Source organism: Nuphar pumila, chromosome 5 (assembly GCF_984573655.1).
Source record: "Nuphar pumila chromosome 5, dmNupPumi1.hap1.1, whole genome shotgun sequence".
NCBI classification, from domain to species: domain Eukaryota; kingdom Viridiplantae; phylum Streptophyta; class Magnoliopsida; order Nymphaeales; family Nymphaeaceae; genus Nuphar; species Nuphar pumila.
Genome location: NC_143253.1, coordinates 12,173,273 through 12,245,361, shown reverse-complemented (window position 1 = coordinate 12,245,361; position 72,089 = coordinate 12,173,273). Strand labels below are relative to the sequence as shown.

General features: G+C 38.5%; 2 protein-coding genes across 2 annotated transcripts in view; both read right to left on the bottom strand.

Annotated features, from left to right (window-relative positions):
* Positions 1-14,797: 14,797 nt before the first annotated feature.
* On the bottom strand, positions 14,798-64,306 carry LOC149836806 (uncharacterized). Its single transcript, XM_090005589.1, has 14 exons — positions 63,852-64,306; positions 63,361-63,522; positions 62,132-62,197; positions 61,781-61,924; positions 61,477-61,590; positions 60,953-61,054; positions 60,652-60,837; positions 51,529-51,618; positions 51,312-51,446; positions 17,489-17,611; positions 17,230-17,315; positions 16,512-17,124; positions 16,290-16,367; positions 14,798-16,196 (listed from the first exon to the last, which is right to left on the bottom strand). The coding sequence occupies exons 1-14, from the start codon at positions 64,134-64,136 to the stop codon at positions 15,171-15,173; spliced, it is 3,210 nt and encodes a 1,069-aa protein (XP_089861715.1). The 5' UTR covers positions 64,137-64,306; the 3' UTR covers positions 14,798-15,170.
* Positions 64,307-71,345: 7,039 nt separating this feature from the next.
* The window catches only part of LOC149836805 (uncharacterized), a 13,065-nt gene continuing 12,321 nt past the window's right edge, over positions 71,346-72,089 (bottom strand). Inside the window, exon 4 of the transcript XR_016432062.1 lies at positions 71,346-71,546. The gene's annotated coding sequence lies outside the window, so the exon portion shown is untranslated. The remainder of the gene's footprint in view (positions 71,547-72,089) is intronic.

The window sequence follows — 72,089 nt, the reverse complement described above, 5'->3', positions numbered from 1 at the left end:
TCAAACAAGGGCCTCCCTTTTTTTTTTGAGAAGTAAAGAAAAATATATTAATATGAGTAATACATAGATTTTTATCCATTTTTGTATCCCAGTCCTAGCCCAACCCTGACAACATGAAAATCACTCCCATGCGAATTGTGTGAATCTGCATCCGAGGATTCAAACCATTAATTCTTGATTTGTCCCATTGCTGCAAGATTATGGAAGAGGTCTATCGACTTAATTGGAGTCAAGTGGAACCCATCTGGAGCGCTCAGAACAGATTTGTCGTCCTGGTTCTCAATAAAATTCTCAAATAAGGAAACAAGATTAAGCTGGGAAATTACCTTCCAAATGATCATATGGGTGCTATGGTCAATCAGCAACCAGCAAATCTTCAGTGCCGAGAAGAAAAATCACTCTCAAATGCTGGAGGGTATATGCAGAGTGAGAGAACAGGTTCTGAGAATCCATAGCCATGTGGAAGACCCTATAACAGCTCATTGGAGACGCCTGGACTGTTGGCTTCCTCCTAAACCAGATTGGATTCAAGTCAATATCAGTGGCATTTTTCACAACAGATGAAAATTTGGTTATACAGCCTGAACCCACTCAGGATTTTTCTCCTTTGCTGGCTGCTTCAATAATCTGGAATGGTAGAAGATAAAGAATGGAAGGCATGGATTGAAATCCTAAGCAAACTTGCTCCAGGCTCAAAGGTTATTATTGTGACTGGTAGGATGGACTTTAAAGTTAAAGTTAATAATTTTCTGGAAGGAAAACCCCTAGGTGAGGACATCCCTTATGAACTGAAAACCATTTTGCACAACTTTGACAGAATTGATGTACATATTCACAAGTACAACTCGAACTATATAGCTTGTTTTTTTTGGCCAAATTGGCCAAAGGGGTATCCAAAAATCCTGGAAGGATCACCCCCCATATTGGGTCCCTTCAAGGGAGTGTATAAACACTGTAATGTTTTGATTATTAATGATACCTGGTAGAGATCTGCCTAACCCCAGCTTGCCTTTCAAAAAAAAAAACTACTAAAGCTCTATAACATGTTGCAAAAGAGAAAACTTCATCTTTTGAGTGGGCCCGCTCAAAATTTCCATCCTGATTGATTTTTATTGATTGTTTGAATGAGTAAAAACATTTGGAAATTCTTTTTGATATGGGGGATCATGTCTTTCACTAGTGGTTTTTGTTGGATTCTAATAAAGATCCAGTGTGGCCAATGGGTCACATAGAATCTAATGACCCACTTAAGTAGTGGGCCATTGAGATATTAACTGCCAGGATAGTGGTGATTCCACTCATTGGATTCTCAGAATGGTTGGTAATTCAAAAAAGATGGTTATGGCTAGATAACGGCTACTCAAGAGAGGATAAATTATTCATCCCCTGCCTCTGCAGAATACACTTAGAACTCTCGATAATCACATCAAGGATCCCTCTTAAAGCAAGCCGTTAATCTCAACCCTTCTTAGTTCTTCTCTAGCCTTCAATGTGCCCACCCCGATCCTAGGTCCTTTAGTGGTATCAGAGCAAGGTTGTGGTGTGCGCAATGGTGTCATCCATATGAAAGTTTTTTTTTTCTTTCCATCGAACGAGATTCTCGCTACCTGTTTGAGCTGCATAGTCTGCTTGACGTGAGCCTTGTTTGTTGGCTGAGTCTAACAGATCTACCAGAGCATAACATAAAACAAGAGAAATCGCAAGCATGGCACAGAGAGAAAAGGAAGACACAGAGTTGAAGGGGCTTGGCCTCTGCACCAACAATTGTGGCTTCCCTGACAACCCCACCACCAACAACCTCTCCCATAAATGCTTATACGCTAATGGTATCCCAATCACTTACTAGCTAGTCCCCTCCAGCTCCTGCCATGAGTTCCCAAGCCCCTCTGCTCGAACTCAAAGTCTTCGACCAGTGGAAGAAGCACCACACGAAGTACCCAAGCCACCTCCACTGGTCAGAGCAACTGTCGCGAGGGAGGTCAAGTCCATGGCTTCCGCCGGCCCGAGTTCATGCCTCCTTAAAGTTCTTTTCGATAGACTACAACAGTGGTGTGATCGCAATCACAACAGTTGTGTCCTGCCAAACGACTATCACAATAACGAGAAACCCTCGCTGAAGCGAAACAAAACTCTGGGTGAGGCGCAAATGGGGTTTGATTAAATGTCTTCATCTTAGCACCCACACACACACCCCTCTGGCCACATTGGCAACCCTCTCGCGAGCAAATCGTCCTGCTTAGTGCGGTTACGATCGTCGAAAGGGTCCTCCTCCGGCCAGATTTCGACGAATGGCAAGAGACCTCCTTAAAATGATAGCAAGACTACGCAAATAATGCCCTTCTGAACCTCCCAAGATCCTTCCCCCTTTCATCCAGTGTTTTTGCGGGGATGTCGCAAGAGGCGAGGGAGAGGGAGTTGCAAGGGTGGCCTGAGACAGGTCACATACGGTCTTTCCGGAGGCCAAAAGAAGTTGCACATGGTGCGACAGACAAAGATCTTCTGCAAGGAGAGCTACAAGAAGGTCTTTTAAAGTGGGTTGATCAAAAATTGGTGGATGGTGGTCCGTCTAGTTGGCTCCATTGAACGTCAAAAAATTTGCAAAAGAAAAATTGACTCCATGAAATTGCTCAAAATATGCAAATCGAAGTGTGGCCAAAAAAATGCTCTTCTGACCGGTTCAGTTGGCGTGGATGGCAGGATAGCCGTTGTGATGAGGATCTGGCAAAAGGACAAGGGCGGTGTGCTCCAACCATACCTTTAGTGCGCCCAGGCTATCTCTGACGACATCGCTCACCAATTACCCCTTCGCCGAATGGAGCAAAAGAAATGAAATAAAGGGAGAAATAGTTGGCATCCTCAGGTAGCCCATGGAGCAGGGGAGGTTGAGGATCGTTCTCCACCAAGCAGTTGTCGAAAGTCATGGCAGCGGCTGCGGAGGAATCAACTAAAAAAAATAGAGGAGAGGAGGAGGGTAGCGGCAACTACTGCCTCTCCTGCTTTTCTCTCACAAAGAGGGAATCCTAATCGGGTTTCCCCTCTTTTATTGTTAAAAAAAAGGAAGTTAGGGTTTCACCACTCATTTTTCTCTTTTTTTTTATGGGTGGTTTTTACTTTTCTGGTCCTTTTTTTTATTAATTCTACCTGTACTTTTTACATAATAGGGGCTCTATTTCTAGAAAATTTTAGAAACATACTTGTTCTCTAAAAAATATCAAAGCCAGGGTTATAGTTTGAGGATTTTCTCGTAACTGGTTTTTGAACTTTTTTAAAATTATAGAAAAATACCCACAATTTTCTGTGTAACTTAGAAAATTATGTTTTAGTGTTCTAAATTGTTGATTTTACCTAGAACTGTTTTCAATTTTTTGATTTTGCAAAAAAATGCTTCTGGTTAGCGGAATACCTCCCAAAGCGTTATCTAGACAGGTTTGAAGTTGATACATGTAGTTTCATAAAGACCTGGTTAGATCCGATAAAACTTTTTGGATCTTGAAATTCTTTTTGTTATTGCATTTTTCTTAGGCTTAACATTATGTTTATATTTCAGATCATATTATATTTGGATCCAGTATGGTTTGCATTGATCTAATTTTTATTTAGATCAAGTTTATTTGTAAGATCTATTAAATATAATGTTTGGGTCAAGATTGGATCTAATCAGTATTAGATCATATGTTTGGATCTAGTAAGGTGACACAAACCTTGATTTGATCCAGTAAAATATTGTAGATATGGTTAAATATACATGGATCTAAATAGTTCAAATTGATTGGGTATAGATCCAGTTGAATTAGTTTTGGATCCAGATAATGTTATTGGATCTTGTTAAATTTGAGCAGATCTAGTGTTTGATTCAGATAAGTATAATTTTCATATATGAAATATGGATCTAGATTTCATTTAAGATTTATGATTGGATTGTGATAAGTGTTATGCCCGGATATGGGATATGGATCCTAAATCGATCCAGAGACTAATAAATATATATATTGTCAGATATATTGTATGGTTCTAGATTTGATTCAAGTTTTATGTTGAATTTGGATAGTATCAGGCCAGATATTTGGATCTAATAATGATATATATTTTTGTATGGGTTTGGTTTTGACACGGTTAGGTCCAAATAAGTAGAATGTTGGATGTATAATATGGATCTATTTGCATTTGAAATATATGGATTTGGATTATGGTCAAATCCTGAGTGATTCATAGTTTTATTTAAGCTTGTATGGAAATCCATTTTAATATGGATCGTGTTGGACTTGATAGATAATATCTCAAGTCGGATTTAGATATAGAATCCTACAAATCCAATAAATTTGGATATATATATATTTGTGGATCTGGTAAAGGATTTGAACTTAAATATTCAAACTTGTGCTTTGTTTAAAGTCATGGAATTGGCTTATCATATTTGGCATATCAAAATGATAATGAGATAACTCTCATTGGATATGGATCTAATGTATATCCAAATTGAATTTGGATATAGAGATTTATGCTTAACTTCACGATGAAAAATCAATTTAGTCTCTGAGTATCTTTATGATGGTGATATATCATGAAGGAAAAGTCCAACTAGTGTACGCAAAACCTCATGATGTCATGACTTAATGCAAATATTGCTTAAATGCAATGCATTGAAAAAGTGGGAGCTGAATTTTATACATACATGTGAGGATATTTTGTATATAATGATAAATAATGCTCCTTATGGTATGCTTGTATGAATACATGAAATAATATTTTTTCATCTTTTAAAATTTTAAATGAAATGTAACATGCTCAATCACATATATGACTATCTGAATATACTGATCTAAAATGACCAGGTGGTGACCAACATATTATAGTACACATGGATAGTAGGAGTATAAACTATGGTGAAAGTTTGAAAAGTGAAAGTATTTGCTATGTTTGGCAAATCATAGATTTGTGAATAAAAAAAATTCATAGTACTCTACTAGTGGACATGTGAACATGATGATGTCCTATAGTATGATCATGGAAGATCCACAAGAACCCTATGACTATGTGAGACTCACATTATGATGTATTCATTTTGATTTATGAATTGCATGACTTAGTATGCAATAAATGATAAATACTTAAAATAAACTGATACACATGATAAAATCTATGACAGGATGAAAAAATAACCTAGTTTGTGAATAGCCTCATAATAGGGATATATCATGAAGAAGAAATCCAACTAACGTATGTAAAACCTCATAATATCATGAGTGTAATACATAATGCACTGGTTATAATACAATGTGGGTGTTCGCCCCATATAGACAAGTGAAATATGTTGGATCCTGGTACGGATCCAATGTGGCTAATGGGTCTCATATGAAATCCTATGACCCACTTAAGTAGTAGGCCATTGAGATAGGAACCACCTTGATAGTGGTGGTTTCACTCTTCATTGGATTCCCAGCATGTTTGGAATTCCAATAAAGTTGGTTATAGCTGGATAACGACTATCCTGGGGAGGATAAATTATCGAGGTCATGCCTCTACAGAATACACTTAGAACTCTCGATAATCACATCGAGAATCTCTCTTGAAGCAAGCCGTTAATCTCAACCCTTCTCACTTCTTCTCTAGCCTTCACTGCACACACTCCGACCCTAGATCCTTCAGTTTCTCACCCATTCATGGGGGAGATCACTTAATTTGCATTTTTTTATGAATTCAATGTCTTAAGGATTTCTCATAGGCAAGATGCCACCCCCAACGACATAGTAGTGCAGAATTCATGCTATGAAGCCTACGAATGCCCAACCCGCCATCCTCAGTAGAGAAGGTGACATATTCCCAAGAGACCATTGACTTTGAGGGGCCATGTCCATTCCAAAGAAAAGATCTAAAAAATTTGTTAAGGCAATTCTCATTTTTCCTTGGAAGGTAGAAGATAAGTTGGTATAATGGGATGTTGTTGAAGACGTATTTTGATAAAACATAGAGTGATAAGAGAAAAGGTAAAGAAAAGGAGACAAACTTTTATGTGGTTCGGCATTGAGCCTACAATCACGGGAAAGGAGAGCGATTCTTATTATTCACTTCATAATTTTTGCATCAGAGTATATCACGTATATATAAGGCATAAGGGATCAGTTGTGGTCCTTATCTTTGATAAGGATAAAGCATGTCGCACATTATCCTTGATATGATAACACATATGCTGTGTGTGACATTTATGGAAATGTACTGCATATTGTGTGTTATTCTTGATAAGAATAACACAGTGATGTGAGTTTTATGAAAACAATTTTTAAAACAATATTTTTGATAAAAACTAGTGTGAAAGTCAGACACCAAATAATAAAAACCGACTCGCACGAGTGGTGGAGTCTGGGTCGAACTCAGGAAACGGGAGATACTTGTATTCAAACACACAAGCTAAACTACTCTTTATCGCCAAAATAAAAAGAATTAATTAAATAATTAACTAACTAAGGGAGTGTTGCCCTATGCAGAGGGCTTAAACAAAATAAATAAATGGTTTTATTACAGACCCAATAATTGAATTGAATTAAAACTGAAAACCTAATCTAAAACTAAAAGAAAGGTGTCTTCAGTGCTTGAGTTCTTGTTCCTGTGTGTTCCCTTCTTCTGCTTTTCTTATTTGCATATCACTTTGTGGTCCCTCTGAGGGCTCCCTGAAGGTACTTCTGAGGGCTTAAGGGAACCTCAAAGGGTACTTTGAGAGCATGAACAGGGTTCTACCGCACTTTCCAACGCTTCCCTGCAAAAATCAAAAGCGAACCACAATAGAAAACGAAGAAAACTAAACAGACTAACTATACTAGAAGACAAAACAGTATAACTAACTACAATAACTCTATAACAAATTGTGAAACAAACTAGCAACTAATTACTTGATAGAATCCTAAACAACTTTAATCTATCGAAGAACGTGAAAGAAAATGGCGTGACCAAAGAATGTGATAACTAATGAAAGAACATGAAATAAAATAACATGGCAACTAATAACCAAAAACATGAAAGCAATTAACGTGTAACAGATTCAAGCATACTAATGAAAGAATGTGACAAAAGAAAACTAAGTAATATAAATCACTGAAGTTAATCTAACTAATCCTAAACAAATAAAGTGACATACGTTAAAGCTATGGAATAAAAGCATGCTAATCTAAAGGGATACTACTTTAATACTTTCAGTTTGACTTTACATTAGCTCATATAAGACAAAAAAAAAAGAGAGAATGTGTTAACTATATGACAAACTAAAAAGATTTAACTAGCCTAAAAAAAAAACATAAGATAAACAAGTCATGCAGGCATACTTGCTGAATCAAAACTTGGCCTCAATTACGCTGATTTCAAGGAATACATATTGATTCAACGTTGAACACGCTAAATCCGATTTATACTTGATCTGTGTGGCACTGCGTGATTCAGCTCTTAGTTCTGATCGAATTTTCACCGGATCTTAAGAACGAGCAAATCTGTCAACAATGACAGGTCTGTTCGTTCTTCACGTACAAAGTGATGCAGCAAGGTATGAAAAACTAAACTTAAACTGAAAACTCAATTAGATCGTGCAAAACCAAACGCTATATGCTATAAAAAAAAACAGGATATGAATCTAATTAAACTAAATGCAGCAAATATATAAATCAACCTAAACTACATGCAACGATGAATTATGACTCAGGTGTTCTACAAAACAAAATAAAATAAACAAAACTAATTTAAATGCAGAAAAAAATCGTAAAGAGAAGGAGGAGAAAAGGCAAACCGTGGTTCGCCTCCGATGGAGGGATTGAGAAAAGAGGATGGTTGATCCAGCTGCATCCACATGGTCCCGACGAAGATGAAGAGGTTGCCGATGAAGAAGGGGTTCAAGGCTTGATGAAACGGAGGAGGAAAAAGAAGAAGGAGAGAAGAAGAGAGAAAGAAAAATCGACAATAGAGGGAGAGAGAGTAAGGGAGAGAGAGAAGAGAGAGGCAAGATGGAGGGAGTGTGAAGGCTGCTGGAAAAACAGCCTCCATGGCTAAAAAAGATGAGTTTATAATGATCTAATTAGGTTAAAACAGGTTTTTCAAAAAGAGACCGAAGATTTTTGCTAATATCCAAAACAAGGTCTTTTATGAAAAATATGTTTTTCTAAAAATCAAAACTTACTAAACCAATTAAAATTTAGCTAATACAAGCCTAAACTAATTGAACTACAAATAAAAAAAAATCTAAATCTAATAAAAACACTAAAACTGCAGGAAAAGCTTTGAAAAACCTGATTTTCTGATAAAATTCAATTCAATGCGGTTTCTCAAAACTAATGATAAAAATGGGTTTTTATAGTAATTTTAACATGGATCATGCATAAATAATGATTATTAAAATGCAAATATTATGCATAATCACACAGGTTGTGTAACTACATATTGTGTGATATCTCAAGCTGTGTAACTGCATATCATAATGTGATACATGTAACGTGATCACATTATCCTTGATCAAATTGTGATTTTCAATACTCCCCCTCAAGTCTGGACTCAATGTTGACCAGCCTCAACTTGGTTCCAATGTCTCGAAGCATATAACTGTCAATGACTTTAGCGAGAATGTTTACTAACTGATCGTCACTTTTAATGTGGGGTGGATATGACCCCTTCGTGAACTTTCTCCCTCACAAAATGGTAGTCAACTTCGATATGCTTTGTTTATTCGTAGAAAGTTGGATTTGCCCCGATATGGATGGTTGCTTGATTGTCGCACTTTAACTCTATGGACTTGATGTCTGAAAACCCCATGTCACATAGGAGAGCTTTAATCCATATGAGCTCGCAGGATGCAGAAGCTTGGGTCCGGTACTCGGCTTTTGCACTCAATCTGGCCACAACATTTTGTTTTTCGCTTCTCCACATAACCAAATTTTCTCCCACAAATGTGCAGTATCCTGATGTGGACCTCCTGTCATTCGGATCTCCAACCCAATCAACATCCGAATATCCAGTAATTTTGGTATAACCATACCGATGCATGAGGATTCCTTTGCCTAGTAAGGACTTGATGTACCTTAGGATCCTGTGGGTGATGGCCAGGTGAGTGATCCTTGGTTCATACATGAACTGGCTGATGAGGTTAACCATGTATGTAATGTCAGGTCTCGTGACTGTAAGGTAGATTAGGCTTCCCATGAGTCTTTGAAAATTGTCGATGTCACATACGAGTTCTCCCTCGTTCTTGGTTCCCTTGTGGTTTGATCGATGAATTGATGAGCTTTTCTCCCAACATGCTGACTTCTTTGAGTAAATCTATGTCATATTTTTTTTGACGCAAGAATATTCTTTTGTCTGACTGGGCAACTTCAATACCAAGAAAGTAGCAGAGTTTTTTGAGGTCTTTGATTTTAATTTTTTTATGTAAGTGCTCCTTCACGTTATTGATCAACTTGGGGTTATTCCCTGTTATGATGATATCATCTATGTAGACGAGAATGATGGTCATGTTGGTGGTGATCCTCTTATTGAACATGGAATACTATGATGAGCTTCTATAAAAACCAAACTGTGTGAGAGCATCTTTTGGTTTGGCAAACCATGCGTGGAACAACTGTTTGACACCATACAGGGCTTTCTTTAGTCGGCATGCGAGATTCTTGTCGCAGATATTGGGGTGTTCTGGAGATAGTTTCATGTATACCTCTTCCTGAAGGTCCCCATGTAGGAAAGTGTTCTTGATGTAAAGTTGATATAGAGGTCATCTTTGGTTGCTAGCGACGGACAAGAGCATTCTGATGGAATTCATTTTGGCAAATAAAGCAAATGTCTCATAGTAATCAGTCCCTTCCACCTAGGTGTAACGTTTTGCGACGAGTCTTTCCTTGTACCTTTTAATTGTTCGGTCGCTGTGATACTTGATTTTGTAGGTTTATCGGCAACCCACCAGTCTTTTGCCTGGAGGAAGGAGGACGATCTACCATGTATCATTCTTTTTAAAAGCTGCAAGTTCTTCATCCATAGCCGCTCTCCATACTTTCTGGGTATTGGCTTCACTGAATGTGGATGGCTTGGTGTTGGAGTACACATTGCAGAGGTATGAGAGATAGGCATTTAAAAAGTCGTTGAACGATACATGTCTCTCAATCGGGTGATCCATGGTTTTTTTGGTAAAGTAGGTGTAGAAATGACTCAATTTGCTGAGACATCTTGTGGTTCTGTTGGATTTTCATGGCATGACAACTTGCTCAACAGGACTCTCAGCAGGCATCTGTGTGCTTGCACTAGTGGAGGTCTCAGTGGTATTGGGACGTATGGAAGATGTGTTGTTTATGGTTTTGGTGAGGAAGTCATCTCTGACATCTATGGCAAGTAGGACCGAGATTTCGACGTGTGATGAGTGCTCCCTCTGGAGTTCAGCATCAAATAAGGGTGGTTCTTTGTTTTGGTAATAGGGTTCTTCTTCGAAGAACTCTACATCGCGAGAGAAAAAAAGTTTCTTGCTTAGAGGATGTTAACACTTGTATCTCTTCTTTACGAAAGAATATCCCAGGAATATGTACTTAGTCAACATTTTTTCAAGTTTGTCCCTATGCCGCTCTTGTAGGTGAACAAAACACTTACACCCAAAAAATCGTAAATGGGACAAGGATAACTTCTTCCCTCTAATCATTTTCATGGGGGGCATGTAGTTAATGGGTTGGCTAGGTAGACAGTTGAATACGTAGCAGGCGGTGGATATAGCATTTGCCCAGAAGTTCTTGGGGATGTTCATGTGGAACATGAAGGCCCTGGCTATATTCAAGAGAGTTCTATTTATGTGCTCAGCAACACCATTTTGTTGGGATGTGCTGACGCAACTGGTTTGGTGGGGGATGCCACGACAAGTGAGATGTTTAGTGAACTTGGAGTTGACGTACTTTATCCCATTATCCGAACAAAAGATTTTTATTTTGGCATTGAATTGGATTTCAACCATATTCTTGAATTCCCTATAAGTGTTGAAGACTTCAACCTTGTATTTATGCAAATATACCCAAGTGGCATGTGAGCGGTCATCAATGAAGGTTGTAAATTATTTGGAACCTGAGTACAATTCAATGAGGGCGGGTCTCCATATATCGGAATGAATAAGAAAAAAGTTCTCATCACTTTTGTCTTTAGATAAAGAGAAAGGAATTCTGGTTTATTTAGAATATTGACATGTATCGCATGACTTTTGAGACAAGTGAATGTTGGGAAACATCCTTTTAAAGATAAGATAAGAGGGGTGTACGAGTCTGGAGTGTCACTTTCTGTCCATGTTAGTTGTTTTGTAAGTAATATGTGTCTGGCTATCTTCATCAAGAAAGTAGAGCCCATTCGTTGGTTGCCCTTTACTAATCACCTTCTTCGTGTTCAGGTCCTGAAAACTCACATGCTTAGAGGAAAATATCGCAATACTGTTATGGCTCTCGGTTATCTTGATAATGGACATGAGGTTAGACGAAAGAGATATGACATATAGAGCTTCTGAGAGACCTGAATCATTAAGGATGGAGACATCACCAATGTTCTAGACGAGGATCTGAGATCCATTGACGATGTTAACAGGACCTTTGTTGGCCGATCAGATCTTTGTTAATAGATCGACCTTGCCCATCATGTAGTCAGCGACACTGGTGTCTATGACCTACCTGGCATTAGTAAGTTTAAAACTTAGCGCAAACATATTACCTGTAGTTTCCTTTTTCAGTTCTTCAAGATTAGTCGCTAGATTGAATTTATTGATTTGTTGTAGGAGTTGCGCGAGGTCATCAATGGTAGTCCCTACTTTTGAACCTTGCCGTTGGTGTGTGGTTTTTGTTGTTCGGGGCACCTATGAAGGTCCCAACACTTGCCTTTTATGTGATCAAGTTTTTTTTTGTGGCTGCAACGAGGTTTCAAATAGCTCCGTGGGTGCTCGCTCTCTTTGTGTTCAATAATAGGGTTGACTATGTTCTTCTTGGAATTGCTAAAAAAAGTGACCTTTTTATACAGGGGACTTGGATTCAGCTCATGACCTTCTGACAAGTCTTCTCACGCTAGATGATGTAGCAAACTTCATTAAAGCGGGGTTACTCCCTAGACATAAGAATCTGGCTCCTCATGTTGTCATAGTCTTGTCTGAGGCCGGCAAGAGTCTTGAACACCTTTTCTTTCTCGACACATTTTTTGATAGTGTCTATATCGTTAGTGATCGGGCGGTATAGACTCATCTTATCCCACATGAAACGTAGAGAGCTAAGATATGAGTGGAACGGTTTATCAGCTTTTGTTAGATAAGCAATATCTTGCTGGAGTTGGTAAACTCTTACAAGGTTATTTTGTTCACCGTAGATATCTCTTAGGGAGTCTCATATGTCTTTGATGGTGTCAAAGAATAGAAATCTCTTGATAATATTGGGGACCATAGAGTTCAATAGATAGGACATGACAAAGTGGTTTCCTAACTCCCACTCGTCATATGTCAGATCCTCTAGTTTTGGGGAAACAATCTTACCATTGATGAAGTCTAGTTTGGATTTCTCGCTGAAGAAGAGGGTAGCAGCCTTCGACCACGCCAAGTAGTTGAATCCGTTCAGCGGCACGGTGGTGATCTTGAGTGTAGGATTTTGCTCTTGCATAATCATCTTTGATGTGATGTGTGTTGGAGAATTGATGTGGCTCAACTTGTTCTCTCTTTCCATCATCAACGAGAACTAGGAGATAGGTGAAAGCCGAGAAACGTGCCACAATGGTTATGTGGTCTTTTGATCCTGCTCTGATACCATGATAAAACACAGAGTGATAAGAGAAAAGGTAAAGAAGAGGAGACAAACTTTTACGTGGTTCGGCATTGAGCCTACGTCCATGGGAAAGGGGAGCAATTCTTGTTATTCACTTCGTAATTTTTGCATCAGAGTACATCAGGTATATATAAGGCATAAAGAATCAGCTGTGGTCCTTATCTTTGATAAGGATAAAACATGTCGCACATTATCCTTGATAAGGATAACACATGCTGTGTGCGACATTTGTGGAAACTGACTGCATATTGCTTGTTATCCTTGATTCATATCGTAACGTGATCCGTTATCCTTGATCAAATGGTGCTCTTCAACATATTTTATGAGGATGGCTCTTGCAGGTTTGGACAGATACCGATTATTCCAAGTTTGCATTTTAGCTTGGATTTTCTCCTCTAATTTATTCCAGATGGACTCTTGTTGTCTGGCTTTTATGATCTTGAGACCAAGGTAATCAACAGGCAAGCCAGTTTGGCGACATCCGACTAAAATCTCTTCAAGCCCAAAATTTAATAGTCTTTTAACTCGTTATATCACAAGCCAATTTACAAGTGTGCATCATTAAGTGTTTTACCTCTTTTTACGATGATGAATGAATACTTTTCAATTTTCAAAAGACTATACATTTTTTTAAAGAGAGTTTTCAAGGGACAATACAAGAAACAAAAAAGAAATCACGTTTTCCAAAATGATAGTTGTTGACATGAGGTCCCAGTGTTTTCAAGAAAAGTTTCTCATATTTGAAATTCTAAAAAAAGTGTGGCCCATATTTGGAATTAAGGGTAGAGGGTTAGAGTTTGCTAAGCCGTTTGAGCATGTAAACAATTGTAGCAAACTTAAGCCATATATTTTACAAAAGTCTAAAAAAATTTAAAAAAATAGAAAACCGTCTTGTTATCATCATGGAGCTCAGCTCGACTTGTTATGACGAGCCAAGCCTGAGCAAGTGTTTACCCTTATCTAGTCGAACCCAAACAGCTCGAGTTCAGATCTTTCAGCTTGTTTACCAGCCCTACAACTAAGAGTAATGTCTAACTTCTCGACTATTTTACCTTTAGACCGTTTGAGACTCCTTTAAAAATTGTACCTACTTTGCTTAACCCAAACTAGTAGATGTGTTTATCATCACTTATTCACTAAAACCATGTTTTGGATCGAATCAATTTAACAATAGTTCTTGACTTTTAGTCAATCATGTTTTTGGTATAATATGATCCATTAGTTTTTTTGTTGAACTAAAAACACATCTAAACATGAAAAATGTTTAAACTAATATATATTTTAAAATAAATAAAGCATAGAGATCACATCTATGAGTTTAGATTAAACAAAAACCTCAAGTATTCTAAAGAGGTCCAAGATGATTCTCCTGTAGGAGATAAATGGTCTGGAAGCTACATATTACTCCTGCAACTAAGCTTATTTGTAGAAAACTTAATTTTTAATAAACCTGCATATTTTCTATCCAAAATGGGTTAGTTGCAATATCACAATACTCCAAATTATCCTCGCACCGTATCCACTTATATACCATTCTGAATAAAAAAAGCTGAAAAAATGTTTCATCCCATGACCTTTCAAGATGCACGTGCGGACAGCAGAGTAGTGGCATTGTTCCAATCAAAAGAAAACATGAGCCACAGTTTGTGGCATGTCCAGCCTATGATCGTTTCAAATTGAATTGGCTTAGCCTATTTGTGACATTCTCGATTGGTAGGGTAAAGTTAGCTGCAAATTTGCAAATGTATTAGAGTGCATAACCTTTGTTTACATGCACTTTTGCTTTGATTCTGTTGTATCCTTGACATTTGCACAAATTAATTATTCTTTACGTGCAAAGCACTTTAAGCTCAATCGATTATGGCTGGTAAACTACAGTTTACCAAATCCACTTAATGAGCTCATTAATCCATAATGAGAATCCATATCCTCAATAACAGTAAGGGGCACATATTAATGCAGTTCTAAACATTAATCAAAGATCCAAAATCTAAGGGAAAAAAGTGGGAAAAAATTATCACAGAAGTACATAGCACATGCATCATCAGCAAAATCTTCAAAAACGGATGTCTTCGTACCATCACCATCAAACCCTGCAAGCACCATAATTTACAAAAAACAAGGTCGAGAAAAACATAAAGCATTACAATCATGGTCACCAAGACCTCCAATGTGGGGAATGGTTGTCCATCAAGACAAGCAAATCCTATGTCCCTAAGGCCCAAAATACATGATAGAAACTGCTCTTCACACATATGAGTAGCTAAGTTAAACAGAACGGCATGTTGCGTCAGTATACTGCTAAACAAAATAGAGCCTCTCAAGTTAGCTTGCTGCTTGGCATGGTAAACACCAAGACTAAAACCAACAACAGGTTACTTTATAGTTCTGCTACTTCTTGAGGACATGTTTTTCATACAAAGATACTATGTCCTTCTTGTTTGGGTTCCGCAGCTGTAGCAGCTGTGCACCAAAACCGTGCTTTGTAAGCTCTTGCTTGAGTTTTTGCACAGTGAACTTTGTGTAATCCTCTGAATCACGTTGACTGTCATCATCATTGGGTTTAAAAATAGAACCCCCATCTTCTGTATGAATGTTTATGGGACTAGTCATGCTCTTGGATCTCTTGTTTGCCCTCACATCAGCATCTGTTTCCATATCTTGAACTGATTCAATACCAGCATAATCATCAAAGCGTGAGCGTTTAGCATGTGAAACAGTCTTGAGCTTGCTGTCTAAGGCAGCCTCATTCAGACGCACTGACGCCAACTCTTGTTGAATTGAATCTAGTTTTCCTTGGGTGGCTTGAAGCTGCAAAGAGAGGGCCTCCGCTCGAGTGCTTGCTTCAGCATGAGCTGCCCTTTCAGTGGCCAAAAGGCTTTCAAGTACTTTAACTGTGGTTGTCCTCTGCTCATTTGTAGATTTGACTAGTTCCTCAATTTCTTCCTCTCTCTCATCTACTCTTGCTTCAAGCAATGAAACCTTGGAAATAGCATCCATTTCAGAGGCACGGAGTCGTTCAACGTCCCCCATTAAATCCAACTTCTGTCTTTCAAGGCTTTCAATTTGTCTCTCAGCTCTTTCAATCTGAGCTAGCCTTTCCATTGCCAGGCGATGGACTTCACTCTTTTCTTTCTGCGCAGATGCTGCCTCACTTCGGGCATTGTCAGCCAACTCAAGTGCTCTTTTGGCCTCCTTCTCAGTAGATTTGTACCTGTCCTCAGTTTCCTCAAACCTTTTGAACTCGGTCAAGTATTTTTCCTCCAAATGAATCTTTTCTTGTTCTAGTATTCTTGCTTCTCTCTCGTATGACTGAGCTGTAGCCTTCGCAGAATCAAGCATTTGTCCTAGCTCCTCAACTTGAATTTTCAGTGCTGCATATTCTGTATCTTTATTTTTCAATGTTGACTCGACAATCTGCAATTCTCATAGCCATAACAATGTGAAAAAAAAATGCTCTATGCTTGTAGAAGACAGACAATGAAATAATTTGCAATAATCTAAATCTACCTTTAGCTGTGAACTCAAACTCATGACCCAGCGCTCAGCCTGCTCAAGCTTTGCGACCTTTTCCTTAAGTTCTTCTTCCTGTTACCAGATGGGAGGGAAATTAAAATAATGAGAGAGAGAGAGAGAGATCATAAAATCAAAGTATAATATAAGCGCTCAAGTTTTTAAAACAATAAAAAGATAAATAATAACAAATGGAAATTGCAAAATGCAATCACAAACCTTCTTAGCTAAACTAGCAGAGAATTCTGCCCTAAGAGAATCTTCTCTAAGCTGAATTTGCTGATTTGCACGATCTTTCAACTGTGCAGCTTTCTCCAGTGCAGATTTGGATTCTCTTACAGCTATATCAAACTTCCTTTTCCACTCAGAAGCCTCTTCTTGAGCAGCCTGGACCTGTTCGCGAGCAGCAGCCAGTCTTGCTTCAGCAGTGCTAGCTCTAGACTTGAGAGTTGCTATTTCAGCACTAATCTGTTCTTCTTCAGCCTTATATCTAGAGGATATCTGTTCGTATTTCCGCTTCCATTCTGTAGACTCCTGAGTGGTGGCATCCAGGGTTTTTGACAAATTAGAGTACCGCTCTTCCAGAGAACTATACTTGCTTTGCAAATTGTTTATACGAATAAGATAACCTTCTGCAATTTTTCTTTTGTCACCGAGTGCTTCTTCGTATCTTTTCAGATAATCAGCCCGATGCTGTTCATTTGCCTCCAATTGTTTGCTAAGCAGTTCCAGTTTGTCTTCATTTGCACGATATTTCAACATAAGATCACTTTTCTCTGATGCAATTTGATCTAACTGTTTCTTAACAAAGTCAAATATCAGGCCCTCTAAACTGCAAAAAGTGAAAATCATAAACTTAGAAAGACTATGACAAACCAACAGAAACTTAACAAAGAGGAACAAATGTCAAATATTAGAGTGGGGTTGTGGGACAAACCACTGCTGCAAGAATCGAGCAAGCTTTTGCCATTTCCCAGGACCATGAGAAGATATTTCATATTCAGAGATAAGACCATCCAGGACCTGTAGCAATAATAGGTGAATTATTTCCTTAATGCTACCATGCATCTGTGTGTTTTGTCTGCATGTGTCTACTAACAGAAATTTTCATTCAAAAGAAAATGTAATAATCATGAACAAATTTAGCACTTCTAGCATTAGTCAGGTCAGGTAAGAAGTTTATAGAATGAACTTACTTCTAGTACATGCTTGAGTTTAGCGTTAGGGATATGGCAAGCTTCACGCAACCTTTTGTCCATCATCTGAATAGAATTTGAACACCTTAAATCTGCCTCCATAAAGGCAGTCTTTTTGTAGTCCTGAACCAGGAAAAGTTCAAATCAATACTATACCAACTTCACATGTACATCTGGAGAAAAAACAAACAGAAACTGCTAAAGTAACTGAGATCATTTTCAATTTCATACATAAACAATAGATAAAGCTATAGATAAGCTACCAACTGTGTCAAAGCATATCAATTTCCTTTTCCCCTTTTACATGTTTAGGCTGAATAGATAAAACTATAGACATGGTCCACACGAGATCTAAATGCTCCGCGGTAGAACTTAATACAGTCACATGGATTGGCCCAAATAGTAAATAAGAAATATTTTCACCTAAAAGAAATAACGATTTGTCATTTAGGTTAAGCAATACTTGTCACATGCTAGAATATGGCACTACACATTATTCTTGAAGGAACCCTAGCAATTGGTCATGACACTAATTCCAGCCACGACATATCTAATCATCTGTAGAGGCACTTATATGAGATGGGCCAAATCTTGGTTGGGATTTGGAAGAACGTGAAAACAAGACAAAGTAGATAGATGGCTTCATGCATGGTCTCATTTGAGTCAGGAAGGGTCAGCTGCAATGTGATTGCACACTTTTAGTGTGCTGCTGCACCTGATCACCCACCATCTTTGGGATACAGCCTGTCAGCTGCAGGGCCCAACAGCAGATGGTGGGTGATCAGGTGTAGCAGAACACTTCAAAGTGTGCAATCACATTACACTTTATCTCAATTCCATTTTAGTTGAGGTGGCTGAACCATGTGGAGCTTCCTTGGATCAGGTATGTCTTGCTAGCCCATGCTAGACCTGAGTGACTCCATAGAGAGTTAAAAGGACCATGATGGCTCAAGGTCAAAGAAAGATGGCTTTGACTCAATGCATCATGATGGCTCAAGGTCAAAAAAAGATGGCTTCAAGTCAGCTGAGCTGGACAATATATATCAGGTATGTTTTAGAACAAAGCGAGCTGTGACAATGGTCACAATCTTGTTGGTTGTGGGTCATGGGTTGTGAAGGTTTAAAGACACTGATTCACTAGGGAAGGTTCATTTGAGCTAAAAAGGAATCAGGTACATCAGTCAGGATGACCAGTCATGGGTTGCGATTTGCTGCCCAAACTAGAGAACATGATCACTATGGGCTGGACTCAAATTTAAAAGGTGCTCCTTAAGAAGGAACAAACATAAACTAAAAATAAACATCTCACTAAGTATAGAAACATGTATTATTTATTTTTGCTCTCTCTTACATAGATCTAGGCTTCAAAAGCGACCGATACGAGTAACGATACAATACTTACAACCTTGCTAGAAAGAAGCCTCATTATTAGCTCTCCATTAAGGGGACGTATGAAAACCCATGAGAACTTTCTCACTTAAAGCATATGTGAAATGTTTTCGTAAATGAAGGGGTTGGGAACTGGAAGAACAACAGAAAAATTTTGCTCGTAAAAATTTCAGTCATTTTTTCACAGAAAGTTGAACCACTCACATAGGACAATACGATTGACTTTCCTAGGTTGTAAATATGCCCTAAGGGAGCATTTGTTTCAACCCACTTCTTTGAAGAAGGCCTCTTTCATAAGAAATAGGGTTTGTTTCTCACCAGGGGTGAAGAGGACACCTGTGTGATGAATACCAGGGCCACTTATCAAATGGCTAGACCTTTTCATGTGAAAACAGCATAACACCTCCCAATCATAGGGAACAATTTTCCCTCCAGTGCACCCTTTTCGTGACAAAGTGGCATCCCTCGTCGTGGAAACATGCCCCAAGTGTCATGTTTTACATTATCTGCTTCAGTAAAAATAGAAAAAGGTAGGGGTCAAGGTGTAAATTTTTCTTTGGTTCCTGTATTGAGAAAGAGAAGAGAAATAGAGAGGGAGAGAAAAGGGAGAGATCGACTTCGGCTGTCACGATTTCAGTTAAAGAAATCGTGACCTAAACATGTATTTAAACTTATAATACACTATGGGTCGGGTCTGGTATATATATCCAGACCTGATAACTAAATACATCTTTACATACATGGCCGGTGACATGGATCGGGTTGGATCCTGCACCTTTTTCACCCCCCCTTATGTCTGCAACCTGTCTTTCAGTACTGACAAACTCAGGTTCGATCTCTTTTTCTTCAACCTTCTGTCTCACAAAGTGTTGGTCGATCTCAATGTGTTTGGCACGACTGTGATGTACTGGATTGAATGACATATTGATAGCACTTTGATTGTCACAGAGCAAGGCAGTGTGGGAGATCATTTCTCCTACTTCAGTTAGAAGATGCCTGATCCATGTGACTTCGGCAGTGGCAGCAGCCATGGATCTATATTCAGCCTCAGTGCTTGATCTAGCGATGGCTTTTTGTTTTCTACTGCTCCAAGAGACTAAATTTCTTCCAATGAAGGCACAATATCCTGATGTAGATCTTCTTTCGTCGGGATCTCCTGCCCAGTCTGCATCACAATATACAGTAATTTCGTGCTCGTTTTGGCCATGGGACTGTGGTAAATATATCAATCCATCCCCAATAGTCCCTTTCAGATATCTAAGGATCCTCTTGACCGCTTCCATATGTCCAGTATGTGGCGCATGCATAAATTGAGACACTTGATTGACTGAATAAACAATATCAGGTCTAGTGAATGTGAGGTATTGTAACATTCCTATTATGTTGCGATACCTGGTGGGGTCATCACACAGATCTCCATCATGAGCGCTAAGTTTTTGATGAAGTACACTCGGAGTTCCTAGAGGTTTGCAGTCTTTCATGCCTGTCTTGCTGAGAACATCTACGGTGTACTTGTGTTGAGTGAGTGTCAATCCATGAGTCTGGTTGTCAACTTCTACACCAAGGAAATAGCGTAGAACTCCAAGGTCTTTCATTTTGAACCTTTGACCTAATAAGTCTTTTATTTCTTGAATGTGGTCCGCAGAGTTTCCTGTGATGATAATATCATCGACATAAATTAATAATAGAGTGGTCACAGACTGGCTTTTAAAGATAAATAATGAGTGGTCCAGCATGGAACGTGAAAATCCATGTTTCTGAATTTCAGATGAGAAGCTATCAAACCAAGAGCGAGATGCTTGCTTCAGGCCGTAGATGGCTCTTTTTAACTTGCATACATGGGTTTTACAATTTTGTTCTTGATATCCAGGGGGTTGTTCCATGTATACCTCCTCCTTCAAATCCCCATGTAAGAATGCATTTTTTACATCAAGCTGACTCAACTTCCATCCATGTTCAACAGCCAGGGAAATGATAATTTGAATCGTTCCCATTCTTACAACCGGACTAAAAGTCTCATCATAGTCTTGCCCTGCTTCTTGAGTGAATCCTTTTGCTACAAGCCTTGCTTTATATCGTTCAATAGTTCCATCTGGCTTGTACTTGATTTTGTAGACCCATTTGCATCCGACAACATTTTTGTCAGGTGGTCTGGGAACAACTTCCCATGTTCCACATTCATGCAAGGCTTGCATTTCATCATTCATAGCTTCTACCCATTTCATAGAAGTTACTGCCTGATAATACATGATGGGCTCTTCATCCTTATTGATGGCAGTTAAAAACAATTGAAAGTCCAAGGAGAAGTTGTTATAACTAACCCACCTGTCAATAGGATGCCGTATGCGGTTTGATTTTCTGACTGCGAGGGTATGAGAAGGAGTAGGATTGGCGACTGAGACCTGATCTAAAAGGCTTGATGTTGTCGGTCTCTGTCTGGAATAGACAATGCCTTTGTATCTGCCCGGTACTTCCTCTGCATTCTGTGACCCCGACGTCCCAGTGTTCTCAAAAACCTCTTCTTCTTGTTGCACACAATCTGAGGAACATGTTTCATTGGAGCCAGCAAAAAGTTCTGAGCTTAGCCAAGGATGGTAAATTTCAGTTGGCATACTCGTTGTGTTAGCTCCGTGATCAAAATTTTGTTCATCAAAGACAACATTTCTTGAGGTTCTGATACGTTTGTTGGTGGGATCATAACACCTATACCCTTTGTAGTCATCTGCATATCCTACAAATCTGCACTTTTGGGCTTTGTCTTGAAACTTGTTTCTCAGGGACTGATCGATATGCACATAGCAAACACATCCAAAAACACGCAGATCATAATAACTAGGATAAGTTCCAAAAAGACAGTGATAAGGAGACTTATTTTCCAGAATAACCATAGGCAGTCTGTTTATCACATGCATGGCAGAATGGAAGGCTTCTGTCCATAAGTTGATGAGAAGATTGCTGTCATGAAGCATACTCATGGCACTTTCAACGATATGCATGTGTTTTCGTTCAACAATTCCATTTTGTTGAGAGGTGTGAGGACAGGACACCCTTCTTCCTATTCCATTACTTTGAAGAAAAAAGATAAAATCACGGGATGAAAATTCCCCACCTGCATCACATTGGAAAAATTGAATGGACTCAGAAAATTGATTTTTGACAAGGGAAAGAAAATTTTGAAACAAAGAGAAGACTTCCGACTTATTTTTTATGAAATATATCCAAGTGTATCGAGTATAGCTATCAACAAAGATTAGATAGTATTTGCTCCCAGATCCAGAAACAACTGGGGCTGGTCCCCATACATCAGAACAGATGATCTCAAAAGGTTTTGAAGCCCTCTTATTAATGAAATGAAAAGGCAATACATGACTCTTGCAGGAAAGACAACTGGAACATTTGTGACTGTTCTCATCCCTATTTAGACTTTCTTTTGGAATGAGATTATTAGATACAAGTTTCTCAATGAAATGACCCCCACAATGTCCTAATCGACTATGCCATAAGAATGGCTTATTACATTCAGAAATACTAAAAACATTAGCAGAAGAGGATGAACACGACTCTAATGAAGGCTCTGAATTCAGGTGGGCAGGGCGGACAGCATGACAAGGAGCTTATTCAAAGACATACATATTGCCTCGTCTCTTTCCTTCAGCGAATGTTTCCCTTGTGCGAAGGTCCTTGACCTGCACAGAGAAGGGAGTGAATTCAACTGAAGCATTATTATCATCAATAAGTTTGGAGACAGAGACAATATTTTTCTTAATGTCAGGAGCATGAGAACGTCAGAAAGAGTAAGAGTGGAATGTGACATGGGAATGACAGTTTTTCCAACATGAGAAATAGGATGGTGGGATCCATCTCCAGTGACAATCTTATTTTTTCCAAAATAAGGAATGGGATTAGAAATCTTACCTGCATCACCTGTTACATGAGTCGCTGCCCCTGAGTCGACAAACCAGGTGCCTTCATCGCTCTGCTTCAATTTCAACTCTGACAAGGCAGATATCAACAAATCTTTAATCTCTCCACTGCTTGAGAACTTCATTTTGTTTTCTGTCTGTGGACCCTTTCCTTTATTCTCTGGATTATGCCAACAATTCGCCTTGATATGCCCCTTTTTATTACAAAGGAAGCAGGTAGGAATGGATCTTGACCCCTGCGCATGAGTTAACATATTTGGAGTGGGAAGTAAACCACGCCCTCCGTGTCCACTTCGCCCTTGTCCTCCTCGTCCGCATCCTCTACCATAAGACACCCCTGTGGCAAAAACTTCTTGAGAATTTGTGTGAACGTGAGATTCCTCAAAGAACCCTTTCAGAGTCATCTCATACTGAATTAATTTTGCTCGCAACTCATCAAAGGTAGGAAGAGCAGGGAGACATAATAGGGAAGTGACGATCATGTTGTAGTCGGATCCCAATCCACTCAGAGTCTGTTGTACCATATCGCTGTCATTCACCGCGCATCCTATAACTGCAAGTTGAGTTGTGATAGTCTTCATCTTGTTCAGATATTCCATGATGGTCATGGAATCTTTTCTCAACATCTGGAATTCCCTCTTGAGAAAAACCATTCTCGCTTGCGAAACTTGTGAATATGTTTGAACCAATTTTTCCCAAAGTTGCAGAGCAGTACAGTTGTCGGGGATGGCAACAAGGACCTCTTGGGACAAGGTGGAAGTGATGTAAGCAACCACTGATTGATCTTTCCTTTCCCAGTTGAGGTACTCAACATTCTTGACATACACAATTGAACTTACTCCTTTGTCGTCTTTTTCTTCTCTCGTAACAAATTCGAGTGGGACGGGAGTGGTTCCATCAAGGTGACCTAAGAGACCTTGACTCCTTATAAAAGGAATAATTTGCCTCTTCCAAATCAAGAAGTTTGAGGTAGTTAACTTTTCAGAAACGAGTTGAGTGAGAAAACTTGAGGAAAGATTGGATGAAGAGGAATGAAGATCCATGAAAAGGAGTTTTAACAAGAAAGGGAACCCCCTTTTTTAGTGTTGACAGAAATTGACAGAGTGCTCAGTCTGCAGTCAGAGTGGTTTGCTGATGGCCTTTTTTTTTCGGCTGTAGCAACTCAAAGATAGATCGACCAGAAACTGTCAGAAGAAAGCACTGAGTTTTCAATGTGAATCCCACTTGTAACAGTCAGAACAAGAATGATACGAAAAAAAATGAGAGCAAAGGAATGAACAGATTTTCTGTCCCACAGAAGGCTGAACAGCAAAAAAAAAATTGTTGGATCCTGCGTGAACAGATTAGGGATTCACGTGAGATGTGAATCCACTAAATGAAGAAATCGTAGAAATGAAATTCACGTGAGATTAGGGATTCACGTGGGATTCACTGCGTGAAAAAATTGGGAAAACAGAAAGGGAAAACGAGAGGTGGATATTGAAATCGTGATAAAAAAAACAAGATTCACGTGAGATGTGAACTGATTAGGGATTCACGTGAATCCTGCGTGAACTGATTAGGGATTCACGTGAGATGTGAATCCACTAAAGGAAGAGATCGTGGAAATGAAATCCACGTGATATTAGGGATTCACTGCGTGCTGCGTGAAAAAGGTGTGAAAACAAAAAGAGAAACGAGAAGTGGAGATTGGAATCGTGGTAGAGGAAAAAACTGAAGGAAATGAAGAAAAAAGTAGGCGAAACCTCAAACCTTGATTTTCGGCACCTTCGGAATCCACTTCAACCCTTAGTTGGATCTTGGCTCTGATACCATGTAAATTTTTCTTTGGTTCCTGTATTGAGAAAGAGAAGAGAAATAGAGAGGGAGAGAAAAGGGAGAGATCGACTTCGGCTGTCACGATTTCAGTTAAAGAAATCGTGACCTAAACATGTATTTAAACTTATAATACACTATGGGTCGGGTCTGGTATATATATCCAGACCTGATAACTAAATACATCTTTACATACATGGCCGGTGACATGGATCGGGTTGGATCCTGCACCTTTTTCACCCCCCCTTATGTCTGCAACCTGTCTTTCAGTACTGACAAACTCAGGTTCGATCTCTTTTTCTTCAACCTTCTGTCTCACAAAGTGTTGGTCGATCTCAATGTGTTTGGCACGACTGTGATGTACTGGATTGAATGACATATTGATAGCACTTTGATTGTCACAGAGCAAGGCAGTGTGGGAGATCATTTCTCCTACTTCAGTTAGAAGATGCCTGATCCATGTGACTTCGGCAGTGGCAGCAGCCATGGATCTATATTCAGCCTCAGTGCTTGATCTAGCGATGGCTTTTTGTTTTCTACTGCTCCAAGAGACTAAATTTCTTCCAATGAAGGCACAATATCCTGATGTAGATCTTCTTTCGTCGGGATCTCCTACCCAGTCTGCATCACAATATACAGTAATTTCGTGCTCGTTTTGGCCATGGGACTGTGGTAAATATATCAATCCATCCCCAATAGTCCCTTTCAGATATCTAAGGATCCTCTTGACCGCTTCCATATGTCCAGTATGTGGCGCATGCATAAATTGAGACACTTGATTGACTGAATAAACAATATCAGGTCTAGTGAATGTGAGGTATTGTAACATTCCTATTATGTTGCGATACCTGGTGGGGTCATCACACAGATCTCCATCATGAGCGCTAAGTTTTTGATGAAGTACACTCGGAGTTCCTAGAGGTTTGCAGTCTTTCATGCCTGTCTTGCTGAGAACATCTACGGTGTACTTGTGTTGAGTGAGTGTCAATCCATGAGTCTGGTTGTCAACTTCTACACCAAGGAAATAGCGTAGAACTCCAAGGTCTTTCATTTTGAACCTTTGACCTAATAAGTCTTTTATTTCTTGAATGTGGTCCGCAGAGTTTCCTGTGATGATAATATCATCGACATAAATTAATAATAGAGTGGTCACAGACTGGCTTTTAAAGATAAATAATGAGTGGTCCAGCATGGAACGTGAAAATCCATGTTTCTGAATTTCAGATGAGAAGCTATCAAACCAAGAGCGAGATGCTTGCTTCAGGCCGTAGATGGCTCTTTTTAACTTGCATACATGGGTTTTACAATTTTGTTCTTGATATCCAGGGGGTTGTTCCATGTATACCTCCTCCTTCAAATCCCCATGTAAGAATGCATTTTTTACATCAAGCTGACTCAACTTCCATCCATGTTCAACAGCCAGGGAAATGATAATTTGAATCGTTCCCATTCTTACAACCGGACTAAAAGTCTCATCATAGTCTTGCCCTGCTTCTTGAGTGAATCCTTTTGCTACAAGCCTTGCTTTATATCGTTCAATAGTTCCATCTGGCTTGTACTTGATTTTGTAGACCCATTTGCATCCGACAACATTTTTGTCAGGTGGTCTGGGAACAACTTCCCATGTTCCACATTCATGCAAGGCTTGCATTTCATCATTCATAGCTTCTACCCATTTCATAGAAGTTACTGCCTGATAATACATGATGGGCTCTTCATCCTTATTGATGGCAGTTAAAAACAATTGAAAGTCCAAGGAGAAGTTGTTATAACTAACCCACCTGTCAATAGGATGCCGTATGCGGTTTGATTTTCTGACTGCGAGGGTATGAGAAGTAGTAGGATTGGCGACTGAGACCTGATCTAAAAGGCTTGATGTTGTCGGTCTCTGTCTGGAATAGACAATGCCTTTGTATCTGCCCGGTACTTCCTCTGCATTCTGTGACCCCGACGTCCCAGTGTTCTCAAAAACCTCTTCTTCTTGTTGCACACAATCTGAGGAACATGTTTCATTGGAGCCAGCAAAAAGTTCTGAGCTTAGCCAAGGATGGTAAATTTCAGTTGGCATACTCGTTGTGTTAGCTCCGTGATCAAAATTTTGTTCATCAAAGACAACATTTCTTGAGGTTCTGATACGTTTGTTGGTGGGATCATAACACCTATACCCTTTGTAGTCATCTGCATATCCTACAAATCTGCACTTTTGGGCTTTGTCTTGAAACTTGTTTCTCAGGGACTGATCGATATGCACATAGCAAACACATCCAAAAACACGCAGATCATAATAACTAGGATAAGTTCCAAAAAGACAGTGATAAGGAGACTTATTTTCCAGAATAACCATAGGCAGTCTGTTTATCACATGCATGGCAGAATGGAAGGCTTCTGTCCATAAGTTGATGGGAAGATTGCTGTCATGAAGCATACTCATGGCACTTTCAACGATATGCATGTGTTTTCGTTCAACAATTCCATTTTGTTGAGAGGTGTGAGGACAGGACACCCTTCTTCCTATTCCATTACTTTGAAGAAAAAAGATAAAATCACGGGATGAAAATTCCCCACCTGCATCACATTGGAAAAATTGAATGGACTCAGAAAATTGATTTTTGACAAGGGAAAGAAAATTTTGAATCAAAGAGAAGACTTCCGACCTATTTTTTATGAAATATATCCAAGTGTATCGAGTATAGCTATCAACAAAGATTAGATAGTATTTGCTCCCAGATCCAGAAACAACTGGGGCTGGTCCCCATACATCAGAACAGATGATCTCAAAAGGTTTTGAAGCCCTCTTATTAATGAAATGAAAAGGCAATACATGACTCTTGCAGGAAAGACAACTGGAACATTTGTGACTGTTCTCATCCCTATTTAGACTTTCTTTTGGAATGAGATTATTAGATACAAGTTTCTCAATGAAATGACCCCCACAATGTCCTAATCGACTATGCCATAAGAATGGCTTATTACATTCAGAAATACTAAAAACATTAGCAGAAGAGGATGAACACGACTCTAATGAAGGCTCTGAATTCAGGTGGGCAGGGCGGACAGCATGACAAGGAGCTTATTCAAAGACATACATATTGCCTCGTCTCTTTCCTTCAGCGAATGTTTCCCTTGTGCGAAGGTCCTTGACCTGCACAGAGAAGGGAGTGAATTCAACTGAAGCATTATTATCATCAATAAGTTTGGAGACAGAGACAATATTTTTCTTAATGTCAGGAGCATGAGAACGTCAGAAAGAGTAAGAGTGGAATGTGACATGGGAATGACAGTTTTTCCAACATGAGAAATAGGATGGTGGGATCCATCTCCAGTGACAATCTTATTTTTTCCAAAATAAGGAATGGGATTAGAAATCTTACCTGCATCACCTGTTACATGAGTCGCTGCCCCTGAGTCGACAAACCAGGTGCCTTCATCGCTCTGCTTCAATTTCAACTCTGACAAGGCAGATATCAACAAATCTTTAATCTCTCCACTGCTTGAGAACTTCATTTTGTTTTCTGTCTGTGGACCCTTTCCTTTATTCTCTGGATTATGCCAACAATTCGCCTTGATATGCCCCTTTTTATTACAAAGGAAGCAGGTAGGAATGGATCTTGACCCCTGCGCATGAGTTAACATATTTGGAGTGGGAAGTAAACCACGCCCTCCGTGTCCACTTCGCCCTTGTCCTCCTCGTCCGCATCCTCTACCATAAGACACCCCTGTGGCAAAAACTTCTTGAGAATTTGTGTGAACGTGAGATTCCTCAAAGAACCCTTTCAGAGTCATCTCATACTGAATTAATTTTGCTCGCAACTCATCAAAGGTAGGAAGAGCAGGGAGACATAATAGGGAAGTGACGATCATGTTGTAGTCGGATCCCAATCCACTCAGAGTCTGTTGTACCATATCGCTGTCATTCACCGCGCATCCTATAACTGCAAGTTGAGTTGTGATAGTCTTCATCTTGTTCAGATATTCCATGATGGTCATGGAATCTTTTCTCAACATCTGGAATTCCCTCTTGAGAAAAACCATTCTCGCTTGCGAAACTTGTGAATATGTTTGAACCAATTTTTCCCAAAGTTGCAGAGCAGTACAGTTGTCGGGGATGGCAACAAGGACCTCTTGGGACAAGGTGGAAGTGATGTAAGCAACCACTGATTGATCTTTCCTTTCCCAGTTGAGGTACTCAACATTCTTGACATACACAATTGAACTTACTCCTTTGTCGTCTTTTTCTTCTCTCGTAACAAATTCGAGTGGGACGGGAGTGGTTCCATCAAGGTGACCTAAGAGACCTTGACTCCTTATAAAAGGAATAATTTGCCTCTTCCAAATCAAGAAGTTTGAGGTAGTTAACTTTTCAGAAACGAGTTGAGTGAGAAAACTTGAGGAAAGATTGGATGAAGAGGAATGAAGATCCATGAAAAGGAGTTTTAACAAGAAAGGGAACCCCCTTTTTTAGTGTTGACAGAAATTGACAGAGTGCTCAGTCTGCAGTCAGAGTGGTTTGCTGATGGCCTTTTTTTTTCGGCTGTAGCAACTCAAAGATAGATCGACCAGAAACTGTCAGAAGAAAGCACTGAGTTTTCAATGTGAATCCCACTTGTAACAGTCAGAACAAGAATGATACGAAAAAAAATGAGAGCAAAGGAATGAACAGATTTTCTGTCCCACAGAAGGCTGAACAGCAAAAAAAAAATTGTTGGATCCTGCGTGAACAGATTAGGGATTCACGTGAGATGTGAATCCACTAAATGAAGAAATCGTAGAAATGAAATTCACGTGAGATTAGGGATTCACGTGGGATTCACTGCGTGAAAAAATTGGGAAAACAAAAAGGGAAAACGAGAGGTGGATATTGAAATCGTGATAAAAAAAACAAGATTCACGTGAGATGTGAACTGATTAGGGATTCACGTGAATCCTGCGTGAACTGATTAGGGATTCACGTGAGATGTGAATCCACTAAAGGAAGAGATCGTGGAAATGAAATCCACGTGATATTAGGGATTCACTGCGTGCTGCGTGAAAAAGGTGTGAAAACAAAAAGAGAAACGAGAAGTGGAGATTGGAATCGTGGTAGAGGAAAAAACTGAAGGAAATGAAGAAAAAAGTAGGCGAAACCTCAAACCTTGATTTTCGGCACCTTCGGAATCCACTTCAACCCTTAGTTGGATCTTGGCTCTGATACCATGTAAATTTTTCTTTGGTTCCTGTATTGAGAAAGAGAAGAGAAATAGAGAGGGAGAGAAAAGGGAGAGATCGACTTCGGCTGTCACGATTTCAGTTAAAGAAATCGTGACCTAAACATGTATTTAAACTTATAATACACTATGGGTCGGGTCTGGTATATATATCCAGACCTGATAACTAAATACATCTTTACATACATGGCCGGTGACATGGATCGGGTTGGATCCTGCACCTTTTTCACCCCCCCTTATGTCTGCAACCTGTCTTTCAGTACTGACAAACTCAGGTTCGATCTCTTTTTCTTCAACCTTCTGTCTCACAAAGTGTTGGTCGATCTCAATGTGTTTGGCACGACTGTGATGTACTGGATTGAATGACATATTGATAGCACTTTGATTGTCACAGAGCAAGGCAGTGTGGGAGATCATTTCTCCTACTTCAGTTAGAAGATGCCTGATCCATGTGACTTCGGCAGTGGCAGCAGCCATGGATCTATATTCAGCCTCAGTGCTTGATCTAGCGATGGCTTTTTGTTTTCTACTGCTCCAAGAGACTAAATTTCTTCCAATGAAGGCACAATATCCTGATGTAGATCTTCTTTCGTCGGGATCTCCTACCCAGTCTGCATCACAATATACAGTAATTTCGTGCTCGTTTTGGCCATGGGACTGTGGTAAATATATCAATCCATCCCCAATAGTCCCTTTCAGATATCTAAGGATCCTCTTGACCGCTTCCATATGTCCAGTATGTGGCGCATGCATAAATTGAGACACTTGATTGACTGAATAAACAATATCAGGTCTAGTGAATGTGAGGTATTGTAACATTCCTATTATGTTGCGATACCTGGTGGGGTCATCACACAGATCTCCATCATGAGCGCTAAGTTTTTGATGAAGTACACTCGGAGTTCCTAGAGGTTTGCAGTCTTTCATGCCTGTCTTGCTGAGAACATCTACGGTGTACTTGTGTTGAGTGAGTGTCAATCCATGAGTCTGGTTGTCAACTTCTACACCAAGGAAATAGCGTAGAACTCCAAGGTCTTTCATTTTGAACCTTTGACCTAATAAGTCTTTTATTTCTTGAATGTGGTCCGCAGAGTTTCCTGTGATGATAATATCATCGACATAAATTAATAATAGAGTGGTCACAGACTGGCTTTTAAAGATAAATAATGAGTGGTCCAGCATGGAACGTGAAAATCCATGTTTCTGAATTTCAGATGAGAAGCTATCAAACCAAGAGCGAGATGCTTGCTTCAGGCCGTAGATGGCTCTTTTTAACTTGCATACATGGGTTTTACAATTTTGTTCTTGATATCCAGGGGGTTGTTCCATGTATACCTCCTCCTTCAAATCCCCATGTAAGAATGCATTTTTTACATCAAGCTGACTCAACTTCCATCCATGTTCAACAGCCAGGGAAATGATAATTTGAATCGTTCCCATTCTTACAACCGGACTAAAAGTCTCATCATAGTCTTGCCCTGCTTCTTGAGTGAATCCTTTTGCTACAAGCCTTGCTTTATATCGTTCAATAGTTCCATCTGGCTTGTACTTGATTTTGTAGACCCATTTGCATCCGACAACATTTTTGTCAGGTGGTCTGGGAACAACTTCCCATGTTCCACATTCATGCAAGGCTTGCATTTCATCATTCATAGCTTCTACCCATTTCATAGAAGTTACTGCCTGATAATACATGATGGGCTCTTCATCCTTATTGATGGCAGTTAAAAACAATTGAAAGTCCAAGGAGAAGTTGTTATAACTAACCCACCTGTCAATAGGATGCCGTATGCGGTTTGATTTTCTGACTGCGAGGGTATGAGAAGTAGTAGGATTGGCGACTGAGACCTGATCTAAAAGGCTTGATGTTGTCGGTCTCTGTCTGGAATAGACAATGCCTTTGTATCTGCCCGGTACTTCCTCTGCATTCTGTGACCCCGACGTCCCAGTGTTCTCAAAAACCTCTTCTTCTTGTTGCACACAATCTGAGGAACATGTTTCATTGGAGCCAGCAAAAAGTTCTGAGCTTAGCCAAGGATGGTAAATTTCAGTTGGCATACTCGTTGTGTTAGCTCCGTGATCAAAATTTTGTTCATCAAAGACAACATTTCTTGAGGTTCTGATACGTTTGTTGGTGGGATCATAACACCTATACCCTTTGTAGTCATCTGCATATCCTACAAATCTGCACTTTTGGGCTTTGTCTTGAAACTTGTTTCTCAGGGACTGATCGATATGCACATAGCAAACACATCCAAAAACACGCAGATCATAATAACTAGGATAAGTTCCAAAAAGACAGTGATAAGGAGACTTATTTTCCAGAATAACCATAGGCAGTCTGTTTATCACATGCATGGCAGAATGGAAGGCTTCTGTCCATAAGTTGATGGGAAGATTGCTGTCATGAAGCATACTCATGGCACTTTCAACGATATGCATGTGTTTTCGTTCAACAATTCCATTTTGTTGAGAGGTGTGAGGACAGGACACCCTTCTTCCTATTCCATTACTTTGAAGAAAAAAGATAAAATCACGGGATGAAAATTCCCCACCTGCATCACATTGGAAAAATTGAATGGACTCAGAAAATTGATTTTTGACAAGGGAAAGAAAATTTTGAATCAAAGAGAAGACTTCCGACCTATTTTTTATGAAATATATCCAAGTGTATCGAGTATAGCTATCAACAAAGATTAGATAGTATTTGCTCCCAGATCCAGAAACAACTGGGGCTGGTCCCCATACATCAGAACAGATGATCTCAAAAGGTTTTGAAGCTCTCTTATTAATGAAATGAAAAGGCAATACATGACTCTTGCAGGAAAGACAACTGGAACATTTGTGACTGTTCTCATCCCTATTTAGACTTTCTTTTGGAATGAGATTATTAGATACAAGTTTCTCAATGAAATGACCCCCACAATGTCCTAATCGACTATGCCATAAGAATGGCTTATTACATTCAGAAATACTAAAAACATTAGCAGAAGAGGATGAACACGACTCTAATGAAGGCTCTGAATTCAGGTGGGCAGGGCGGACAGCATGACAAGGAGCTTATTCAAAGACATACATATTGCCTCGTCTCTTTCCTTCAGCGAATGTTTCCCTTGTGCGAAGGTCCTTGACCTGCACAGAGAAGGGAGTGAATTCAACTGAAGCATTATTATCATCAATAAGTTTGGAGACAGAGACAATATTTTTCTTAATGTCAGGAGCATGAGAACGTCAGAAAGAGTAAGAGTGGAATGTGACATGGGAATGACAGTTTTTCCAACATGAGAAATAGGATGGTGGGATCCATCTCCAGTGACAATCTTATTTTTTCCAAAATAAGGAATGGGATTAGAAATCTTACCTGCATCACCTGTTACATGAGTCGCTGCCCCTGAGTCGACAAACCAGGTGCCTTCATCGCTCTGCTTCAATTTCAACTCTGACAAGGCAGATATCAACAAATCTTTAATCTCTCCACTGCTTGAGAACTTCATTTTGTTTTCTGTCTGTGGACCCTTTCCTTTATTCTCTGGATTATGCCAACAATTCGCCTTGATATGCCCCTTTTTATTACAAAGGAAGCAGGTAGGAATGGATCTTGACCCCTGCGCATGAGTTAACATATTTGGAGTGGGAAGTAAACCACGCCCTCCGTGTCCACTTCGCCCTTGTCCTCCTCGTCCGCATCCTCTACCATAAGACACCCCTGTGGCAAAAACTTCTTGAGAATTTGTGTGAACGTGAGATTCCTCAAAGAACCCTTTCAGAGTCATCTCATACTGAATTAATTTTGCTCGCAACTCATCAAAGGTAGGAAGAGCAGGGAGACATAATAGGGAAGTGACAATCATGTTGTAGTCGGATCCCAATCCACTCAGAGTCTGTTGTACCATATCGCTGTCATTCACCGCGCATCCTATAACTGCAAGTTGAGTTGTGATAGTCTTCATCTTGTTCAGATATTCCATGATGGTCATGGAATCTTTTCTCAACATCTGGAATTCCCTCTTGAGAAAAACCATTCTCGCTTGCGAAACTTGTGAATATGTTTGAACCAATTTTTCCCAAAGTTGCAGAGCAGTACAGTTGTCGGGGATGGCAACAAGGACCTCTTGGGACAAGGTGGAAGTGATGTAAGCAACCACTGATTGATCTTTCCTTTCCCAGTTGAGGTACTCAACATTCTTGACATACACAATTGAACTTACTCCTTTGTCGTCTTTTTCTTCTCTCGTAACAAATTCGAGTGGGACGGGAGTGGTTCCATCAAGGTGACCTAAGAGACCTTGACTCCTTATAAAAGGAATAATTTGCCTCTTCCAAATCAAGAAGTTTGAGGTAGTTAACTTTTCATAAACGAGTTGAGTGAGAAAACTTGAGGAAAGATTGGATGAAGAGGAATGAAGATCCATGAAAAGGAGTTTTAACAAGAAAGGGAACCCCCTTTTTGAGTGTTGACAGAAATTGACAGAGTGCTCAGTCTGCAGTCAGAGTGGTTTGCTGATGGCCTTTTTTTTTCGGCTGTAGCAACTCAAAGATAGATCGACCAGAAACTGTCAGAAGAAAGCACTGAGTTTTCAATGTGAATCCCACTTGTAACAGTCAGAACAAGAATGATACGAAAAAAAATGAGAGCAAAGGAATGAACAGATTTTCTGTCCCACAGCAGGCTGAACAGCAAAAAAAAAATTTGTTGGATCCTACGTGAACAGATTAGGGATTCACGTGAGATGTGAATCCACTAAATGAAGAAATCGTAGAAATGAAATTCACGTGAGATTAGGGATTCACGTGGGATTCACTGCGTGAAAAAATTGGGAAAACAAAAAGGGAAAACGAGAGGTGGATATTGAAATCGTGATAAAAAAAACAAGATTCACGTGAGATGTGAACTGATTAGGGATTCACGTGAATCCTGCGTGAACTGATTAGGGATTCACGTGAGATGTGAATCCACTAAAGGAAGAGATCGTGGAAATGAAATCCACGTGATATTAGGGATTCACTGCGTGCTGCGTGAAAAAGGTGTGAAAACAAAAAGAGAAACGAGAAGTGGAGATTGGAATCGTGGTAGAGGAAAAAACTGAAGGAAATGAAGAAAAAAGTAGGCGAAACCTCAAACCTTGATTTTCGGCACCTTCGGAATCCACTTCAACCCTTAGTTGGATCTTGGCTCTGATACCATGTAAATTTTTCTTTGGTTCCTGTATTGAGAAAGAGAAGAGAAATAGAGAGGGAGAGAAAAGGGAGAGATCGACTTCGGCTGTCACGATTTCAGTTAAAGAAATCGTGACCTAAACATGTATTTAAACTTATAATACACTATGGGTCGGGTCTGGTATATATATCCAGACCCGATAACTAAATACATCTTTACATACATGGCCGGTGACATGGATCGGGTTGGATCCTGCACCTTTTTCACAAGGGTGGACATCAAGCAAGGCCAAGCCAAATAAGGGCCTGCAAGGGCTTTGACAGGCTCGACCCTAACCCAGGCATGGCTTAGCTAGGCCCGATTATTTTTGGGTTTGGGTTGAGCTCAGCCCATCGTCTTCTCAATTGGGTTGGGCCTGAGACAGGCCCGATTACATAGTCATCTGGATAAGGCTAGACTTCTATCATGTTGGGTCTGCAAAATGCAACCTGGGCCCAGCCCATCTTGGGTGAAGTACCCAACCCCATGTCCACCCCTAGAAAATGAGTATATTAATTTCACACACTGAAGAGCACGGCTAGAATTTGCCTATGTAATCGGGATACGGCACTTAGGGTGCTGTACCGATGTCGACACGGGTACTGGTACCTAGACACGGCATTTTTCGTTTCCTATATTATATTATATTATATTATACATTTTCAATATATAATATATATTTTTAGTATATATTTTAGATATATAATAAATATTTTTAGTATATATTTAGCGGTGTCTCTGTACCCACATTTTTTGAATTGCCATGTCATACCCTCTTTACCCGCACTCATACCCAGGTGACAGGAATTTGCATGAAGACCTATTATGGTTCCTGTGAGAAAAGTTGAAATGATACAATCATACGAGTAGAAGGAACTAGGAAAAAAGGAAGATCACTGAAGACTTAGAAAGAGGCACTAAGAGGTGATATACAAGATTGTAAAGTGACCAAAGTTATAGCCCTAGATAGACAGGAATGGAAATTAGGACCCTCAAAGCCGACCTCATGTAATTGGGATAAAGTTAGATGATGATGATCAAGGTTGTTAAATGCGATGAGGCGAAGCGAGGCGTTGAGCCTGTTATGAAGCGAGGCGTAAGCCTCGAGGCGTTGAAGCGTAAGCTTCATGATCAAAATAATAAAATATATAATATTAATAAAATAATGAAATTTTATTAATAATTTTACCTTAAAACATAGATGATAAAGAACATTCACCAGAATTAAAAAGTTTTCTCTGGCATTCTTTTTGAGTTTAGCAGAAAAAGAAATCTGCCAACGCCTTCTTCAAACTGCAAACACTTACAAATTAAAAAGTTTATAAAATCCACCACTATAAAGGGTACCAAAATTTAGAAAGGAAAAGCATATTCCTTGAAACAGTCCAGGCTAGAAATCAAATTTGAACTCCGATCAGTCAGTTCATGTTTGGATGGGTAGGAAACGAGTTTAGGTACAAACTCCATTTAGATTCAAACCTGTTCAGGAACAGTTTGGGTCGGACATGAAAACAGGTCAAATACAAACGACTTTGGCACTACACTTTTCCTACCAAATAACCAAGACGAGATTCGATCTTCAGACCCCAATATTCCAACCTATGGATCTACGACCCCAAATGAACGATATTGTACAGGGGTGATATCATACTCTGAAATCCACAAGGGGAGATGAGAAGAAAAAAGGGTAGAAAACAAAAGAAATTTTGTTGGGGGAAAAGTAGGTGACTCACCTTCAAGCGCCTTCTTCTGCTGCCATGAGTGAAGCAACCGAGCAACATGTTTCAAGAGCCCCAACCCCCAACCGTCTCCTCCGTCCTCTTTAGGCAACCACCGCGCCCGCTGGTGCAGACGGCATTCACAAGACAAGAGTGGGAGATGGCGTCGACTCAGAAGGAGGAGCAGGAGAATGGAAACAGGGTGGAGGACGCAGGTCCGAAAGGCCTGGAGCCGTACCGGGCAGCTGCGCAGCAGAACGCCCTCGAAGCGATCCGAGCCAAGCTGAACTCTGCGTGGAGGCCGGGCCTGGTGACGCTGATGCTTACGCCTTAGAAGCGAAGCGCGTCTCGATGTGAGGCGCACGCTTCACCCATGTGAAGCGTGCGCTTCAAGACTCGAACGCTTCACTACAGCGCCTCAGCACCTTCAGCGTGCGCTTCGCCTTTGAAGCGTACGCTTCAGGTACTGAGGCGTTCGCCTCTCACAACACTGATGATGATGATGATGAGCATGGTTAGAATATAAAAACATGTGCTTCAATTAAAAGAGAAAAAAGTATGTTAATTTGACACAGTGAAGAGCATAGTTAGAATATCAACTCAACTGTGAAGTATTCTAGAAGTGGCACAGAATCCAAGACAAAGAAAATAAAGAAATATAACAATCTCATAAAAAATAGATGGAATCCAAATGCATTATCCCAATGCATTTGGATAAATACAACAAAACATGCATAACCAAGAACAAGAAATAAAAAATAATATCTCATTAACGAAGAATATTATATTCGCAAAATATACAAGGCAACCTTACTACAATATTCATGTACAGACCCACTGTTTACACCCATCCTCTCTCACTTTATACACACACACTTATATGAGAGAGAGAGAAAGGGACTAGCCCAAAGTTGGACCTCTTCAAACTTTAGTTGTCAAAAGCGCTAGTTGGAACTTAGGCGGAAGACCCCTAAAAGGACTAGTCGGAGCCTACGCGAGACTAGTCGGCTTAGCCTGGCCCAAAAAATAAACTATCATGAAAAGCAAAAATAGTAACAATGAATGAAGTGTGTAATTTAGTGTAACTTATCGAAAAATATATAAAATTGCATAACATTGAACATAAAACATATATATATACAAAAATAGATGTAAAAACTATATATATATATATATATATATGTATATGTGTGTGCATAATACAAATATATATATAATTGAAAAAAGATTGTATATATATATATATATGAAAAACACAGCATACATGTACAACAATAAATAAAAAAGAAAGAAAAAAAAGGAAAAAGGAAGAAAAAGGAAAAAGGAAAAGAGTGGAGGGGTGAGAGGAGGAAGAAGAAAATAAAAAAATAAGGAAAGAAAGAAAAAGGGAAAAGGAAGAAAAAGAAAAAGAAGAAGAGGAAGGAAAAGATAAGGCGGAGGGGTGAAAGAAGGAAAAAGAAAAGGATAAGAAAAAAATAAAAAATGAGAAGATAAACAAAAGCAAAAGAAGAAGAAAAAGAAAAGTGTTTTGGGTGGGAGGTAGAAAAAAAAAAAAAAAAAAGAAAGGAAGAAGACAAAAAAATAACTACCATGTCACTGCAACCTAGGAAGGGATAGCTTAGGCACCTAGGCGGGAAAATAGGGCCCTATCTCCTATACCCATAAGCCTAGGCGGTGGCCTTGTGCCTAGCCCATCTAGGTGGTGGCCTTGCACCTAACCTGCCTAGGCACTGTAATGAATCAAGGATGCACAAATATAAAGTCAAAAGACTTGTGCAAACACACAAATCGTAGTCTCTAATAGACCGATTATAATCTCATAAGAGATGAAATACAAGCACAGCAATAAGGCATAAAAGCCTATTGAAAAACAAAAGAAGGCTTTATAATATCACAGCAAATGCTTTATAAAAAGCACACTTAAGGTAGACGTTGGACTGCCTTCCAACGGTCATATTTATGACTGTTGGGAGGCAGTCCAGCGTCTAGTTGGACTGTCTCCCAACATTGGACTGCCTCCCAACAGTCAAAAATATTGATAGGAACACAGAAAACAGAAAATAAAAAAATAAAAGAAAAATAAAAAGTCACATTTCAGTCCCTAGTGGACTGTTCTAAATATAAAAGACAAAAATACCCTTGCCAGGTATTGGTATACATTTAATTTTAACACGCTCCCTCAAACTTACTCTGAAATCATCGAAAGTTGGCTAAGAAGATAGAAAAATCTAGGCAAATGAAGAGCTTTGGTGAAGAAGTCTGAGATCTGAAATTCTGACTGCACATATGGCAACGTAATAGTCCCCTTCAAATATTCTTCGCGAACATAGTGACAATCCATGTCAATGTGTTTGTTCGCTCATGAAATGTATGATTGTTGGCAATGTATATGACACTTTTGTTGTCGCAGCACAATTTTGAAGGCTCTGAAATATCAACTCCCATATTTGAAAGTAATCCTCGCATCTACACAACTTCAGTGGTTGTTGTAACCTATGTCATAGGGATTCGGCCAGACAGGTGCCGCACCCGCGTTGACGCGACGCGACGCGGGTGCTGGTGCGGGTGCGGCACCCGGTGCAGTCAACCCGACCCTAGGTGCGGTCAACGCACCCAAGGTCATTTTGGTCCATTTTTTGGATTTTTTTTTAAAATTTGCCCTATGAAATGGGCTGCGGAATTTAAAAAACCCCCTTTTGGATGCTTGCAAATCTCTACAATGAAAACCGACATAGAAATCCCACTCTATAGTGTTTGGTGTTTGTGAAAGTGATGTTTTACAACCGGTACATAATTCACTGTGTACTGCTTGTTTGGGGTTTTAAAGCCCCCTTCATATATTTCTTCTTTTTACTCAAGAAATACCATGGGTGACACTAAACAAAGTACAACATTTTCATGGACAAGAGATCCTTTAAAAAAAAAGAAACCCATGAAACGGACTAAAACCAAGGAGAAGCAAAAGAGAAAAAAATAATAGAGAAAACAAAGATGGAGAAGAAGAAAGAATGAAGTAGGAAATTAAAGAGTACCAGCAAGTTTAGGAAGGGAGCGCCAGCTGCCATGGCCATTCTTATTGATGTAATCGACAAAGATCTCGTCTTCTTCAACCGTCCACAAACCCTTTTTCAACCCTTTCTTTTCACAACATGGAGCTCTCTCTCTCTCTCTCTCTCTCTCTCTCTCTCTCTCTCTCTCTCTCTCTCTCTCTCTCTCTCTCTCTCTCTCTCTCTCTCTCTCAGACGAAAGAGAGCCAAAAGAGTGTTGTGTGATAGACTCCTTTAGCTATAAAATACTCAAAAGTATTATGTAGGATTCGAAAACCCCAATTGCTGCTCTTTCTTCCTCAAGAGGCAAAAAGACCACAAGCAGCACGAAAACAAAGGCGACATAGAGAGAGCAATGAATGAAAGGTGACCCAGACTGGTTCAATACTGCGCTCTGTCAGGCATGAATTAAATGACTACTGGTTCAATGTTGCGCTCTGTCAGGCATGAATTAAATGAGTTGTACAGACTTCACATTCACCTCTCCAGCTCTCCACCTCGATCATCGCGTCAGAGAGAGAGAGAGAGATTATTATCACTACTCTTATGAGTGCGAAGCGCTGGCCGCACCACATTATCGCTCGTGGTTAGGCCCACTTTCAATTTCATGGTGTCAACGGGTTGGGTTGGGTTTGGTTCGGATTTAAGTGAAATCAAACTCAAACCCTATATGAGATAATGGTATCGGGTTATGGACTTGAGTCTAATGGAATCCATCATAAGAAACCATACCAGAATCCTGGACTAGAGTCTAATTAAACTCATCATAAGAGAAACCATACCCGAACCTTATAAGGTTACATAAATGATAAATCAGATCCAAACCATACCTGCTAAAATAATATTTTTTATCATTTTTACATTGAAAAATACTAACTTAATTGGAACTCGGGCCGAGCCATATGAAATTTCACAAACTTAACACTCTTAGAAATAAAAAAATAAATGGTTGGTTAAGGAAAAACCATGAAAAGACCCATTTTTGCTTATCACAAAAATCATGTTTATTTTATCACAAGAATTTAATGAGAAGAACCCTCGGACCCCCCTTTTATATATATATATTTTGCCGCACCCGCACCCAAGGTTTTTTTAAAGTGCCGCATCCCCGCACCCGCACTCATGTGACATAGGTTGTAACTATTGCCCTATACTCAGCTTCAGTGAAGGATAAGGACACATTTTGTTGTTTCTTACATCGCCAAGAAATGAGAGAATCACCTAAAAAGACACAAAACCGGCAATTGAGTGACGGTTATTGAGATCTCCTACTCAATCAGAATCAGTATAAGCAATAAGATTTAAAGATGAGAAAAATGATAAGAATAACCCTTTAGAAATAGTTTTCTAGATGTATCAAACTATTCTCAACACGGCACTCAAGTGAACTGATGTGGGCGCATGTTGAAATTGGCTGACATTATGTACGGCACGCGCAATATCAGGTCTAGAAATAGAAAGGTACATTAGTGATCCGATAAGTTGCCTATAAGGTGTTGAATCATCTAATAGTATTCCATCTTCAGCTCTCATTTTTGCATTTATCATCTCAAGTGTGTTCGTACACTTTGTGTCAGTGATTCCCAAACGTGCAACAATATCTGCTGCAAACTTGATTTGAGATAAAATGTATCCCCTTGGTGAGTAAGCTACTTCAATGCCTAGAAAATATCTCAAAAAAACAAGATCAGTTATATCAAAAGATTTTTTAAGCATAACTTTACAATAAACAACAACTACGCCTTCATCCCAAAACAATTGGGGTCGGCGATATGAACCAACAAAGAAAATAATTATGGGTCTTCCACATGAATCCTTCTCCTCCATTCATTTCTATCCAATGCCATGTCCTCGGTGAGGTTCAAAGCATTCATATCCTTTCTTATCACCTCCATCCATGTCTTCCTAGGCCTACCCCGACCTCTTTTAACTAATATATTTTCCCATTTCTCCATCCTTCTAACTGGAGCATCATTAGGCCTTCGTCAAATATGTCCAAACCACCGTAAATGATTCTCTCTCATCTTATTTTCAATGGGTGCAACGCCTACCTTCTTACGTATCTCCTCGTTCTGAATCTTATCTTTTATTGTATTTCCACACATCCATCTCAGCATACGCATCTCAGCTACACTCATTTTTTGAATATGATGTCTCTTGGCAGCCCAACATTCCGTACTATATAGTAAAGCGGGCCTAATAGTCGTCCTATAAAACTTTCCCTTCAACCGCAATGGCATTTTACGATCGCACAACACTCCAGTTGCACTCTTCCATTTCATCCACCCAACCTTTATCCTATGATTTACATCTCCAGCAATTTCTCCATACTTTTGAATGATAGATCCCAAATATTTGAAAGAATCATCCACCGGTATTTCGTGCTCACCAAGCTTCACTACACTCCCATCACTACTTCGTTGCTTACTAAATCGATATTCCATGTATTCTGTATTACTCTTACTCAACTTAAAACATCTTGCTTCCAATGTCTGTCTCCATAATTCTAACTTAGCATTAACCTTAGCTCTAGACTCATCAATCAAAACAATATCATCAGCAAACAACATACACCACGGCACATTTTCTTGAATTGATCTCGTAAGCTCATCCATCACTATAGCAAATAGGAAAGGGCTTAAAGCAGATCCTTGATGTAACCCAACCGTTATAGGAAAATTGGTTGTCACCCCTCCACAAGTGAGACATTGGTTACTCCTTCATACATATCTTTAATTATACTAATGTACTTGAGAGAAACATCTTTCTTCATCATTGTCCACCAGAGAACGTCCCTAGGTACTCTATCGTAAGCCTTCTCCAAATCAATAAAAACCATATGCAAATCTTTAATTTCTTTTAAGCATAACTTTAATTTCTTCAATTTCTTTTTTATCATTGTCAGTGATGATCATGTCATCAACATACAAGAGAAGAATAATAATAGAGGTACCTGTAGATCTTATAAACAAATCAGTGTCAGTGAAACAGGATTTAAAACCAAATTTCAATATGGTATTACTAAACCGATCATACCATGCTTTAGGGGCTTGCTTAAGCCCATACCAAGTCTTTTAAAGTCGAAGAACCATACCATTTTCAATAGTCAAACCGGAAAGAGGATTCATGTATACTTCTTCATTTAGAAATGTGTTTTAACATCTACTTGATAAATAGGCCATTTTCTAATGGATGCTACTGCAACTAAAGTCCTAACTATGGTGATACAGGTTACTGGGGCAAATGTCTTCTTATAATCTATTCTACATTCCTGGGAGTATCATTTTGCAACTAATCGTGCTTTATATCTTTTTAGGGACCCATCACTTTTTGTTTTGACTTTAAAGACTCATGTACACCCTATAGTCTTCTTTCCCTTGAAAAGAGGTTGAATTGTTCAGGTATGAGCTTTATGCAGTGCATCTAATTCTATCTTCATGGCTTTTACCCACTCGTCTATGTTTTTAGCTTCAGTCTATGTTTTTAGCTTCATTGTAGTTAGATGGTTCATGATATGAATGAATAGCTAGAAGGCAAGCCCTATAGTTTGGAGTAAAAGATTCATATGACACAAATCTAGTTGGAGGTCTATGAATTCGTTCAGATCTCCTAACTTTAGTTTCCTCCATATTTGTTGATTGATTATATCTTTCAAAGGCATGTGGATGCTCCCTAGTACCTCGTCTGAAATATTGTAAGAGATTTTGGGATGGTTTTTTTTCTTCACTAGAGTCGTTAATCGACTCAAAATTTTCAATGTCATTAACAATTTCATTAGTTGATTTAGGTAATAAATCAAATAAAAAAAGCATACTCGATTTCTTCCTTGGGCTTTTCAAAATCAAATCTGTTTTTTTTTCTTTCAAGAAAAGTAACATTTCTAGAAACATAGAGTTTGTCATTTGTTTGATCATGGCATCGATAGCCTTTTTTATTCTCGATATATCCAAGAAAGACACATTTTATGGCTTTGGGAAAGAGTTTGTTATATTTTTCAAGAAGCACAAAACATTTACATCCAAATACCCTTAGTCTTTTCAAGTCAAGAGAAATTTCAAAAAGTTTTTCAATTGGAGATTTGTTTTCCAAGACTTGAGAAGGTATTCTATTTATTAGATACACTGTGGTAAGTGCAACTTCGGCCCAAAATTGTTTTGGAATATTCTTGGATATAAGAAAGGTTCTAGCAGTCTCAATAATTTGACGATGTTTTCTTTCAAAAATATCATTTTGTTGAGTCCTTAGACAAGATCGTTGGTGTAAAATTCCATAAGTGTTTAGATATGATTGAAATTCATTTGAGAGAAACTCTCCCCTGGAGTCAGAGCGGAAGACTTTAATATTTGTTTTAAATTGGTTTACAACAAGGTTATAAAAATTTTTAAAACACGAAAAAAACTTCTGATTTAAGCTTAAGGAAGAAAATCCAAGTATGTCTACTGAAATCATCTATGAATGTAACATGATATAAATATCCTGGCTTTAACATAACAGGAGTGAGACCCCATACATCCGAGTGCACCAATTCAAAGATTTCACTAGATGAGGAAGTTCTTGATCCAAAAGGTATCATTTGCATTTTTCCAAGTATACAATCTTCATATACAAAATCTTTATCTTTACAAAATGTTTTCAAAAATAGAAAATAAGATCATTTAGACATGGATGTCCTAATCTTTTATACCAAAGATCTAAATTCATGTCTTTGACATGATTATAAAAAGAGTTTTGGGGTAGACATAAAGAGTCCATATAATAGAGATCTCTTGTTCTATGGCCTTACCCAATCAGCTTCCCTGACTGGAGATCCCGCACTCAACATGACTTAGATGAGAAAAAGATTTTACACCCATTATCAAAAATTTGAGAAACTGAAACAAGGTTTAAATCTAATTTTGGAATAACCCTTACGTTTGGAACAAAAAATTTCTTTGAAGTGTCTTTAAGATTTCTTATACTTCTGACTTTTAAGGAAGTGCCATCAGCGGTTGATACACATGAAAAGTATGAATTGGTGCAATCGGATAGTAGAGATTCATTATATGTCATATGAAAAGACGCTCCTAAATCCAAAATCCAAGTGGAATTACCTGGAGAAGAAGAGGAAGAGATGGTGACACCCGATGTAGAAGGAGTAGCCTTAAGGATATGTGAAACGGCCTCCGCTATTTGGGTAATTGTCAAATCATTGAAATTGTCTTCTCTCTTGATATCTTGAGTTTTTTCACTTAGAGCGGCTACCTTTTTAAATTTGAGGCAATCCGGTCTTATGTGTCACGATTCCTTACAATAATGACAAATGATTTTGCCCTTGTATCTGTAAAAGTATCTTCAACAAAATACTATAATCAAGACCCAATATTCTTGATGAAAGACAAGTGCACACATGCAAAATAAGAACACTAAGAACACTTGTGCACAAAAGCACAAATCAATCAATCTCACAAATGCACTAAAAAAAAGAATATAATCTTTATTGAACACTTGGACTTTGACCCAAAGCCATACCAAATACAATAAAGGGATGCCCTTTTTATAGGGCAAGGGAAGACCCTTGGAAGGGCTCCCACATAGTCGTTGGAGCCCCTCCAACGGTCACAAATGTGATTGTTGGAGGGGCCCAACGACTAGTAGTGGGCCCCCAAGGTACCAAAGTACATTGAAAAAAGAAAAAAGAAAAAAGAAAAAAAAAGAATTTACAAAAAACATATTCAAGAATTGAATATGCGTAAAAAGGGTGAAAAGACAAAACTACCCCTACGGCTAATAATATATTATATATATATATAATAGTTAGATACATATATTATATATATATGTATATGTATTACCTTATATATATATAATATATATTGGATTACAATATTCGATTACAAAATTTAACACCCCCCCAAACTTAGGGCAAGATAACCGAAAGTTTGCCAATGAGGAAATTGAACCGCAGAGCACACAAAGCTTTGGTGAAAAAAATCTGTCAACTGATATTTTGAAGTTACATATGGAAGATCTATAACTCCTTTCAGATACGCTTCCCAAACATAGTGACAGTCCATCTCAATGTGTTTAGTCTGCTCATGAAAAATATGACTTTTGACAATGTATATTGCACTCTTGTTATCACAGCATAGCTTGGTAGGCCCTTCTATTATGATCCCCATGTTTTCTAATAGCTGATGAATCCATACAATTTCCATGGTAGTAGTCGTCATGGCACGATATTCAGCTTTTGTTGAAGATAGAGACATTTTTTGTTGCTTCTTACATCTCCATGAGATCAGTGAGTCTCCTAAAAACATACAAAAAACAGTGGTGGGGTGACGGTTATTTGGGTCACCTCCCCAGTCAGAATCAGTACAAGCAATTAATTTTAATTCAGAAGAAGAAGATAAGAACACTCCCTTGTTTAGAGTACCCCTTATGTATCTCACAATTCGCAAGATGGCAATCATATGAAGTGATGTTGATGCATGTTAGAACTAACTTGCAGTATGAACTGCATGAGAAATATTTGGTTTAGTAATACTTAGATACATCAATGATCCCACAAGCTGCTTGTAGGGGGTGAGATCGGAGAGAGGAATGCCATCATCAATCTTCATTTTAGCTCCTACTATAGCAGGAGTTTCACAAACTTTATCATCCGTAATACCTGACCTGTCAATAACCTCAGATGCAAGCTTAGTTTGAGACAAAAAGTACCCTCTATGAGAGTATGTCACTTCAATACCCAAAAAATAAGTTAGAAATCCCAAATCAGACATTTCAAATATATCCTTTAAAATTGATTTTATGATTTTAACCCCTTTAGTATCACTTTCGGTTATTAGCATATCATCCACGTACAAAAGCAAAATGACAATCCGTGCATTGGTTTTTCTAACGAACAAAGCAGTGTCAGTGAAACAGGATGAAAACCCATTTTCTAACATTACGGAGTTAAACCTATCATACCAAGCCTTAGGGGCTTGTTTTAAACCATAAAGTGTTTTTCAAAGGCGAAGCACTTTCCTTTTGGGAGTCTCCATTCCGGGTGGAGCATCCATATATACCTCTTCATTCAAATCGTCATTTAAGAAGGCATTTTTAACATCCATTTGATAGATGTTTCATTTGTTAATTGAGGCAACGGTAACAAGACATCGGATAGTGACCATTCGGGCCACAGGGGCAAATGTTTCTTCATAGTCAATCTTATATTCTTGACTATATCCCTTTGCAACTAACTGCGCTTTATATCTCTCAAGAGATCCATCACTCTTAGTCTTTACCTTATATACTCATCTGCACCCTGTAGCTTTCTTACCCTTAGGAAGATCTTGAAATTCTCAAGTTTTTGCCCTGTTGAGAGCCGAAAGTTCACATTCCATTGCTTTCAGCCACTCATTCTTTTTCGCTTCTTCGAAGTTCCTGGGTTCTACATAGGAATGAATGGCGCTAAGACAGGCTCTATATTTAGGAGTAAAGATGAACCTAGAAGGCATCTTTCTATTTCTCTCAGTTCTTCGTAGATTTTCATCATTTGTTGAATTGGAACCACTAGGTTCACTGTATTTTTCAATCGCACTCCTAAAATCAATCAATCTCACAAATGCACTAAAAAAAAGTATCTTCAACAAAATACTATAATCAAGACCCAATATTCTTGATGAAAGACAAGTGCACACATGCAAAATAAGAACACTAAGAACACTTGTGCACAAAAGCACAAATCAATCAATCTCACAAATGCACTAAAAAAAGAATATAATCTTTATTGAACACTTGGACTTTGACCCAAAGCCATACCAAATACAATAGAGGGAGGCCCATTTTATAGGGCAAGGGAAGACCCTTGGAGGGGCTCCCATATAGTCGTTGGAGGGGCCCAACGACTAGTGGTGGGCTCCCAAGGTACAAAAGTACATTGAAAAAAGGAAAAAGAAAAGAAAAAAAGAATTTACAAAAAATATATTCAAGAATTGAATATGCGTAAAAAGGGTGAAAAAACGAAACTACCCCTATGACTAATCATATATATTTTATATATATAATAGGTAGATACATATACATATATTATATATATATATATATATATGTATATGTATTACCTTATATATATATATATATATATATAATATATTTGATAAAATAATTTAACAGTATCCACCCTTGTATCCTCCATGATGTCCTTCCCCATTGTTTTTCTTTTCAAAACGAGGGGGTTTATAAGTTTTCACAAAGTTTTCGGGTTTTGACATGACATGAACCTCATCATTTGACTTATGCATGCCAAGCTTTGTTTCCTCTTGGCAAATATGCGCAAGAGCATCACTTATAGAAAGAATTGGGGTCCCATGAAGTAAAGAGGACCTAACTTGTTCAAATTCGGGCTGAAGGCCATAAAGGAAAAAGAAAACATTTTTTCTTTCTATTTGAGTTTTTCTCATTTCAATAGCCGAACTTTCCCATTTAGGTTCTAACATGGCTAATTCATCCCAAATAAGAGACAAAACCCCATAGAAATCTCTCACTTTTGTCTCCTTGTTTAGCATTATGTACCTTGTCTTTGAGGTAATATAGTCTAGTCATATCCTTTTGAACGAAGAAATTCTTTAAAAAGGTCCATGCATCACATGCCTTCGTGAACTTGATGATGTTGGTGGCAATCTTAAATTCCATGGTATTCATAAACCATGAGAGAATTTGAGCATTGTTTGCTTCCCAATCTACCAACTTATCTTGGTATTCTTGTAAAGCCTTTTCATTTTCTTCTTCGGACAACACTTTGACTTGATCTCATTCTCTTCTAGTCAATTTAAGTTGGAGTTCGTTAGTAGAACCACTAACAAAACCCCATAGCTTTTTGCCTTTGATGTAATTTTACATTGTCATCGCCCACATCAAATAGTTCTCATTTAGCTTGTATATGATGACGGAGGCGAAATCTCTTTCTCCCGTAATGACTTGCGAAGATTTGAATAGAAGAATGACTAACATGAGCGTGAAGAGCACTACCACAAAAGGATCACTAAAGAAGCTTTTTCAAACGACCTTCGCTCTGATATCATGTAATGAATCAAGGATGCACAAATATAAAGTCAAAAGACTTGTGCAAACACAAGAATCGTAGTCTCTAATGGACCGATTATAATCTCATAAGAGATGAAATACATACACAGCAATAAGGCATAAAAGCCTATTGAAAAACAAAAGGCTTTATAATATCACAGCAAATACTTTATAAAAAGCATACTTACAAGGTAGAAGTGAGGCTCAATTTATAGAGCCTCACCTTAATGAATGGAAGGCAGCCCAACAGACGTTGGACTGCCTTCGAACGGTCATATTTATGACTGTTGGGAGGCAGTCCAACGTCTAGTTGGACTGTCTCCCAACGTTGGACTGCCTCCCAACAGTCAAAAATACTGACAGGAAAACAGAAAATAGAAAATAAAAAAAGAAAAAGAAAAATAAAAAGTTACATTTCAGTCCCTAGTGGACTGTTCTAAATATAAAAGACAAAAATACCCTTGTCGGGTATTGGTATACATTTAATTTTAACAATATACATTTAATTTTAACAGGCACCGCTTTTGACAACTAAGCTTTCAACCAGCCGTTAGGTATAGCTCAGTTGGTCAGCCTAGTTGATAAAAAATAAAACAGAAAAAATATAATATTAATCATTTAAATAATAACTAAAAATAAACAAATTAAAATACCTAAAAGTATAAAGAAAGAGAAACAAAAGAAGAAGCCAATAAGTATACCTAAGTATACTTAGGTAACCACCACCTTACATATATCTTAACACCTTAAACTGCAAACCTAGTCTTTTGGATTTAAATACATTTTCTAACTAAAGACAGATGGATGAAATGGTTTGAGCCATGAAATCAGGGGGATGGTGTTCTTTTCTTTCAGTTAACTGCCTAAGGTAATAAGGTTCACGCACTCTGATTACAATATTGCATCAAGTCATGCTTTTCAAGTAATTTCACAAGTGTTTTTTCTTTTAGTAGCTATTTCACCCAAGTTGACCATAGACCTGACATTATATTTTTGAAATAATATAGATCAAGGCCAAAAGATTGATGAGACTCACAAGATTATAAGAATTTATATAAGAAAATAAAGCTTTGTAATACATAAGAAATGGAACACCAAACATCAGTACTTACATGCACTCATACATACATATCACACAAAATCCATCATTTTGATAAGCAAATTGTACAAAATCCTTTTGAGCCCCATTATATTACAGGAGTAGGTTTTTGTATAACTTGCTCCTTTATTTTTGAAAGGCAAGCTAGGGTTAGGCAGACTCCCACCAGTTACTCAATGTACCACTGGGTTTTGAACCTGCAACGTCCCACCACAACGAGACATGCACTGACAGCTCCTACCAACCACGCAGAGGCCCCGTGAATAGCCAATGGGAGGTACTTTTCATCTGTTCTTAGATCTCAGATGAGAGGAGGTAGCTATGTCACACGGACTCGGCTAGGGGGTTGACGCACCCGCGTCGACATGCCCCGACACGGGTGCGGCTTCGGACACAGTCGACCAAGTGTCGGACTCGGTCAACGCACCGGGGCCGAGTCTGTCCACATTTTGGACTCGGTCAACTTTGACCGAGTCTATTTTTGTCCATTTTTTAGGGCAAAAAGCTAAAAAAATCAATTTATATATATATATATATATATATATATATTTTAAATATATATACATATATATAACCGAGCCCCCATGTCCAAAATTTTTGAAATTGCGCCGCACCGGTGTCGCACCCATGTAACATAGGGAGGTAGACTAAATGCTCATAATGTGACTTTAATCCATCATCTCAAAACCGCTTTCTACTTTTTATGTTCTGGATATTATGCAGACACACACAAATACCACTGATGCATGGCACAACTACCAAAACCTTGCTCTGTTGTCCATGACCATGTACCTGGGCAAACATATCTACAATTTTTTACGCCATTCTCGAATATGGGTTTTATACTAGCCTAAAACTAACTACAACAAACACACATGCACACGCATGTGATATTACAGTGATAATATTGCAATTAAAACATACTATAAAATTTTGAAAATTGCATTGTATTCTAAATGTAACAAGCTATTTTTGGACTATCTTTCTTTTCAAACCTCATGCTCCGCAAACTATCATGTCAATTTCAAAATAAAGTGAAATTTTATTTTGTGAAGTACATGGATCATTCTTCCTCACATACTTTGTATGTTAATCAGCATTGCAAGTTTAAATTTCCAAAACAAGACTATTAAGAGAGATTAACAAAGGATAGATTAAACGGCTTAAAAAGTTACAATGAGTTGGAGAAACACCAAAAGCTTTGATTTTATTCTATCTTGAGGTCTAGAAAATCAAATTTTCCAATCTGTCATATAATAAGAGCATTTCTCCCAGTCCATTATATTGAAAGCTGCTATATTTGCTAAATGAAGCAAAATATAAATAAGAATTAATATGAAAAGCAATTTCATGCAAAGAGAAAATTTAATAAATGAAAATTACCTCAAATGCCTTTCTAAGGAGATTGTGAAGTTGACTTTCATACTTCTGACGTGCTAATCCTGCACCAACAGCACTGGTGTTAAAAGTAGCCAGTGACATCTTCACAGCATCTTCATGTGCTTCTCTTAGGAGAACCTGAAATGTGGATGGGAGTGAGAAACAACTGCTTAGCAAAATGTCTCTGCATCAAATCCATCAAATACAATGAATAAGTTACCTCATCTGAGGGCTTAGAACGATCAAAACTAGACATGTAAACCTCAGCAGCTAATTCATATGCCCTTCTGCACTCTGCTTCTTCAACACTCTGAAAAAAACAAATTGAAGACAGAAATTGATAACAAAATATGCTGAAAGGTTAGCCAACACCTAGAGTCATCTTCTGCATTTTTCTTTCATAAGGGAGGAAGAAAGGAAAGTAGAGGAGGGAGATCGGGTGAAGAAGGTGGTGATGGTGGTCCTCAGAAAGAAGGGAGGGGGAACCTCGCTGGTGGTGGATCGATCGACTGTTGGCAGTGTTCGGCAGTGGTTGTGCTCCACATAAAAAGGGGAGTGAAAGGGAGAGGGAAAGTGGGGAGAATCGGTCTGGGGTGGGAGGGACAGGGTTTGTGTTGGGCGGAAAGGGGAAAGAAGGGAGACGTCCGATCCCCAGGTCAGATGGCCACTATTGGTTCAAACCAGCAAACATGTTTTGGTGGTAAACATATTCCAGTTTCCCTATATGTGTGTGTGTGTTTTCTCCTGGTTTCAAGTTGTCTAATGATGGTAACAAAGTGTGTCAGTTAAATAAGGCCATATATGTCCTTAAGCAGTCTCCAAGAGCATAGATTGAAAGACTTAGTACTGCCATTATTCAATTTGAATAGAGAAGTACAAATAATCATACACTTTTTGTAAAGGGAGATGAAAAAAAATCTGCATAAATTGTTTATGTAGATAACATTGTGAGTACAGGAGATGAAGGAAAAGGGATTGATGACTAGAAATTTGAAAACATAATAAGAGGAGTGTTTGATGTCAAATATCTTAGACCCTACATTATTTCTTAGGCATTGAAGTCTTAAGATCAAGCAAGGGTATCATTCCCTCTAAAGAAAATATACTCTTGATCTCTGGAAAGAGGTTGAGATGCTTGGATCCAAGAATGACACTCCTATTGAAGTCAATTATAAGCTGGTCCAAAGCAAGGATGGAGAATTGGAAGATAATGAAAGGTATCAAAGATTGGTTGGAAAGCTTATATATCTCACCATTATCATACTAAATATAGCATACATTGTGGCCAATGTTGTGAAAAGCGTTAAGGCGTAACGTAAAACTCCACCAGTAAAGCGTAAGCCTCAAAAATAATTGAAAACTAAAAAAACTTTAAAAAATATCTAAAAATACAAATAAATAAAAGAAATGCCAAAAATCCATTTATCTTCATCAAACACTATATCAAAAGGGTCAGCCAACACATTTTTGCATGTATATACGCAATAGAATACCAAAAATTAACAAACACACAAAAGAATGCAAGAATATTAACAAACACACAAAAGCCCCTAATTTAAAGCCCTAAAATCCATTTAACCAAACACTTGCATGTATATACGCAATAGAAAGTTAAAATTAACAAACACACAAAAGAATGTAAGAATACACAAAAGCCCTTAATTTCAAGCACTAAAATCCATTTATCTTCATCAAACACTACATCAAAAGGATATACACACGTAATAGACAGAGCAACATCGAGAGAGAGAGAGAGAGATGAGAGACATACAGAGAGAGAGAGAGAGATGAGAGACATACAGAGAGAGAGAAAAAAAATAGGTTTAGGGTCAGGCATCCCTCTCTTTTCCCCTTATTTTGGGTCAAATGGGGGCTTTGACCCCATTTGACCCAATATTGAAATAGTGTGCGCTTCAAGTTGAGGCGTGCCTCACCCTGAGTCGTACGCCTCATAGCGTAAGGGGCATACGCCTCATAGCGTAAGGGGCATACGCCTTATGGCATATGCACTATTTACATGCGCCTCAAGGCACAAGAGCCCTTGCCTTGGGGTGAGGCACGTTTTTAACAACACTGGTTGTGGGTGTACTAAGCAGATTTATACATTCTCCAACTCTTGCACATATGAATATTGTGAATTGAGATAATTGAAGCAAAGAACTGGAAAGGGACTTTTATATGGTAATTATGGACATTTTAATATAAAATTAAATGCAGATTGGGTTGGAGCAATTGAAGATAGGTCAACTTCAGGGTATCGTGCATCATAGTTGGCAAACCCGACAAGTCGACTCGGGAATCACATGAGTCGACTCGAGAATCGCACAAGTTGACCTGGATCGGACACCAAATGGGCTACCGATCCACGTGCCTCTTATGTGCATTTGTATGGACTCTGTGGTTTTAATGCAGAATGCTCATAAAAGGATACTTTTTATAAAGAATCATGTTTTTAAATCATAAATATTAACAATTATCTATATTAACAATATACTCACATCATTACTTTGTGACAATAAGGCAGCTATTCAAAATACCTTCCAATCCAGTCCATCCTGAAAGGACTAAACATATAGAGATGGACTGTCACTTCATTAGGGAGAAGATCGAGTACAAGCAATTTGAGGTTCACTGTCCAATTGGCCGACATCCTTACTAAAGAGAAGATCGAGTACAAGCAATTAGAGGTTCACTGTCCAATTGGCCAACATCCTTACTAAAGCTGTAAATAAAATGAGGCTCCAAGAAATTAGTGGTAAGTTGGGGATGTTAAATATTTTCTCCCCAAATTGAAGGTGAGTGTTTGGGAATGATTCAGTAATATGAAGGTATTTTTGGTATTAATATAGTCTTGCAACTTAAGTCATATATACTTTACTGTAAGGGTATTTCTGTCCTCGCCCATATTCTTTCTGAAATGTATATATGTAAAAGAATGAAATGAAAAGTAACTTTTTGCTGCCCTAATCTCTTATCTCTCTCTATCGGTGCCTCTCTCACTCTTCTCTCTTCTCCAGTTCTCCTCTCTCATTCATTTTCCAAACTGCTTCTCTTTCACTTGATACTTTAAGTGCAGATCATATCACCGTGGTCACATGAAGAACATTAGCTTCTGCAGATGGGCTGGACACTTAGCCTGTGAAGGCAAGCTTCCACCATTGGATAGGCTACAAACTCCGTGCATTTTCTTAGCCAATCTTATGTCACTTGTGCCAGCAACATGCTGAGACATACCAACTTCGTCTCCTATCTTTCGTCATTGTATTGTGGCGACATATCAGCTCTAGATTTGGTCAAAAGAGGTTGCCTTTTCAATCCATTACAAATGCACTTGTACCATGGGTCAACCCTATATTTGAACAAGCCTTTCATATCGTAATATGAAAGATTTGGGCACTCACTCAATCATGTATCCATGAGGGGGATACTATCGCTACAAGCTCAGCTAAGCATGAAGTATGGACAGCTTATAGTGAAAATTTCTTGAAGCTATAATTGGAAACATACACACTCCTTGGATAGCAATTGGATCATATATGCAATAGATCTTGGGACTTGCACAGAAATTAGAATGGACATTGCATGTGATATTCAGATACTCATGTACTTAGAACAGTTCTAAAATGGTATATATAGTTCGAACTACTCCATAGTGTATCCTTTTGTCGGTGCTCTTCAAACCTCTTCCCAAGTTTTATTTCTGGAGATCAGTTGCAACATTTAAGTGGTGCCTTTTGTATCTCCTCTAACAATGGCAGGTGGATCTTATTGAGCAGTACCGCCACCTAAGTCAGGTGCTACCTCATGGTATATTCCAGACTAGACAGCCATCTCCTGCCATTTACTTCTTGAACACTTGAACATGTCTCTTGTGATGGTGATAATGTTGAGTGGTTAAATACCCCACCTGAGCAGGTCACTTGTCTTAATTGCCTGTAATGTCTTCTTTGTGTGGGGCAGCTCCAACAGCCACATGGAGCTGTCCCCTTCATGACAAAAGTCAAAAAACAAAAAAAATAAAAATACAAGAAAAGTAAAATACAAAAAAAAAATGTCAGCCCCTAATGGGCTGATCCCTATTCAATGAAAAGACTGAAATACCTCTGATGGGTATTTCGGTTTATATATATATATATATATCTTAACACCCCCCTCAAACTCATGGTGGGACAACCGAGAGTTTGCTAACTAGGAACAAAAATTGAGGTGACGGAAGCCCTTTACTGAAGAAGTCCGCTAGTTGGTACTCTGAGAGAACGTAAGGCAATGTGATGGTCTTCTTCAGAAATTCTTCAGGTACATAGTGGCAATCCATTTCAATATGTTTTGTCCTCTCATGAAATGTATGATTGTTTGCAATGTACACTGCGCTTTTGTTCTCACAACATAGTCCGGAGGGTTCTCCAATGTGAATTCCCAGGACCTCTAGTAGTTGTCGCAACCATACTAACTTCGATGTGGTTGTTGTCATGGCATGATACTCAGCTTCAGTAGAGGAAAGCAACACCTTTTGTTGCTTCTTGCAAAGGCATGAAACTAAGGAATCGCCTACAAACACACATAAATCAGTGGTTGAGCGTCTATCATTTATATCCCTTCATCAATCAAAATCAGAATATGCAATGACTTCTAACGAAGAAGAGGATAATAAAAAAAATCTATAATTGATGGATTTCTTAATATGTCTAACAATTCTCTTTACAACACTCATATGCACTGTAGTGGGAGAATGCTGAAATTGACTAACAGAATTAACAGCATGAGATATATCAGGACGAGTGATAGAAATATAAGACAAATCTCCAATCATTTGTTTGTAAGGAGTTGGATCTTGTAGAAGCTCGACATCATCTTTCTTCATTTTGGCATTTATAACCTCCGAAGTATCAACCCGTTTTTCATCCAAGAGTCTTGATCGTTCAATGATCTCTACTGCATACTTAGTATGTGACAAAAAATAACCACGAGGTGAGTAGGCAACTTCTATTTCAAGAAAATTCTGCAAAAAGTTAAAATCGGTCATATCAAAGTTGGCTTTAAGCACATCTTTGATATGATTAACTCCCTGCATATCACCTCCTGTGATTATCATGCCATCTACGTAAAGTAGTAAGATCACCATCCCTGCATTAGAAGACTTAACAAACAACGCAGTGTCAGTAGAAAAGGTTTTAAAATGAAGTTGTGTCATCACATTACTGAACCTATCATACCAAGCTTTGAAAGCTTGTTTTAAGTTATACAAGGCTTTGAGTAACCAAATAGTTTTCTCATGTGCTAAGTTCAAGCCTGGTAGGGGGTTCATGTTAACCTCCTCGTCCAGATTACCATTCAAAAATGCATTCTTCATATCCATCTGAAATATAAGCCATTTTTTAATCGAGACTATAGCAATGAGAGTTCTAACAATTGTCATTCGAGCAACTGGAGCAAACGTCTCATCGTAATCAATTCCATATTCTTGACTGTATCCCTTGGCTACTAACCTAGCTTTGTAACGTTCTAATGTTCCATCGCATTTAGTTTTTATCCTGTACACCCATCTACATCCTATAGTTTTCCTTTGTTTAGGTAATGTTTAGATTTTTCAAGTTTTTGCTTTTTTCAAAGCTTCTAATTCATCATTCATGGGCTTAATCCATTCTAGATTATGTTTAACCTCATGATAAGATTGTGATTCAAAATATGAGTGTATGGCCATTAGGCATGATCTATACCTTTGTTCAAAGGAATCATACGATACAAATCTATTAGGGGCTTTCGAAATTCTTATGGATTTTATAAAACTAGAATAATATACTTCTTGATTTTGAGAATATCTTTCTAAAGAACATGGCGGATGATCTTCTTTACGTCAAAAATAGGTTTGTATATCATTGTGAGATGGGTCTATATCAGAGTTACTGGAAGCGCCTAGGCACATAGGGAAGCATGCTTCCCCGAAGCGCATTTCAAAAGTGCGAAATGCCGTGCTTTCGAAACGTGCAGGGAAGCGCGCTTTTTTTTGGGAAGCACACTTTCCCCTCAATCCCCCCTCACTTCCCCATTTTTTTCTTATTCTTTTTTGTAATTTTATTTTTTTTCGCTTCCGGTTCGCTTCTGGTTCGCTTCCTAAGTCGCTTTCGAGATGGTTCGTAATTTTCTTCTAAGTCATCCCACACTTCCCGCTTCCTAAAATTTGAAAGTGCCTCGCTTCCCGCTCCCGCTTCTCGTATCGCTTCCTGCTCCCGCTTCCTCGACTGATAACTCTGGTCTATATCATTAAGACCCACATTCACACTCTCATTTGCATTATGTGTGTCTTCATTTCTACTCTCATGTGTGTCATGAATATTTTCACACCAGACAAGGTCAAAAAAGAATGAGTAGTCACAACTTTCTTGAATTTTTTTTTACAAAAACTAATTTTATTTTCAAGAAAAGTGACATTTCAAAAAATATACAATTTGTTTTTTTTTAATGTCATAACATCTATATCCCTTTTGGCTTTCGCCATAGCCTAAAAAAACATAAGGGGTTGCTTTTGGAGAAAATTTGTCATTATTATTGGTAAAGACAAAGCATTTGCATCCAAAGACCCTTAACCTTTTATAATCGGAAGATGTTTTAAAAAGTTTTCTAATAGGAAAGATATTTTCAATGTTTTTAGAAGGCAATCTATTTATCAAATAGACTGCCGTAAAGGCGGCTTCAGCCCAAAAAACTTTTGAAACATTTCTAGAGATAAAAAGTGTTTTAGTGGTTTCAATAATGTGTATCCTCTCGACTGGTCCATTTTGTTGTGGAGTATGGACATGATTTTTGGTGCACAATCTCATTTAGGCCAAGATAATTTTTGAATTCTTTTGACACAAATTCTCCCCCATTATCGATTCTAAAGATTTGAATATTAGTTTTAAATTGATTCTTAATATAACAATGAAATATTTTAAAACACTCAAATACTTTCGATTTTTTTTTTAGAAAAAATATCCAAGAATGTCAAATATAGTCATCTACAAACACAACATAATAGGATAGCCCTCCTTTGGATACGACTAGAGTCGATCCCCATACATCCGAATGTACTAACTCAAATGGGTTCTTAGTTATAAAATGTCTTGGTCCAAAGGGCAAAGACTTCATTTTGCCAAGAATGCAATCTTCACACATAAAATCTCTTTTTTTATAGTTTGAAATGTAATTTGGTCATACTATGATGTCCTAGTCTTTTGCGCCAAATTTCTATGTTTTTTTTTCATAAAATTACAAAACAGTTGTTTTGGTAACTCAAGATTGTCCACGGCATAGAGATCTGCTCTTCTATGGCCTTACCCAATCGGCTTCTCAGACTGGAGATCCTGTATTAGACAGTCATTAGATAAAAACGGTACTTTGCAACCATGGTCTGTAATTTGAGAAACTGATAAAAGATTTAAATTTAATTTTGGTAATACTTTAATATTTGGTATGTGAAAGATTGAATGTTTTTGAAAAATCCCAAAACTTTTTATTTTCAAGGATGTTTCATCGACAGTTGAAACATAAGAATCATTTGGGTTAAACTTATATTTGAACATTATGGCTCATTTGGTGTCATATGAAAAGAAGCATCAGATTCAAGGATCCAAGAGGTCTTACCATAGTCACCACTTGTAGACATGGCCGCTCCCGAAAAAGAGGAAGTTTGAACTTTAAGCATGGGTTGTAGCCTATGTCACACGGACTTGGCTAGGGAGGCGCCGCACCCGAGTCGACATGACCCGACACGGGTGCGGCTTCGGACACAACCCGGACTCAGTCAACGTCGAATCGGAGTCGGTCAACGAGTTGAGGCCGAGTTCGTCCTTGTTTTTGTTTTTCTGGGGCTTATGTTTGAGACTCATGCTATATATATTTTAAAAAATGTCCACATATATGCACACATGATATATTATTATATCCACATATATGCACACATGATATATTATTATATATATATATATTAAAATATATATATATATAGCCGAGTCCCCGTGTCCAAAATTTTTAAAATTGTGCCACACCCGTGTCGCACCCGCACCCACACCCATGTGACATAGGTTGTAGCGCTTCCATTAGTTGAGCCAAAAAGAGCGAGTCAATGCATTTAGAGTCATTTATATCATTCCTTTCAACCGAAGCAATTCTTTTGTCTTCTTTACGATCATCCTTCTTTCTTTTATTGTTTCACTATGGATGCCCACATCACATAGTATGTGTCATTTAGGCGTACGGGAATGGAGATTATTACTTCCCTCTCATTCTCCATTTCTTTACAATGTGAAGAGAAAAGAGAAAGAAAAAGTAATAAAAGATTTGCTTGAGAGATGGTGTGCTTCCCAATGCAACAATCCACGATTCGTTGTATCCGCCAAACTCGCGATCCTCCTCTTGATATTATCACGATCTTTCCTCTAAAAAATTGTTTTTGGACCACCAAAGCTCTGATACCATGTAATAAAATGGATTCAATCCAATAAACATCCAAGAACACACTTTCAATCAAGTAGAATACTTTATTGAATCATCAAACCACCCACACTAGGGTCAAATAAGTTTGTTATTGCATAGAGACACTCATAAAATGAGTTAAAGAAATACAAGGCCAAAAGGCCTATTTATAATACAATGAAGGGTCAAAGGGGGTAGCCCCATGTAGCCGTTGGGGCAGCACCCAATGGTCACATTTGTGACAGTTGGGGCAGCTCCAACAACCACATGGAGCTGTCCCTTTCATGACAAAAGTCAAAAAACAAAAAAAATAAAAATACAAGAAAAGTAAAATAAAAAAAGAAATAAAATGTCAGCAAATAAAATGTTAGCCCCTAATGGGCTGACGCCTATTCAATGAAAAGACCGAAATACCCTATATATATATATATATATTAACACTTTGTTTGACTAAGGAAGAGCCTTAATCACCCAGCTTCTTCATCGGAAATAAAATTTCTTTTCTCGCCAAAAAAAAAACATTCTAAAAAGCATGACCTTTTTGTCTGCATCCACATCCATCTTACAATCCTTTACATAGAAAACATTTTTTAACTGTCGTGATTGTATGACTTTAGTGTTTTGAGTTGAAATTGACAAAGGGACTGAATTTCTTCATAACAACCAACAAAAGATTGCATCACTTGGAAAATCACAGTTCTTCCTAGGGAAAAGTGAATATGGTAACATGATAGAGACCCCATAACCATTAACTTCCATACATGTGGCTGTGGCAATAAATCACACAAAAAAATAGTGGAAATAAGTGAAAAGCATGTGTATAATTGCATTTTTTTCTTATCAAAAGAACACCATGAAGAGTAACAGCTCAAAATGTGTAGTAAGTGCTCACCTGCCATGAAGAAGCTATGGTTGGAACTGCACCATGGTTTATTGCATCAAGAAATGATTGTGTGATGCCAACAAATATAGGTCCTGTCATAACAGTGGACCCTACTTGCTTTGGTCTGGTTCTCTCAAACACAAACTTTGTAAAGGCATCTAAGCCAGATCTAAATTCTGGTCGTAGCTTGTCTAACTGCAAATGATTTATTATTTACAATAAGAAATCCACTTTTTCTCACCATGTGATAACAAAAAGACACATATAGTAAACCAACACACTAAAAATCCTACGGAATAACAAATCTCACCGGTGTTTGATCCAGCCTCTGAAGAGCATTTTCATCAGTTAATGGTCGAACAAGTGTAAAGCATTCACGATCAGGGAAGAGTCCACGAATTGAGTCCCGAATCTGCAAAGTACTGTTAATTGTAATGATAAAGACTCCGCTAAACAGCATATAATTGCTGAAAGATACAAAGATATGCACAGTCAAAACATTTTGAAACAATGGTAGTCTGTATCACAATAGGACTGCAATTAGCTGTCCTCAAAAAATTAGCAACTTCAAAAACTTCAAATGTCATTGGTAGAAAAACTGATCTGCACCATCGCTAAGCTATCGTCCACAACACGCCCAAATAAAATACACCATGGTATCAACATGCTGAGAAAGAATATTGGCATTTTATCAATTCTTTCTATATGCAAGAAACTGAAATAAGGACCACAGAGGCAAATAACATTCTGCAAGTTAAAGCCAACAGCCAACTTTTGTAACTGCAGCAGGATAATATTTTCCACACCAGCTCTTTTGAATCATTAAAGCATTACCTCATTTTTAGCTATCACCTCTCTTCCTCCTCCTTGCATCGGCCTCAAGGCTAACTCCAGATAGTCACGAGGGGTTATTCTTCTACTATCCTCCACTAAATCTAAATAGAAATCCTAGAAAGAAAACAACAACAAAAAATTATGACAGCATAATCATTACACTGCAGCAATCTTATAGAATAAAATTTGCTCAAAACTATTTTCATAGAAACAGAATCGCTTTCTTTGTCTTGACATTCATACAGCGTCAGTAGCCAAGAACTTCTATATCTAAAATTATTTTAAAAAAAAAGAAATTAATTACCCTCAAAAGCCAAACGAAAATAGGAGAGAACTGCCCCAGCTCTGTAACAGAAGCCCTTCCTCCGGAGGCTCTAACACGAATATGCTTAGTCATTTCAGTGACAAGAGATAAACGATCAATTGCAGATTCATCTATACCACCCATCTGAAGAAGCGATAACAAGAAAAAGATAAGCTAACCATATTAACAAAGAGAAGAAAGGCAATAAAATGATTCAGTTTCAAATGAGATTTGGCAAAAGGCACAAAAAAGAAGTGCATGCAATGCAAGATCTTATGAAAATGCATGTGCCTAAGCCACATTGGGCTTCATCTTATGGACAATGAAAAAGAACTTGCAGAAGCAACTAACCTGGTTATAGATAAACATGCTAGATAACAAAAGCGCCAAAGAGAATATCTGTGTGCTGTATGTGCCCTGACAGAGTACCACAACAGGAAATGGGTGAAATAATTACTATTTCACTGACAATAAGTTATTTAAAATTTTCAAAAAGAAAAGATTAACATACAAATGTAGGACCAACAATGGTAATCTATAAATTTGTACTCCAAATCAAAATAAAAAACTGATAACATACAAAAGAAATGATAATTCAAACCAATATTTAACATGTTTGATAGCACATAGCTGCTGAAAATGTTCTACAACCCATCTCTTAGTAACATGACAATGATTAATGATCAACAGTTACCTCCACATTAATGCTAGAGTTCAAACATCAAAACAAAACTTTCAAGCAACAGTCAAGTTGTTCCTAAACATTGTCCATGTAAGGCTTCTTCTTGTATAGATCTTTAGGGGATTTTCATAAAACTAATTCGGTTTTTAGTCTAGTCCCGAATTTTCATGAGATTACCAACATCTATCTTGAGGTAACTTGAGAACACAAGGAAACAGTTGGTTCATAAGCATCAAATTAAGTGGTTATATCAATTTTCTTGTGGCTTATTAGCATATCAAATTGATTCACATGCATGTCATAATGATCGGTCACATGGAAATTTATAGAATTCTATATTACTTAATTTACATTTTCAAAAGATTCCAGCAAAGACAACTTAAGATCACATACTAGCACATGAGATTCCTATGAGCAAGCAGTTGAAGTGGAAAAATGATATAAAGTTACTGCCCTTAAAATGACTGACAAGAAAAAAGACATATCTTAACAAAGAAGACAAGACTAACAATGTTGTTTATGCATAATGAAATGGAGAGATTTCAAATAAATGATAATCTAAGCATATTAGCCGAGTTTTCTCACCTTTAGTGATGAGAGATGATCAATCACAAAATTACACCTTTGTACAGAACAAACAGTCAGTGTTAGATCTCTTCAATTATGGAATGACAATTAATTCATTTTCTTTTGTGCAGCAGTAGAGTTGGCATGAGACAAAAAGATTACAGAATGACATTGATCAAATCTCTCACAATGGCAGCAATATAACAACGCATATGATCACGCCAAAAGGCAAGTAGAAGCAACTAAATATCAGCGGATTGGAATTATATATACCAAAGCCACACAGAGATAATCCATAAGATGGAGAAACCTAAAGGATAATCATTGATACCGTTTGATCATAAGCATCAATTCCTTCACTGTCAAGAAGCACAAGGTTGTACTCGGTGCCGTCAATCGCAGTCCGCTTTAAAGGTGCGCTCCACATCCAAAGTCCTTTGGTGCATGGCTTGTGAGTGGAAGCAACTTGGAAGCCATTACTCCTCCCTAGCAACTTCATTCAAACAGATAGTTTGACTACGGTTATTCAAAAACATCAATTACACTCAACACAACCATTCAAAACTAATCATCCACATAATCAATATTAACTCTTAAAAAGCTAATCACATACGCAATTGACAAATATAAACAGTTGTCAACAAATTCCCCAATTAGATGGATTCTGAGTAATCATTCCAGCGAAAACAGAAAAAAATGCAAGAAACCTTTCACAATTTGGAAAGAAATTAGGTTTATTCGCAAGAACTAGGGCAAACAGCAAAGGGAAGAGTTCAGTACCGACGATTCGGGGGAGAAGCGCTAGCCTAAGCAAGGGAATACCTGATTGAGGATGAAGCTCTTGCCCTGGCGAGCGCGGCCGCAGACGGAAACGACGCCGACGGGTCCCTTGACTAGCTGGAGAGCGGCGACGGCCTCCGGGTCCATTAGGAACTTGCCCTTTGCATCGCAGTAGACGAGGCGAAGGGGCCTGGCGGGGCCGATAGCCATGCTTGTGGGCATGGAGGAAGGAGAAACGTTTTGGGTCTGCGGAGACGCCGACGACGAGGGCGATGGCGAAGGGGAACTGTTCTCTCTGGAGGAAATCGACCTGAACATCTGCAACATCTTTGACTCACTCCCCTGTTTTCCTTCACAACGAGAGAGAGAGAGAGAGAGAGAGAGAGAAGGCTGTCCGAAGCGAAGGGGAGGATGTTGGGGAGGGAAAGAGAAGAGAGGAAAAGGGTGCGAGCGGTTTGAAAAGCTAAGAGAGAGCCACCGTTCTCTCTCTCTCTCTCTCTCACGCGAGCGCTTTCTTTCCAAAAACAAAGAAAAAAAATACGAAAAGCATACTTAACTTATCGCCTAAGTATTTAAATGGCTATTTTGTTTTAATTTATTACATTCAACCGAAAAACATATATAACGCGATATATTTTAATTTGTTGTAAATAGTTAATTTTTTAAACGTCAAAAAAATCATAATCCAAGAGTCGGTTCCTAGTCAACCAAGCACATGTGGATGTGGCTCATTTGAAAAAATTTGTAGTGTTTTTCAGTCACGGGTCAGATAAAATTTGGATGCGAAAGTTCAATTTTATTTATTCTCTATCTTGTAATACTTTATCTATTGTGTACTTTAGGGTTTTCTTGATGGATCAAGGCAAAAAAAAAATGAACACCCACTTGTTTGCCTGTGCTCTCAAGCCATGCAATTTTCTTTCTTCTAATGACGGCATCTAAACACCTAAAGGGGCTTTGAGTAGGTGAATATTTCATTTGGCATTGTCAGGGATAATTTCTCTCTTAGGTATTCAAGAATTCCAATAAAAAATATTATTATTATGTCAATGCCAATTGAATTAATGTTACTAGATGTCAATTCGAGCTTTTTTGGTATTTTTATTTTTATGGTAATTTGTTCTTGCATGAAAACTTATAATAAATTCGTGTTTTTCCACCACAAACTCTTCCTATAGATGTATCAAAGAAGAACCATGTAAATTTGGTATGTTTATTGCTTATTACTTTATTATTTCATTGGATAATATGTGTATGTATATGCTTCTCAACACCTATATGACCACCTCAACACAAGATAAGAGTATAGCCAGTTGTGACCCAACCCACTGGGTCTTAGTACATCAGGGCCACGCTTGCAATGCCATGTGGTTTTTAAAATTTCTCAGCTTCCTGTGATCGCAAATCACAATCACAACACTCTCGAGTGTGGTTCTAACTTAAGAATGCTTCACGCTTGAATCTTGTACAATTTGGTCACAAGACTGACCTCATAATCAACAATCATTGTTGTGGTTTTAGGACCCAAACAAAAGATCGGTATGAGGTTCGGATTCGATCGAGCCTCAAAGAGAGAACACAAATCACAAGCACAAGTAAAAAAACAAACCAAAGGATGAAAATTTTACGTGGTTTGGCGATGTGCTTACATCAAGGAGGAGAGTTTGAGATGATGTTATTAATGAGAATCATCGACCATTGTACAAGAGAAATATGCAAAACCATAAAAGAGAAACAAAAACAGCTATGGTTCGGTCCACTAAGTGAATCTATGCATGCAGCCAAGTCTTCCTCTCTCTCTAACCATGATACACAACCCACAAGAACACTTTCTTCAAACTTATTATACATCTACAGTTAGTCTCTTCGCTCAACTCTCTTGTTTCTTTTCTCACAATGAATGATAATCAGCTGCTATACACTTACAAGGAATCCTAATACCCACATTACCAAAAGGAGCCTCACCAAGGGCATGTTCAGTTGCATCCTTTAGAATCACTCTCTCCGGGCCTCGAGAGAGTGATTCTAAAAGAAGCCTGAACCCAACATGAGATTTCAAGCAGCCGCGATCTCCGAATCATTATGATTCAAAATCACAGCAACCCGTGAGATTTCCCTGGTCTGATTCCAAATCAGAGCGCAAGCCAAGGAGCCGAACGTACCCGAAGTCTGTCTATTTGCACCCAATTTTCTGTAGAGACTTCACCTAGAGACCTTATTATACAACTAACACAAGAGTCTCACATTAGGAAAGTATCCAAAACCCAAAACCCAAAACCCAAAACCCAAAACCCAAAACATGTCTTCTACGGGCTTTGCCGAAACGTGACATGTAGGTCAATGGTAGACCTATTCAAGCCACAAAACAACAATCACAACTTTTGGATTCTCATCTATGATTGCTCGCCCCACTTGTGACCAGGGCACATGTACCCTAGCGGATGACCACTGTGTATGAGCATCAAATTCGGTATCATATTGCATTGGTGGCATCGCAACTTGTTGCTTTTTAGGAGGCAACTTCTACAACCTTTCCAAGCTTTTTGTTTAACTGCATATTCAAGTAAAAATGAAAGAAGGTGAAACCTCGTTATAGAATACATGTTTTTAAAGGATGAAACCCTAAGTTCTCCATCAAAGGTCATGTAAAATCCTCAAATTTTATTGTGGATATAATTAAGTTGGATGAAAGAATAATTATTTGTTCTCACTATAAAAGGGGTTGTTCAATGTTGAGAGCTACATTTGAAAGGTATAAGACGGGTCTTGGATTAGAATCCCACAGAGTCATCCTCAAGCTTGCTGTCCAAAGAAAAAAGAGGGCCAAATTTGAAACTAAGGGCAGTGCACTATCATAAAAATCGCGTTTTGTTATAACAAGAAGCTTAGTATTTTTCTAAAAACTCTTATCCAGGGTTGAATGCGATAGTTGTGTGGTTAGGTTGCATTATCATAACTGAGTCTCTCTCTCTCTCTCTAACCCCGTTCTTCCAAATCCATCTATGCAAGGTTTTCAAGATTTTGTTCATCGGCATCACCTGTACCCAATCCCTTTTAGTGGGGAGCGTTACTCTTGGTCGAATAGGCGAATTCGCCCATGCTGCAGAGTTCTTGACAGGGTTTTTGTCACTCCAAATTTGTTGGATCTCATTCTAGATGTCAAATGTGTCTTGTTGGCTCCTTCTATCTCGGACCATGGTCAGTTAATCACTACTTGGGGGGGTGGTTTTAATAAAGCCAGGAGTTTTGTGTTTGAACAATGGTGGCTCCAGGAGCCAGATTTTCATACTATTATTTCAGACTCTTGGAACAAGCCCTCCAATGAGCAGTGGGCAGCTATTCGGTGTCATGAGAAGTTGTCTCGTCTCGCTAAGGATATCAAAGCTTGGCTCCATAATCGAGACGTGGTTAAATTTCAGCAAATGACTGCTTGGGAGCAAGAGATTTCAGCATTGTATCAAACTATGTCTTCCCCGGAGTCTCTATCTGATTCACACTTGCAAAGTTTGCAGGCCAGATCTATTGAGTTATCAACGCTTTTGAAGAACTGGAGGGTCAAAGAGGAAATTAGATGGAAGCAACGGGCAAGGGTGAAATGGCTTGCGGCCGGAGACGGTAATACTAAATTTTTTCACTCATATGCTTCTCATCGTCATAGGAGGAATGTCATCCCATCAATCACTATTGGGAATGTTTCGTTCCTTAATCAGCTCGTTATTTCAGCTGTCACTCAGTATTTCAAAGATTTATATTCTGTTTCACTTACTGCGAATGGTGTCATTGGTCCTGTTTCTGTTGGTTCGATTCAGCAAGATCAAGCTAGAATTATGCAAATGAAGTTCTCTGAAGATGAGATTTTTAGGGCAATCAAAGGTTTGTCAGGGTGGAAAGCTCCAGGTTATGATGGGTTTCATGTGGATTTCTTCAGAATTTTTTGGCCTTGTGTGAAGCCTGATGTTATTAACATGTTTGATGAGTTCTATCGCAACTCCAGATTGCCTATTCAAACCCACTTGGCAATTATTTCTTTAATTCTGAAAGATGATGCTGCTACTGATATCTCTAGGTTTCGTCCGATTTCTGTTATGAGTGCCCTTTATCGGATGATTGCCAAGGTATTAGCTAATAGGTTGAAGGTCGTGGCTCACCAAATTTTTTCTAACTCTCAGTTTGCCTTTATCCACAATAAGAGGATTCAACATTCATTCATCTTGGCCTCTGAAGTCATTCACTCCTTACATCTTAGTGGTCAGGCCTATTTTTCTCTTAAATTAGATTTTCATAAAGCCTTTGATTCTGTGCATTGGCCCTTCTTATTTCAAATGTTATCCAATTTTGGCATTGGTCGTCGTTTTTCTGGGTGGGTGAGGGAATTGGTCTCTAATGCTCAGGCTATGATTAAGATTAACGGCACTAGAGGTGGTCAGATCAAATTGGGGCGTGGACTAAGGCAAGGATGCCCTCTATCGCCTTTTTTGTTCAATGTCATTGCTGAGGGTCTCGTGGTGTTGCTCAAGCGTGCTGCGGAGAAGCGCCTGATAGATCCTCTAGATCTTCCGAATTTTTCAGACCATATTCTTATTTATGCTGATGATATGATTATTTTTGGGCGAGCAAACGTGCAACAAATGCTTAGATTCAAGCTTACTCTCCAGTTTTTTCTTTCTCTTTCTGGGCTTTCCCTAAATGATAGCAAATGCTCTATTACTATGTTCAATGTTCAGTATCATATGCTTGCAGCGGGTCAACGGATTTTCAATTATGCAATCTCTGAGTTGCCGATGACGTATTTGGGCCTGCCGTTACAAGTGAAGCGCCTATCTTCCGCTGCTTGGGCTCCAACTATTCAAAAAGTGAAAAACAAGCTTTTTTTGTGGCAGGCGTCTTATCTCTCCATTGCTGGCCGTCTGACTTTAATCAGACATGTTCTTTCTTCTATCCCTGAATTCTTCATGTCAATGTTCGTGATGCCGGTGGGCGTGGAGAAGCAGATTTGTCGTTTAATGACGGATTTTCTTTGGTCTGGGTGTCAGCTTAAGAGTAAGCGCCATTTGGTTGGTTGGCGAACGTTGGTGTTACCTAAGCGTATGGCTGGCTTAGGTGTTTTTGCTCCAAGACAGAGGAGTATTGCTCTTGTGGCCAAGCAATGTTGGATGGCCCATCAACCAGGTTCTCCTTGTGCTCGTTTGCTTCATGCTAAATATGGTGCTCCTGATTTATCTAACTCTCGTCATGGAACCCGGGGGCTGGCGATCTCGCACTTGCGAAGCATGTGGCTGAGAGCCTTATCATCCTTCAGAGATCAAATTGGGGATACAAGTAATTATGATCAGTGTTTGCATTGGGCTATTGCACCAAATGGTGCGTTCCACACCCATAAAGTGTATAGATCGTTGCTTGCCCCAGGGGCAGATTGGTTCCCTGAGTGTGCGTTATGGGGTAAGGGCCCTACCCCAAGATCTCAGGTCTTGGCTTGGTTAATTTTGCATGATAGGGTTCAGACTCACAGTTATTTAAAGAAGTTGGGCTTTCAGTTCCCAAGTTGGTGTGTGCTGTGTCAAGCTGCTGAAGAAACTACTTTTCATTTATTCTGGTCCTGCCCAATCTTCGTGGCCCTATTTAATAGCACGTGGAGATCTCCGAACGTAATTGTTAAAGAGGAGTCTTTTGCGCTTGATCTGCTCCTAGGCCCTATTGAAATTAGACGTTGCAAGCGGTGGAGACTGATCTGGAAGACATGTTTGCTTACTACTTGGTGGTTTGTTTGGATGGCACGCAATGATGCTACTTTCCGTCAAATTCCGGTCATCCTTAACAATCTTGTCCATAAAATCTTGGTTGATGTATACGCGATTCTACGTATGCATCTTAGAGACCTCTCCTTCCGTCTGAACAACGTTCACTCATCGGTGGTTCCTTCTTTTCCAGAGGATCCTGGTTGAGCTTGGCTTTGTTGTTTGTTGCTAGCTGGCAGTAGTTTCTTTTCCTTTTGCTTTTGTTTTTCTATATTTTAGTTTTGTTTTCTATTTTGTTGGGTTCAACATTTTGTTGATCTTCATGTGTGATAATGTTGATCCTCTCTCTCTCTCTCTCTCTCTCTCTCTCTCTCTCTCTCTCGTTTCATTATGAAAACTTTCCCTTTCTCGTTCATAGAAAAAAATTTGTTTAAACTGTGATTATGGCAAAACCCCTTTTCACCCAACAGGGGCTCTGGTAGGAGCAGCTAGGGCATTGCAGGTTCAAAACCCAATGGTATAGTTGAATAACTGGTAGGGGTCTGCCTAACCCCCAGCTTGCTTTTCAAAAAAAAAGGAAAAACCATTTCAATTATTTTAGTCTTATTGAGTTTGTTGTGATAGGTGGTTGATAACATATTGCTTAAAAAGGTGAAGATGCGCTTAAGGACTCATAAATTCCTTTTTTTTTGGCTAGGGGCAAGCGTGGTTTGTCACATGGCAAGGGACAACTGTAGTTCAAAACCAATAGGGGAGCCTTTTGTTGCAAGACCAAAGCTGATTGTACTTTTCGTTGGAGAAGGGGAAGATCTCAAGGGTTTTGCCAGTTAGAGGCATTTCAATATGCAATAGTCAATTGGAGTAGGGAGGTTTTTCTTTGACCTAGCCCTAAGAAAAAAGTGAAAATTTACTCGTACTCTCATCCCATTCTCTTGAACAAGGATCCAATAATGAGACCCTCCTGTTCTTTTGGTTTGAAATGTTTATTGTAACCTTTTCAATTCTGTATTACCAGTTTTAGGGGACGTTTTGGAAGCAAGAAAGATGTAGAAAAAGTGATGCAAAATTGTAAACAATGATGACTAGGATCTGATAAGTCCTTGTGTCGATAATAGTAGAAGGCTCAAGTCTTTTCTTGTTTGGATAATCCAAGGAAAAACCCCAATCACCGACCGCACCTTGGTTGGCCTCTAGTTGGTAAAACCTTTAAAGTCCCCCTGCCCACCAAGTTGTACACCCAGCTTCGACCTTGTGGTAAGGACCCCACCCATAGGTTTAAAACTTGTGACGTCCCATCAACTTGATGGCATTCACAAGTCGCCCTTACCAGCGAAGTCTTTGTGGGCAGAAGGCTCAAGTCTTTCCACCATGACTAATTAAGAAACTACATCCAATGTCATGAGCTTGACCAATAACCCAATTATCGTGATATGGTACAAAGCAAGCACGCTAGACGTCAATTAAGTCATCTACAAAAAAATTTCCTAACACCAAGGTAGAACCCTAGAAATGTAGGGAACTACATTTGCTCTTGATGGCAGCAGAAGAGGTTGCATCTTGTGTAGCAGGTCAACATTTTCCTTCTACTAGCCCAATACAAAATAAAAAGAGTCACTACAAGGATGTAGGTCAATAGCGGTGAGATATTTCATTGTTACTGCTCTATTTGCGCTATAGGCTTATAACAACAAGAATTCTTATCAGGTCACCAAAAAAAGACATTTATAGCTCATTGTTGAAGTATAAGCCAACACCAGCAATGAATCTCAACGGCATTGGCTTTATCAATAGCGTTGTGACAATCTTTAATGACGAGATTGTTTTAACAGGAATATATGACAAACGATGAGATCTTTGTCTCCTTGTTACAATGGAGAGATCCCTATCTCACTGTTATAGGCTATAATGAAGATAATTAACTTATTGTTATAGGCTATAACGGCAAGACAGGGATCTCCCCTGTAACAGCCTGACATGGATCTTGCCCTTATAAGTTATAAACCTACAAAAAAATAAAAAAGAAATGAATGACATAAAGAGAACTATTAAGCTTATCATGTCAAAGATGATATTTTTAAAGTTGTTAGAAGTAAACCTATCAAGGTTGACTGACATGAGTGAAGTCCATGAAGATGCATATAACTGAGAGCATTCAATCATTTTGAACGAACCTCATGTCAAGTCATTAGCTTGACAAAAGCATACAATAAAATCACTTTCCAATTTAAACATGACTAAATGGCAAAACTAATGCAAAAGACTTTAAACTCCGAAATTACTAGCAAAACACAAAGTCCATAGGCTAAAAGCTGAACTTATGAATCCCAGGAAAAAATGAGACAACCGGTAGTATTTTGCTATGAGAAAACAAAAAGCAACAAGCAAGCTCAAGTGAAAAGGTTTAGTAAAGTGCACAACATTAGTCCTGAAAATAAAACTTGCATTGTTTTATAAGGCAATATAGAACAGATGTATAAATAAGTATTATGTTAAAGAAATAAGTGTTCAACTAACAATCATATTCAACTTTAGTCTGGATTTGAGC

What these genes read in the sequence shown, in the direction of transcription:
- LOC149836806 (XM_090005589.1), bottom strand. Translation starts at nt 64,136, where the DNA reads ATGTTGCAGATGTTCAGGTCGATTTCCTCCAGAGAGAACAGTTCCCCT. An exon ending in TTGATGCTTATGATCAAACG is followed by an intron (nt 62,198 to 63,360) that starts GTATCAATGATT and finishes GTACTCTGTCAG; the next exon opens with GGCACATACAGCACACAGAT. An exon ending in AGAGGCTGGATCAAACACCG is followed by an intron (nt 60,838 to 60,952) that starts GTGAGATTTGTT and finishes AATCATTTGCAG; the next exon opens with TTAGACAAGCTACGACCAGA.